The 72089-nt window shown below is 37.5% G+C and overlaps 3 protein-coding genes across 3 annotated transcripts; 2 read left to right on the plus strand and 1 right to left on the minus strand.

The window, feature by feature from the left end:
- The first annotated feature begins 3165 nt into the window (after positions 1 to 3165).
- Spink9 (serine peptidase inhibitor, Kazal type 9) lies at positions 3166 to 6394 on the plus strand. The gene is made up of 4 exons (XM_003749196.3): positions 3166 to 3226; positions 4790 to 4815; positions 5980 to 6107; positions 6346 to 6394. Exons 1-4 carry the CDS (start codon positions 3166 to 3168, stop codon positions 6392 to 6394), a joined length of 264 nt encoding a protein of 87 aa, XP_003749244.2.
- Positions 6395 to 24836: 18442 nt separating this feature from the next.
- Marcol (MARCO like) lies at positions 24837 to 31294 on the plus strand. The gene is made up of 4 exons (XM_039097395.1): positions 24837 to 24885; positions 27424 to 28121; positions 29926 to 30045; positions 31286 to 31294. Exons 1-4 carry the CDS (start codon positions 24837 to 24839, stop codon positions 31292 to 31294), a joined length of 876 nt encoding a protein of 291 aa, XP_038953323.1.
- Positions 31295 to 64394: 33100 nt separating this feature from the next.
- Positions 64395 to 67767, minus strand: RGD1559536 (similar to vitellogenin-like 1 precursor). Its single transcript, NM_001195484.1, has 5 exons — positions 67704 to 67767; positions 67186 to 67268; positions 66289 to 66326; positions 65278 to 65390; positions 64395 to 64449 (listed from the first exon to the last, which is right to left on the minus strand). Exons 2-5 carry the CDS (start codon positions 67244 to 67246, stop codon positions 64404 to 64406), a joined length of 258 nt encoding a protein of 85 aa, NP_001182413.1. The 5' UTR covers positions 67247 to 67268; positions 67704 to 67767; the 3' UTR covers positions 64395 to 64403.
- Between the last annotated feature and the right edge of the window lie 4322 nt (positions 67768 to 72089).

A 72089-nucleotide genomic window follows, 5' to 3' on the forward strand; every position in this document is an offset into this window, starting at 1 on the left:
TTACACTATCAAACCAGAAAGAATCATTTTATATAAAAGGTAAAAGCTTTTTGAAAGCAATAATGGTGGTTTATAAAAATAAGACTGGAATATTGAAGATACTGATGGTAGTAAATATTCATAAACTAGAGAAAATATGTCTTTCATAACATAATCTAATGTGAACCAATTTACTTCCTGTAGAGTTTGAGGTAACAGCATCAGGAAAGAGCCCCTATTTTCTGTGAGGGGGAATAAGGCATCTGTAATCTACATTGTGGAGTATAGGGCTCAGGAGGTCTTCAGAGAAGCACTCTCCTTCTTCAGTTAATGTTGGTCACTATTTTATATTAAGAAACTCTAGTAGTAAGGCTGGTTTGTTGGATTAGCTGGTAAATACACTTTCCATCCAAACCTGATGACTGGAGTTTTATCACCAGAGTCTACATAAAGCTAAAGGGAAAGAATTGAGTCCTCAACACTATTTCCTGACTTCTACATGCACATGCACACCCACACCATCACACACCTGATGATAATGAAAATAATAATATCATCTAGCCTAGAACTTAAGACCCATCCTCTCTATGATGCCACAACACTGGCTTTACATCAAAGATTACCTTGTATGCATCTAAGAAAGTTTTAAAGAAAATAAAAACTACTTTCAAGTAACTTGTTTGAAGAAGTGAAAGTTCTTTATACAAAGGCAAAAATATCAAATTTCCATCAAAATAAAATTTAATCTTTGTTTTACAAGAAAAAGGAAAAATTACTATCTTATTTGAACACTATTACTTAGTATAAAAGTAGCGTAAGAGGCTCATACTGTGTAATATATAAACAAAATTATTAGGTCAATATCCTATATACTTGAGAAGGTGTAAGAAGAATGAAACCTTAATGGCTTACAAGGAAAATGGATCAAAAATATAAAATATACTTCCAAAGAGAAAAAAACAGATTTAACAGTAAATTTAATGGACTCTGGGGACAAAAAGTAACATGTCTAATAACACCATTTATCTTCAGCTCTCTCTTCACATTTAAATCTAACCCTTAATTACTCTCATTTCTAAGACTGCATCCTCATCTGTGATGGATCTCGGTGGAGAAGCATTTAACCAGGATGTGCTTGTCACTAGGTACAAAGCCTCAGCACCAAAAAAATTATCTATAAGATGACACATTATTTTTTATCATTTTCTCATATTCGTTCCTTTTATCACACTCCTGAATGTGATGGCACATCTATGAGCCTTAAAAACCAATAACTCCCAAGACAAGTTCTTTAAGAAGCTAATCATTACTATCTCTTTCCCAAAACTCATGCATACTATTTAAAACGAATGTCTTCTTTAGTGTCCCCCCATCCATACATTATTTTAATTATTTTGGTTTTTTTTATCACATATGGACTTCTGTTTCTCACTTATAAATTTCCAGAACACAATCTCCTCAAATTCCCAGATTTCAAGTTCAAATGTTTGAGAAAAACTGTAGGATGTAAGTTCTATAGATATGTCTTTGTGTTATTTAATTTGCAGCATTTAATTATACCTGAAATTATTAGTGCCTCATTACTACTTTGGAAGAATTAAAGTATTGTTTTTTGTTTTCCACTGGCAAGTGATATCTATGTACATGAATATGACAGAAATTATACAGTCATTCAGACGTAAGAAAATGAACAATGTAATTGGCTATATCCTAGCTTATATGACTTTGAACTTGTACATGCTTATGTATATATAAATGTATTTTAGTTATTGGTTAATATATAATGAAAATTTTAATGAAATGTCCATTTTAGACCTTTAGTGTACTTTTGAATATAACAAAAATATTAATCTAATTTAAGATGAGAGCACTGTGATTAGTCAAGGAGTTCTTTCCCATGCAGGCAATGTCTCAACTTATTGTTTTTTTTTCTACTTTTATTTTTGAGATTATGATAGAATTAAGTTATTTCTTCCTTCCCTTCCCTCCCTCAAGGCCCTTCTGTTACCCTAGTTGTTCTCTTTCAAATTCTTGTCCTCTTTTTTTTGTGAATTGTTACTTTATACATATATGGACATTTATGCATAATATTTCTAAATTCAACCTGCTCAACTTGTATCATATTACTTGTGTTTTCAGGGCTGACCAATTTTTATCGCACAAGTTATTGATGTTCTTTCCACTGCGGAAGACTATTTCACCTGCTCTCAGCATTCTTTAGTTGCCTGGAGCTCTTTGTGTGGGACCGGGGCCTCCTCGTGTTTCCCCTACCCACTTTTGAATGTTTATCATTGTTGTCCTTGTGCAACTCAGGAGTTGATGACCATGTTAGTGATACTTCACTATATTGTTTTAAAAAATACAAAAAGCAGAACAAGCTATTCAGGTTTCAAGTCCAGAAATATTTCTTATAGAAAAATAAAAGTAGCGAAGCTAAAATAAACAGTGTGTAGTGTGTTTGAGAAAGAAAAAGGACAACTATGGCTGCCATGTATGTCAAATACCTAAAACTGACAAACTAAACATTCATTTAATTTAAAAAATACTAAATAGCAGCTCTCATGGAGACACTGAGTCAACTCTAGGAACGGAAAGCAAAAGGCTTGTAAATACTATTCACCTCCAACGTCTATCATTTCTGTCCCTGTGACCACTCAGGCCATGCTGCTATTTTATTTAATAAATTCCTTGACCTCAAAATCCCTTACATCAACATCTTCCATTTCCTCATACTTATGGTGCCAAACCCTATTAATATTATACACAAATTATTTAAACTGTATTCAAGGTAACAGTTATTAGCCCTGTGGCCCTACGGCTCTGTTACAGACAAGTCCTAAGTGTCTTGAATTGCCAGGTAAGAATTTGACTGCAATTGCCATTGTCTGGTGCATAGGATAAATTTGGGGTGTGCTATTTATAATACACTTATTATGTCTAAACATCATTCTTTACTATCATTCTTAACTGGAAAGGGCCTGAAATTAGTTCCTTTGGTGTCTAGTGTCTATTCTTTAGAGAAATCAATTACATAATAGGGGTGGAGGTTGGAGCTGAGTGACAAATGTATAGGTACTAGGATTCAGACATATAGATCCACTTATAAATATGGGCTAGAGAACATCATCCTTCGTGTTGAAGACACTTAACATTTCTGTGTTCTCAGACCTCAAGGTTCTCAGCAACATGAAGCCAGCAAGTGCCTTTCTGCTTTTGATCAGCCTGGCCTGTTTGTTCCTCTCTGTAGGTGAGTGAAATACTATGTAGTGGACTTCTAAACCAGGCTGGCTAATGTCAGCAACTGGGTTATGCTGCTGCTTTTTATGACGATGAGAACAATGATGAATGATGCCCCAACCTTTTTTATTTCCTTGGAATTTTAGTATACAAATGAGCTATTTGACTTTGGACTACAGTGCTCTGCTTAAATTCCAATATCACCTTCATGCTATATGGGAGGAGAAGACTGGTTTTAGATTTCATTGGCACCCACTGTCTAATATAGGAATTGTAGGCCACTTGCATTTCTGTCTTTAGGGAAACTTTATTATAGAAATGAGAAAAACCTAAAATGTCTTCTTTAAAAAATTATTACTCAATGGACTTCAACTGTCAGAATTCTTTAGAGATGAACATAAAAATCTGTGTCATTCATTGTAAGCCTCTAGGTAAACAAAGTTAAAAGATAGCTGGGAAAGAGAAAGAGAAAGGGGAAGGGGGAAGGAGAAGACACTGAAGATTTTGGTAGTGTAGGGAAGTAGAAGGAGCCCAGGGCTGGCATTCCAAGGCCTGTCTCCAGTGTTCATTCCTCTGCCTCCACTTGCTCATATTGAACAAGTCACCCCTGTCCTCTGCCTGATATTTGGATTGGAGTCAGTGGTGCACAGGAAACTTGTGCATTGATGCTTCCCTCAACAAAAAGTACTGCCAGAGCTTTAGAGTCTATCAGCTCTAGATTGTATTGTGAACTCTGCCATGTATAGCATATAAGTATTAACACTTAGCCAAACACTTGTCCAGATAATCCGTTTCCTTAGCTCGTTAATTGATTGGTTTTGCTATTATTGTTGTTTGTTTTATTTTTTATTGGGGCTTTTGTTGTTATTTTGGTTTCGGTTTATTGTGTCCTGTTTTTCTTGAGACAAGGTCTAACTACCAGACCTTGCTGACCTGGCCATTGATTGATAGACCATTGTTTCCTATGGCTTTTCAGTGATACACCTGCTTTCATACTGGTGTACTAGAATTACAAGCATGAACAACTTTTTCATCTTTAAAAACAGGGTTGTTATATAAGTTGATGTATATAAGATTTAACACAGCACTTAAATGTATAATTACCACAGTAGAAGAGGGATATGTTTAATGGAAACATGATAAATCACATGGATTTATATTGCAATTATTTAAAATGTCTTCATATTTTTTATATCACTATCCATTCATCAAAAGCTTTTAAGATTTTATATTCCTCTCTAGTAAATATGTACCTGTTCCACAGAGAACAGCTCTAAAATTTACCTTCAAAGGCTTGTTATAAGAGCACATAAAATGGAAAGCATAATTGCATAAAAGTACACAAAGGGCAAATAGAACGAGAGCAATGTTATCCACAAACACAGTGAAAGCAATGTTATCCCAATCATAGCTAATGCCTGCCTCTCAGAGTGGTTAACAAGCTGTGTGTCTCCACTTAGTTCTCCATTCACAAAGCAAAACAGAGGCAGCAGAAGACCATTGTGATTAGCTGCAACTGGAAAGGACTACAATTCTGGCATGTGATTTATCACTATGTATTCTTTCACTGCAGATGCTGTGAGCCAAGGAGGGTTTCAGGTATGTACCTATCATCTTTCTCAAGCCAATTCTGTCCCAGCAAGTCACACCACAGTGGTGCCTCTCCCAACCAAAGCACTGTTGCCCTTCCATAGATGCTTTCTGAGCTCCCATAGAAAATTTTCTGATAAGGTTGTAAAATATAAGACATTTTCCACACAAATAAAATGATTGCTGCAAATGTGTTTTTTTAAACAATAAGAAGAAAATCTTGGATATCACTTCCTACTTTCTTCAGAAAGACAGATGTCACAGTTCCTCAAAATAAGTATATGTCCAGTGCAAACCAATGTAACAGTACAGTGTCATGGGAATGTAGATAAATATCATTTTTTTCAAATTAAGGTAGGTTTTGAGGTAAGGTCTCATTAGCTACTCTGGGAACTCTCTCTGCAGACCAGACTGGCTTCAAAATCATGGCAGTCCACTTGCCTCTAGGTGTGTGCCACTAATTTTGACAGCTTTAGAATATATATATATATATATATATATATATATATATATATATATATATGGAGAGAGAGAGGAGAGAGACAGATGAGAGAGAGACAGAGAGACAGAGACAGAGTGAGAGATATAGTGAAGAGATCATCATAAACAGCATCTACATCAGTCAAACCAGTAGGCAAAGTCCCTGTGGATTCAGTCAAACAAGTAGGCAGAAACCTTGTGGATCTAAGTACTGTGTGCACATGCTTCTGTGGATACTCCTCCCTTGTCCTAGAAGACAGTTATAGCTATTGTGTATACCACCAAGTATTTGACATTTAGAGCTGCCATGTAGCACTAATCCAATAACTACATTGGTAGTTACTGGATGTTTAGCTGAATTGAATGTAAAAGAGTTTAAAGTGTAGAATAGTAAGTGTATCAGTAAAGTGAGCTGTGTCACATTTGCGGTACAGCATTATGCAGCAGAACATGCTGCTATAAGAATGTACTCAGTAGCACAGAAATATAAGCAAAAAAGAAGAACTGTGCAGTGCATGTTCACTTTAATATTGTGCATATGCACAACAGCAATGTACTGCAATTTCAGGGGTTTGTTCTTCTTTTATGCATTTTTTGCATAATTAGGAATGTTCTTGAAGGAACTTTGAAGAACGTGAGGCTATTTTCCATTCCATAGGAAATGAACTAAAAAATACTTTATTCAATTTACAGGCATTTTGCAACAACTATGAGAAGACACTGGCCACAGATGGAAAATCATGCCCAAAGATCCACAAGCCAGTGTGCGGCACTGATGGGAAAACTTACCAAAACCGCTGTGAATTCTGCCAAACAGCCATGTAAGCAAATGGACGCTGCTTACAGCATGGTGTTCCTGGTTGGGTCCTATGGAGTAGGCATCCATGAATAGTTTATTAATAGTCTACTAGCCTAGTAAAGTCAATTTATATAAAGTTAAGTAATATTACTATCACCCAATCTGAAACCTAGAAAACCAATCTATGCCTACTTGACTTAGTCTAGAATGAATCCATTTCTACTACATTTCATGCTTTAACACCTTCTCTTTTCTTTCAGGGAAAGAAGTGTTGGAAAGCTTGGTTTCAAACATGAAGGAAAATGCTGATTCCTCAAACATCACAATACTGGGTGCACCTTTGCTTTGCTTTTTACACGAGGACATGTATTTCCTATTACCAAGTTTCCATAGCAATGTGCTTCCCACCAATCATTATGCATAAAGCAAGATATCAATAAAGCTATATCAGCAACACCAGTGCTTTGTTTCATACAATGAAAGCAAATCTAATTGATTGACTTAGGCAAACTGTTACACTCTTCAATATGAAAGGAGAAATTTGAAAACCAAGCAGACTACTAGCACACTTGCCAGACCCAGACCTGCCCAAGCAGTGCTAAATTCTTCAGTGTCTGTGCAGAGGGTCTGAAAGAAGTTAAGTAGGACGCCATGAAGTAAATATATGTACCTGACACAATAGGTGGGAAGAGTGGTTTTTCATAAGGGGAATGTTGAATTGTAAGTTTCTACTCAAGTATTGAGGTCAGAAATCAATAAAAAGATGGAAAAAATACTCTGCACTTCCTAGTATTCTGAAACAATTGAATTCACCATATTACTTATTTCTAGCTTTATCAGTGTGACACCATGTAACACATGCCACCCAAAGGTGACTTTTGCAGTGATATTGATGACTACAGACTCATAGTTGAGAAAGAGGGACATGGAAAGCTTCTGTGACAACCCCTACCCCCAACACACAGCCCCTCAAAAAATAACACCCTACACAAAAAGCCACTGAGGAGAAAGCTTTAAAGTTGTGATAAGGATGCTGAAATGTAGCTCTCCACAACTTTTGGAGAGCTTTCTTTTCCCCCTTAATTAATTAATTTATTTATTCACTTTATATCCCAATTGGAGCCTCCCCACTTCCTTCTTTCCTCTAAGCCCTACCCTCACATCTGCCTCTCCCTCTTCCTTCTCTTTCTCCTCTGAGAAGAGAAGTCACCCCATGAGTACCAACCAGCCTCAGTACATGAAGCCTAAATAGGACTAGGCACATCCCCCTCCTCTGAGTACAGGCAAGGCAGCCCAGCAAGGGGAAAGGAATCTAAAATGAGATGACAGAGTCAGAGTCAGCCTGAACTCCATTTGTTAGGAGACCCTCATGGAGACCAAAGTACACATCTACTACTATGTGTACAGGGCCTAAGTCCAGCTCCTATAAGCTCTTTGTTTGGTGGTTCAGTCTCTCTGATCCCCCACAGGTTCAAGTTAGTTGACTCTGTAGATCTTTTTGTGGTGTCCTTGTCCCCTCCAACTCTTTTAACCCTTCCTCCCACTTTTCCACAAGATTCTCAGAGCTCTACCTAATGTTTGGCTGTGGGTCTCTGAATCTGTTTTCATCAGATTCTGGATGAAGCCTCTCCGGAGACAATTTTGCTGGCCTCCTGTCTGGTAGCATAGCAGTGTGTTATTAATACTATCAGGAATTAGCTCTCTCCATGGGATTGATCTCAAATTGGGCCAATCATTGGTTGGACGCCCCCTCGATCTCTGCTCCTGTTATGCCCAGTTCGAGGGAACCTCAGGAAGCTGTCAGGAATTGTGAGTCCGAAGCAAGAACAAAGACAGTCTTTATTATATGAGTCTGACCCAGATCACAAGCCTTTCCTGCTCCACGGGTTAGGAATGCGATGCTCGCGTCCAGGTGCTTGAGATATGCATAAACCGGCATTCTCATGCTTGGGCATTACATGACTGGGGAAAGGATAAAGGAGTGCCATTCTTCAAACCTGATCAGACAGCAAGGGTAGAACTGCGCAACTGGAAAGGGATCTTCCTGACTCAAGTAGTAACTCATTGCATTATCAGAAGCTAGTGTGGTTTACAAACTGGTCACAACTGTCTGAGAATACTTAATTGCCTCTTTTCCATAGTCCAAGAGTGGACTTTTTATCACTTCAAGGATATTGGTTCCTGCTTTCCTTCAAGTGCACAAGCCGTCTACAAGGGACAAATGCTGGTTGGTTTTTTGTTTGTTTGTTTTATTTTGAAAGGGTAGAATAGGCTGCCTTTCCTCTGTTCCCAAGGCCAGCATCTGCATGTGGGTGGGAGGTGGGGGCTGGGGCTGGGGATGCTGTCACAAAAGAGGGATTGCAATATTCAGGAGCCAGGCTGGGCTCCCTTTTGTCTGCCCTCTCCAAAGGCCAGAAGCAGCTATGCTAGGGAAAGGGCAGAGAGGGGGGTTTGATGGGAGTGGGAGGAATAACTCCTCTGTCTCAGCTTGATTCTTTATCCATTCTTAAGTTAAGGGACATCTAGGTTGTTTCCAGTTTCTGGCTATTACGAATAAAGCTGGGATGAACATTATCAAGCAAGTGTCCTTGTGTTATATTGGGGCATTCTTTGGGTATATGCACAGGATTGCTATAGCTTGGTCTTGAGGTACACATATTCCCAATTTTCTGAGAAATCATCAAATTGATTTCCAAAGCAATTGTACCAGTTTATACTCCCATTAAGAGTGCAGGAGTGTTCCTCTCGCTCCATACTTGCAGGCATGTACTGTCCCCAGAGCTTTTGACCCTGGTTATTGTGATGGGCTTTAGATGGAATCTTGGAGTTGCATTGATTTGCATTTCCCTAATGACTAAGGATGTTGAACATTTTTAAGTGCTTCTCAGATATTCAAGATTCCTCTGTTGTGAATTCTCTGTTTAGCTTTGTACCTCATTTTTAATTGAGTTGTTTGGTTTGCTGGACTCTAACTTTTTGTGTTCTTTATATATTTTGGATATTATCTCTTTGCAGGATTTAAAGTTAGTGAAGATCTTTTCCTATAGTGTAGGCTGCTGGTTTGTCCTCTCAATAGTGCATTTTGCCTTATAGAAGCTTTTTAGTTTGATGAGGTCCCATTTATCGATTGCTAATCTTGTGCCTGAGCACAAACGTGCTGAGTTAAGAATGAAAAAAAGGGTTTGAATAGAAAAAGAGAAATACTTAAAGGTCTGAAATCGAGTAAGTGTATTAATAATATGCAAACTTAGATTACTTCACTGTTATACATCTAAACACACTGATTTTGAAGGAAAATTTTTTACCACACAGCAAACAAGTCAGAAGTGATTCAAAGGTGTTTCTTTAGTCAACATACTAATATACACACATGCATGCACACACATACATCTACACATATGCATTTTTCTTACATTCAGTTAGATATTTAAGATGTGTGAAAGTCTGGATTTCTAGAAACTGTAGCTATGAGAAAATCTATTTACATAATGTTTTATATTCTTTTTATGAATTGCTCCTTTATTTATTTTTATTTAAGGAACATGATTAGAGGAGAATCAGATATGTTACAGCAAACATGGAGGTGAACAAAAACTCTTCTTATATAGACAGAAAGCCAAATAAAAGCTGATATGTTGATGGAGTCAAGAGTTGAGGGATTCAGGAAAAAAAATCAGAGGAGCTAAGACAAGGAAAGTATGGGTTCCCAGTATTGAAATTTCCCAGTAAGGCTGGTCACAGCATATATGTCCAAGAAAGCTATATACAGTCCATGGTCATTCGGTAGACAATTCCTGAACAGAGACTGCTCAACCAGGAACATATATGTTCACAAGAGCATCATTCTTGCTTGTATCTCCCTGCAAGCAACTGCCAGGGACAGCCATGTGCCAATCTAGTATGAGGATTTAGCTTCCCCCCAGGAAGCTTTCTGCATAAAGTCTTTACAATTACCTAGGTTAGAGTCGGCAAGATGGCATGGGATCCTTATCTGAAATTGGACTCATAAATTTTGTTAAGAGTAGCTTTGTTTCTTAAATATCTTATGACACTCTTTGATATTAATTCAATGACAGCTGGAATCTTTATTTCACTGTCTTCTATCTTTTTGAGACTTGACTTATTATCTATATTTTGATTTACAATAAATGTTAATTGAAAGCATATGTATGAACATACATTCATATTGAATACAATTAACCCTCCAAGTCTCTGGGAGTTAGTCCTTTTCTTTTTTTTTTTTTTTTTTATTAACTTGAGTATTTCTTATATACATTTCAAGTGTTATTCCCTTTCCCGGTTTCCGGACAAACATCACCCTCCCCCCTCCCCTTCCTTATGGGTGTTCCCCTCCCAAACCTCCCCCCATTGCCAACCTCCTCCCATAGTCTAGTTCACTGGGGGTTCAGTCTTAGCAGGACCCAGGGCTTCCCCTTCCACTGGTGCACTTACTAGGATATTCATTGCTACCTATGGGGTCAGAGTCCAGGGTCAGTCCATGTATAGTCTTTAGATAGTGGCTTAGTCCCTGGAAGCTCTGGTTGCTTGACATGGTTGTACTTTTGGGGTCTCGAGCACCTTCAAGCTCTTCCAGTTCTTTCTCTGATTCCTTCAACGGGGGAACCTATTCTCAGTTGAGTGGTTTGCTGCTGGCATTCGCCTCTGTATTTGCTGTATTCTGGCTGTGTCTCTCAGGAGCGATCTACATCCGGCTCCTGTCGGTCTGCACTTCTTTGCTTCATCCATCTTGTCTAATTGGGTGGCTGTATATGTATGGGCCACATGTGGGGCAGGCTCTGAATGGGTGTTCCTTCAGTCTCTGTTTTAATCTTTGCCTCTCCCTTCCCTGCCAAGGGTATTCTTTTTCCTCATTTAAAGAAGGAGTGAAGCATTCACATTTTGATCATCCGTCTTGAGTTTCCTTTGTTCTAGGGATCTAGGGTAATTCAAGCATTTGGGCTAATAGCCACTTATCAATGAGTGCATACCATGTATGTCTTTCTGTGATTGGCTTAGCTCACTCAGGATGATATTTTCCAGTTCCAACCATTTGCCTACGAATTTCATAAACTCGTTGTTTTTGATAGCTGAGTAATATTCCATTGTGTAGATGTACCATATTTTCTGTATCCATTCCTCTGTTGAAGGGCATCTGGGTTCTTTCCAGTTTCTGGCTATTATAAATAAGGCTGCGATGAACATAGTGGAGCACGTGTCTCTTTTATATGTTGAGGAATCTTTTGGGTATATGCCCAAGAGAGGTATGGCTGGATCCTCAGGCAGTTCAATGTCCAATTTTCTGAGGAACCTCCACACTGATTTCCAGAATGGTTTTACCAGTCTGCAATCCCACCAACAATGGAGGAGTGTTCCTCTTTCTCCACATCCTCGCCAGCATCTGCTGTCACCTGAGTTTTTGATCTTAGCCATTCTCACTGGTGTGAGGTGAAATCTCAGGGTTGTTTTGATTTGCATTTCCCTTATGACTAAAGATGTTGAACATTTCATTAGGTGTTTCTCAGCCATTCGGCATTCCTCAGCTGTGAATTCTTTGTTTAGCTCTGAACCCCATTTTTTAATAGGGTTATTTGTTTCCCTGCGGTCTAACTTCTTGAGTTCTTTGTATATTTTGGATATAAGGCCTCTATCTGTTGTAGGCTTGGTAAAGATCTTTTCCCAATCTGTTGGTTGCCGTTTTGTCCTAACCACAGTGTCCTTTGCCTTACAGAAGCTTTGCAGTTTTATGAGATCCCATTTGTCGATTCTTGATCTTAGAGCATAAGCCATTGGTGTTTTGTTCAGGAAATTTTTTCCAGTGCCCATGTGTTCCAGATGCTTCCCTAGTTTTTCTTCTATTAGTTTGAGTGTGTCTGGTTTGATGTGGAGGTCCTTGATCCACTTGGACTTAAGCTTTGTACAGGGTGATAAGGATGGATCGATCTGCATTCTTCTACATGTTGCCCTCCAGTTGAACCAGCACCATTTGCTGAAAATGCTATCTTTTTCCCATTGGATGGTTTTGGCTCCTTTGTCAAAAATCAAGTGACCATAGGTGTGTGGGTTCATTTCTGAGTCTTCAATTCTATTCCATTGGTCTATCTGTCTGTCTCTGTACCAATACCATGCAGTTTTTATCACTATTGCTCTGTAATACTGCTTGAGTTCAGGGATAGTGATTCCCCTGAAGTCCTTTTATTGTTGAGGATAGCTTTAGCTGATGAATTTGCAAATTGTTCTGTCTAACTCTTTGAAGAATTGGATTGGTATTTTGATGGGGATTGCATTGAATCTGTAGATTGCTTTTGGTAAAATGGCCATTTTTACTATATTAATCCTGCCAATCCATGAGCATGGGAGATCTTTCCATCTTCTGAGGTCTTCTTCAATTTCTTTCCTCAGTGTCTTGAAGTTCTTATTGTAGAGATCTTTTACTTGCTTGGTTAAAGTCACACCGAGGTACTTTATATTATTTGGGTCTATTATGAAGGGTGTCGTTTCCCTAATTTCTTTCTCGGCTTGTTTCTCTTCTGTATAGAGGAAGGCAACTGATTTATTTGAGTTAATTTTATACCAAGCCACTTTGCTGAAGTTGTTTATCAGCTTTAGTAGTTCTCTGGTGGAACTTTTGGGATCACTTAAATATACTATCATGTCGTCTGCAAATAGTGATATTTTGACCTCTTCTTTTCCGATCTGTATCCCTTTGATCTCCTTTTGTTGTCTGATTGCTCTGGCTAGAACTTCAAGAACTATATTGAATAAGTAGGGAGAAAGTGGGCAGCCTTGTCTAGTCCCTGATTTTAGTGGGATTGCTTCAAGTTTCTCTCCATTTAGTTTAATGTTAGCAACTGGTTTGCTGTATATGGCTTTTACTATGTTTAGGTATGGGCCTTGAATTCCTATTCTTTCCAGGACTTTTATCAAGAAGGGGTGTAGAATTTTGTCAAATGCTTTCTCAGCATCTAATGAAATGATCATGTGGTTCTGTTCTTTCAGTTTGTTTATATGATGGATCACGTTGATGGTTTTCCGTATATTAAACCATCCCTGCATGCCTGGGATGAAGCCTACTTGATCATGGTGGATGATTGTTTTGATGTGCTCTTGAATTCGGTTTGCCAGAATTTTATTGAGTATTTTTGCGTCGATATTCATAAGGGAAATTGGTCTGAAGTTCTCTTTCTTTGTTGGGTCTTTGTGTGGTTTAGGTATAAGAGTAATTGTGGCTTCATAGAAGGAATTCGGTAGGGCTCCATCTGTTTCAATTTTGTGGAATAGTTTGGATAATATTGGTATGAGGTCTTCTATGAAGGTTTGATAGAATTCTGCACTAAACCCGTCTGGACCTGGGCTCTTTTTGGTTGGGAGACCTTTAATGACTGCTTCTATTTCCTTAGGAGTTATGGGGTTGTTTAACTGGTTTATCTGTTCCTGATTTAACTTCGATACCTGGTATCTGTCTAGGAAATTGTCCATTTCCTGAAGATTTTCAAGTTTTGTTGAATATAGGTTTTTATAATAAGATCTGATGATTTTTTGAATTTCCTCTGAATCTGTAGTTATGTCTCCCTTTTCATTTCTTATTTTGTTAATTTGGACGCACTCTCTGTGTCCTCTTGTTAGTCTGGCTAAGGGTTTATCTATCTTGTTGATTTTCTCAAAGAACCAACTTTTGGTTCTGTTGATTCTTTCTATGGTCCTTTTTGTTTCTACTTGGTTGATTTCAGCTCTGTGTTTGATTATTTCCTGCCTTCTACTCCTCCTGGGTGTATTTGCTTCTTTTTGTTCTAGAGCTTTTAGGTGTGCTGTCAAGCTGCTGACATATGCTCTTTCCTGTTTCTTTCTGCAGGCACTCAGCGCTATGAGTTTTCCTCTTAGCACAGCTTTCATTGTGTCCCATAAGTTTGGGTATGTTGTACCTTCATTTTCATTAAATTCTAAAAAGTTTTTAATTTCTTTCTTTATTTCTTCCTTGACCAGGTTATCATTGAGTAGAGCATTGTTCAATTTCCACGTATATGTGGGCATTCTTCCCTTATTGTTATTGAAGACCAGTTTTAGGCCGTGGTGGTCCGATAGCACGCATGGGATTATTTCTATCTTTCTGTACCTGTTGAGGCCCGTTTTTTGACCAATTATATGGTCAATTTTGGAGAAAGTACCATGAGGAGCTGAGAAGAAGGTATATCCTTTTGCTTTAGGATAGAATGTTCTATAAATATCCGTTAAGTCCATTTGGCTCATGACTTCTCTTAGTCTGTCTACATCTCTGTTTAATTTCTGTTTCCATGATCTGTCCATTGATGAGAGTGGGGTGTTGAAATCTCCCACTATTATTGTGTGAGGTGCAATGTGTGTTTTGAGCTTTAGTAAGGTTTCTTTTACATATGTAGGTGCCCTTGGATTTGGGGCATAGATATTTAGGATTGAGAGTTCATCTTGATGGATTTTTCCTTTGATGAATATGAAGTGTCCTTCCTTATCTTTTTTGATGACTTTTAGTTGAAAATTGATTTTATTTGATATTAAAATGGCTACTCCAGCTTGCTTCTTCTGACCATTTGCTTGGAAAATTGTTTTCCAGCCTTTCACTCTGAGGTAATGTCTGTCTTTGTCTCTGAGGTGTGTTTCCTGTAGGCAGCAGAATGCAGGGTCCTTGTTGCGTATCCAGTTTGTTAATCTAGGTCTTTTTATTGGGGAGTTGAGGCCATTGATATTGAGAGATATTAAGGAATAGTGATTATTGCTTCCCGTTATATTCATATTTGGAAGTGAGGTTATGTTTGTGTGCTTTCATTCTCTTTGTTTTGTTGCCAAGATGATTAGTTTCTTGCTTCTTCTAGGGTATAGCTTGCCTCCTTATGTTGGGCTTTACCCTTTATTATCCTTTGTAGTGCTGGACTTGTAGAAAGATATTGTGTAAATTTGGTTTTGTCATGGAATATCTTGGTTTCTCCATCTATGTTAATTGAGAGTTTTGCAGGATACAGTAACCTGGGCTGGCATTTGTGTTCTCTTAGGGTTTGTATGACATCTGTCCAGGATCTTCTGGCCTTCATAGTTTCTGGCGAGAAGTCTGGTGTGATTCTGATAGGTCTGCCTTTATATGTTACTTGACCTTTTTCCCTTACTGCTTTTAATATTCTTTCTTTATTTTGTGCGTTTGGTGTTTTGACAATTATGTGACGGGAGGTGTTTCTTTTCTGGTCCAATCTATTTGGAGTTCTGTAGGCTTCTTGTATGCCTATGGGTATCTCTTTTTTTAGGTTAGGGAAGTTTTCTTCTATGATTTTGTTGAAGATATTTACTGGTCCTTTGAGCTGGGAGTCTTCACTCTCTTCTATACCTATTATCCTTAGGTTTGATCTTCTCATTGAGTCCTGAATTTCCTGTATGTTTTGGACCAGTAGCTTTTTCCGCTTTACATTATCTTTGACAGTTGAGTCAATGATTTCTATGGAATCTTCTGCTCCTGAGATTCTCTCTTCCATCTCTTGTATTCTGTTGGTGAAGCTTGTATCTACAGCTCCTTGTCTTTTTTTTTGATATTCTATGACCAGGGTTGTTTCCATGTGTTCTTTCTTGATTGCTTCTATTTCCATTTTTAAGTCCTTCGACTGTTTGATTGTGTTTTCCTGGAATTCTCTCAGGGATTTTTGCGATTCCTCTCTGTAGGCTTCTACTTGTTCTCTAAAGGAGTTCTTTATGTCTTTCTTGAAGTCCTCCAGCATCATGATCAAATATGATTTTGAAACTAGGTCTTGCTTTTCTGGTGTGTTTGGATATTCCGTGTTTGCTTTGGTGGGAGAATTAGGCTCTGATGATGCCATGTAGTCTTGGTTTCTGTTGCTTGGGTTCCTGAGCTTGCCTCTCGCCATCAGATTATCTCTAGTGTTACTTTGTTCTGCTATTTCTGACAGTGGCTAGACTGTCCTATAAGCCTGTGTGTCAGGAGTGCTGTAGACCTGTTTTCCTGTTTTCTTTCAGCCAGTTATGGGGACAGAGTGTTCTGCTTTCGGGCGTGTAGTTTTTCCTCTCTACAGGTCTTCAGCTGTTCCTGTGGGCCTGTGTCTTGAGTTCACCAGGCAGGTTTCTTGCAGGGGAAAAGTTGGTCCTACCTGTGGTTCCAAGGCTCAAGTTTCCTCGTGGGGTACTGCCTAAGTCCTCTCCGCTGTGGCAGCAACCGGGAAAATCTGCGCCGCTCCTTCCGGGAGCCTCCGTGCACCAGGGTTCCAGATGACGTTTCGTGTTTTCCTCTGGCGCCTGGATGTGCACAGAGTGCAGTCTCTTCTGGTTTCCCAGGCGTGTCTGCCTCTCTGAAGGTTCAGCTCTCCCTCCCACGGGATTTGGGTGCAGAGAACTGTTTATCCGGTCTGTTTCCTTCAGGTTCCGGCAGTGTCTCAGGCGCAGGGGTCCTGCCGCTCCCGGGCCCTCCCCTACGGGAACCCAGAGGCCTTATACAGTTGCCTCTTGGGCCAGGGATGTGGGCAGGGGTGGGCAGTGTTGGTGGTCTCCTCCGCTCTGCAGCCTCAGGAGTGCCCACCTGATCAGGCGGTGAGGTCTCTCTCCCACGGGGTTTGGGAGCAGAGAGCTGCTGTGGGCCGGGATCCGCTGGTGTGGGACTTCCGGTAAACACAGGAAGTGCCCGGTCTTAGAGGAATTTTGCCTCTGTGTGTCCTGAGTTCACCAGGCAGGTTTCTTGCAGGGGAAAAGTTGGTCCTACCTGCAGTTCCAAGGCTCAAGTTTGCTCGTGGGGTACTGCCCAAGTCCTCCCCGCTGTGGCAGCAACCGGGAAGATCTATGCCGCTCTCTCCAGGAGCCTCCGTGCACCAGGGTTCCAGATGGCGTTTGGTGTTTTCCTCTGGCGTCTGGATGTGCACAGAGTGCAGTCTCTTCTGGTTTCCCAGGCGTGTCCGCCTCTCTGAAGGTTCAGCTCTCCCTCCCACGGGATTTGGGTACAGAGAACTCAGTCCTTTTCTTCATTATTATTCCCCCCGCCCTCACAGTTCCACGTCCCATACCTCCTCCTTGCCCGTGTCTCCACAAAGATGTCCCCACTCTACCAGACCTCTAAACTTCCTACAGACTCCAGTCTCTTGAGGGTTAGATGCATCTTCTCTGACTGAGTCTGGGAGTCCTCTGCTATTAATGTGTTGGGGGCCTCATCTCTGCTGGTGTATGCTGCCTGGTTAGTGATCGAGTGTCTGAGATATCTCGAAGGTCCACGTTAATTGAGAAAACCAGCAGGTCTTCCTACAGGGTTTTCCTCCTCCTCAGCTTCATCCACCTTTTCCCTAATTCAACGAGAAGGATCAACAGCTTCTGTTCATTGGTTGGGTGCACATATCTGCACCTGACTTTTTCAGCTGATTGTTGGGTCTTTTGGAGAGCAGTCATGACAGGTCTCTTTTTGTGAACGCTCTATAACCTCTGTAATGGTGTCAGGTCTTGAGGCCTCCCCTTGAGGTGTATCCAACTTTGGGCTTGTTGCTGGACTTTCTTAATATCCAGCAACTCACTGACTTTAATCCTTTTCTCTAGACTGCTTACCAAAGCTACCAGATCACGCTTATTCTTGCTTATTCCTGAATGCAGACCATAAATTTGTATTCCTTTTTTTTATTTTTGAATGTCTCCTTTAATTACTTTGGTTTTAGAAATTTACAATCTAAAGGATAAGATCACTATATCAGTGCATAACACGTATGTATGAGTACATATTCTCAGAGTCAGTATTTGCCACTGTATCACTTGCACTAAGGGGTAATATTCTGTTCTAAAACCAGAACAGCATCCTGGTACAACATACCACAGAACATAGATTTAAATACAGTACATTAAATCATTGATTTCCACATTCTCTCCTTTCAAATATTATCTTGGCTTACCTTTTAATAGAGAGCTTTAAAATCCTATTTTCTCCTTTTTGCTTTGTTCATTATTTTACTTCCTCTCTCTTTCCATTTCATCCTGCTTATCTTCTCTTAATGAGAAAATTGACTAGTCATCATTATTAATATGTATGAATATATCGAAATAGTTAAAAAATATAGTATGCATATGGACCAAATTAATGTAGCTAATATTAACTGGTTGTTATTTTATGTTTCTAATGCTTTTATTATATTTTTCTTTTTTCTTGAGAATTTTAAACATGTAAACAATGAAATATTATCCTTTCCACCCCATTGCTTCCTCCAGCATCCCCTCTTCCCACATCTCTCTACAATATGTTCCCTTCCCAACTTCATGCCTTTATTTTCTTTTCAGTTTCTTTCCCATAACCTACAAAATCTGATTAGTGCTGCCAATATAGACATAAGTCTTAAGCCATCCACTGCATCATGGGATACCTACTAATAGGGGCATCATCCAACAGAATGATTCTCCCTGCTCTTGTTAACAGGTACCAATAGCTTCTCTTTAAAGGATGTTTCCAGGACAGAAACTCTTACAACTATGCTGGAATTTCCTCTACTTTGATTTTGTGTATGTAGCCTCTCACTGTGGGTTAATAAAGGTGAGAACCATGTTATGTCCAGAACACAGCACTTCACAACACTCTTCCCAATACTATAGTTCTTACTTTTTCCTTGGGGTAACTTGAGTGTAAAATATTCCCCCATAGTCTTGGATCTTTAAGCACTTATTCCATGGTCAAATTCAAGGTAATGTTGAAAGTATGTCGTTAGAGGCAGGTTTTGAGATTCTAAACACAGTACAATATCCAATTCTCTGTGTCATTCTCTGCCCCAATCTCTCTTCTGTTTTATGCTTGTGGTTCAAGACATGGGCTCTTATTGAGCCACTCTGGCCACCATGTCTGCTGTTTGCTGACATGTTTCTCTTTGATCATAGACTCCAACTCTCTAGAACCATAAAACAAAATATACTCTGTCTTCTGCAAGTTATCTTGGTTGTAGTGTTTTCTCACAGTGACAGAAAAGTAACTAATTTGACTTTCTTCTTGTAACATTCCCTCAGTCTTCTCAGAGGCAATAATAAAAATATACCAGTTAGGTGTATGGACTCAGTTTCTTATTCTCTCAGAAGTTTGAAGGATTATGTACCTCTGTGTTGATTACTGTCCACTACAAAAATAAAAACTAAAACTTCTCTGATCAAGCTTGAGAGCAGTACAAATCTATGGGCACCAATATAAATATAAGTATTTAAAAAGTAATTTCTCAACATGATCACTAAACATAACAGTAGCAGACTTTACCTGGAAGCCTATGACATCCCCAGCCTTAATTTGACCCAGTTTACAGTACCACCCATACAATTCCCTTCATTCTGTTCTCCTAGATAAAAACACAAAACAAGATATTTGACCTAGTATCCTCATAAGAGATGGTGGGGGAAGAATTCAGCATTTGTCTTCCTAGGCCTGAGTTACATCAATTTTTTAACTTCCATCATTTACATCCAAATTTTATTATTTCACTTTTTTATACCTAAGTAATATTTCAATGAGTATATGCACAACATTTTTCTTATGTATTCACTTATAGACTTTGGTGTAGGTTACTGCATTTTCTAGTTATTATAAACATAGGGGTAATGATCATAGAATATGACTCTGCAAATATGTCTGAAGTAGAATATAAAATCTTTTGGGTTATACTCAGAACTGGTATAGTTTGGTATCAGTTGCTCTAGTCTATTTATTCAGAATACATATAGCAGGTAACTATTAAATATTATAACCCCACTGTGGCAAAGAATATTTTTAAAACATTCTTTGATAGCATCAGTGCATGGGTAGCAGTACTCAAATTAAAAACTTTAATTAAAACAAAAAACACAAAAGGCACCTTTGATTCACTGAATGCTTGTATGTGCCAGATGTTATTTTAATAATTTTAGAGATCTTAACTCTTAAGTTCTCACTACTGCAAATAAGTACATAAAATAAATAAATAAACAAAGAAGTCAATTAAAAAGAAATGTGTTTGTGCTTGTTTGTTTGTTTGTTTGTTTGTCTATTCTGACTCACATAGTTTTAGAGTCCTCAACTCCTGATCAACTGCCTTTAGATCTGGGTCTATGGAGAAAGGGTGTGTCAAAGTATCTGAGGAGAGAAGAGAAAGCCAATTTACCTGGTGGCCAAGGAAAAAAAATTCCTCAATGTCCTAAGACTAACTCAGTCCTTCTGGTTCGATCTGTTAAAGGTTCCACCCAAATGATGCCACTATGTGGAGACTGAACAGTTATAAGATGGGCTTCTCAGAAGCTTGCAGATGCAAATTATAGCATCTTTAAAGTGGATCTTCAAACAACTATATATGAGCGCCAAAAATCCTAGCCTATCAAGATTTCCTTTATTTGGGAGGTAGAGGCAGCCATATCTCTGAATTCAAGGACAGCCAGGTCTACAAAGCAAGGTCCAGGACATTCAGCGTTATATAAAGAAATCCTGTCTCAAACAACAGCAACAAGAACAAAATATTTCCTGTGTTTTATTCTCCAAGACTTTTATAGTTTTACATTTATGTTTAAATCTGGCATTCTCTTTGAGTTCTGTGAAAACTTTTGGCTGTTTTAATTGTTTTTCATATAGGCATTCTGCTGTTTCAACACCTTTTTCTAAATGACTGTCTTTGGGGCATTGCATTGTCATTACTTTGTCCAAGATCAATTGGCCACATGGCTTTGAGTTCACTTAGAGGTTCTATATTCTATTTCATAGCAGCTTCCTTTATCTATTCCCTGTCAGCATCACACTATCTTAAATACGTAACTAAGGTTAGAGTAAATCTTTAATTTAGGTTATGTCAGTCTTTTGTCTTTTTTATTTTTTTTGCCATAGATATTTTGAAAATATGATGGGATCTATGAACTTGAGTTTTGAAATAATATTTCATGTTGTATGCATGTAACAATAATAATTAAGAGATAGTGAATTTTGGAGTTGGACATAGGAGTAATTGGATAGGGATCTGATGGATAGAGTGAGAGAGATCTAGTGTTTATGTATGAAGTTCTCCAAAAACATTAAATAAAAGTCACCCCTGTAAATAGTGGTTGTACTGCTATCATGTGATCTTGGTTCAGGGTAGACAGTCAGTCAATGACACACGAAGCTTAGTGACTTACAACAATCACTCATTTATTTCCTCACATTTCTGTTGTTTTTGAATGCATGACTCAGTGGAAATGGCTGTTTCTCTCCATATGCTATTGTCATAACAAGGTGTTCAACCTGGTTTCAGGATGGTTTCAGTTATATGACTGCTATTTTAGCTTATAGTTGACCGTATTTCATTTCATCTAATACTTCCTGAGCTCAAAATGCTTAGAACCCAACCTATCATTCCTCTCTTCCCATTGCCTCCTATAACAAGGAAAGTATCAACATCTTAAATTAAAGGAAGGTAGAAGTGGACTTGTATTCTGTAGACGAATAGAGACATGTAATGACTTGTTGATGTTGATCTTTGTCATGCTATTCTAAAACAATGTTCTTTCTTCAAAACATAAATCTGAGTACATATTATATGGACTGTGAATGGAATCAAATCTTAAGTAGAAAGTTATAAAAAATACCTAATGACTATGATTTAATTTCTCATAAATATAAAGATGAAAATAAAGTTAAAATCAGTGATTTTCTTAAATGGGCAGTAAATGGAGGTTAACTAAGGGCATAGAAAGAAACTCAAGATCATTCTGTATCCCTAGAATTTGCATACATGTACACCAAAAGGTCTCTACATCATAGCAGTCTTGGGAATAAGTCAATAAATAAATGTCTATTATAACCAGCTTACTTCAGGACTGCTTAATTATACTCCAATTGTATTTTATTGGTATCTACTCATTTCATGTGGGTTCACCTAAAATGACGTCAGCAGTATCATGTGTCTACATTCCTCCAATACTGATGTTAACAGAGTAACAATGGCTAACATTAGGGTAGCATGGGTGTGTGCCAAATAAATGTGTAACCCTAATTAATAATGATGAAATTTAGTGCAACTGAATTTTCATTTGCATTGAAACATCGTGTGTTGACTGGAGAAATGGATGCCTACAGCAGAGAAGCTACCAAAGCAAGATCTTTATCATCCCTTTTAAAGCTCATCATACTGAAACTGACACCTTTTGTGAAATGGGGAATTGTGTAAATTTATTAAGCAATGAATTACATAAGGAATGACGAAGGTCCTTAAGTTACAGAGGGATTATTTAGTGGATGCCTTTTAGCTTTTCTGGATATTATAAAGTAGTTGATGAGGCTGGTTAATTAACTGACAATCCTTTCTCTGACATCTTGGGCAACAGGATACTAAATTTACCAGGAATTGTGTCTCTTATAAAATATGAATTACACTTCAAAGACAAAACTAAATGATCTATGTATGGCTGGACTCAGTTAAATATACAGTGTCTGTGTCAGAATAATCTAAGGAATGTAATGGAGTACTTTTGTTTTTCTTTTTCTGTGTTCAAACTCTAGAACTATTCTCACTGTCACAAGGACTAAGCTGGAGATGCGCTTTTTTTTTATACAGATGTGAGTAAAAATTTAAAAGAAAAATAAAATTATTAGATAGTTCATAACTTCTCCATTTTTGGGTGTGTGGCAAATGGCTTGATAGTAAATCAAGTAATCTGGATATGGACAGCCCACAGCAGAAACCCTGGTCAGTAAATCACAGAAACCATATTTTGTCTTTTCCCTGTGAGTACTTTTGAAACAGCCAGGCAAATAGTATGAGTAGCAGAGATTCAGCAACAGCAGACATTGTTCCCTCTGGCTCCAGCTTTGCCCCATTTCATCCACAGAGCAGGCTTGTGCACACATGCAGGTGTGTTCCAAGTGTGGCTACAATATTAAATTAATATTAAAATATTAACTTAATCCATGCAAATAACATTCGAAATGATTATTGATAGCAAAGAGTTGTGTTTACTATTCACCTACAAAATTATTATTGGGAGCAAGGAATTGTATTTTCTATCCCCCTACCTCCATAATAAATCTACTTTAATCCTAAATTGAGCTCATTTTATAGATGGAGAAATAAAGATAAATTTAGGACAGAATAATAAATTTTAAGAGGTAGTTCCTTTTCTAACCACAGCTAAGTATCTAGAGAAGTACAATCATGGCTTTAGAAATAAGGGGGAGAGAAAAGGAGACAGAATAAATAAAAATTCAGATAATATGGTATAGCTGAAAAAGAGGAAAGAACCAGTTTAGTCTTGTCTCCTTTGCTGTGGTTATTCTCACTCAAGTGTAATGGCTATGAAAGGAATAGTATTTGTGCACCTTTTCACTTGAAGATATGTAATACACATTTTCCTCAATGTGTTCATGTAGTGATCATTTTCTGATCCTTCGAATCTTAATTCGAAGTGTGGAGAAGTGTAAAAATGATAGAGATTCTAATAGTGAACTAATTCTCATATTAAAAGTAAAACAAATGTTTGTTATCTAAAACATTGAAGGAAACGCATCACAAAGCCCCATGTCATGAAATGGAGCATAGCTACCCCAAGAACAAGAGTCCCAACGCAGGCAGCAACACCTGCAAATGAGGTGGTGTTGAAGAAAACACTGAAACCTCCAAAGGGAATCTCAGGTGATTTTTAACTATTATTGGAGTGTCTGACTTACAGGTATTGGATACTGCTTAAAGATGCTTTTTTTCCCATTGTATATTTTTGGTTTTTTTTTTCAAAGATTAAGCTCCATAAGTATGTGGGCTTATTTCTGGGTCTTCAATTCTATTCCGTTGATTTACCTGTCTGTCTCTGTATCAATACAATGCAGTTTTTAATCACCATTGCTCTGTAGCATAGTTTGAAGTCAGGGATGGTGATGCCCCAGAAGTTCATTTATTGTTAAGAAATGTTTTCACTATCCTAGGAGGTCTTTTTGGTTTTCCATATGAAATTGAGAATTTTCCTTTCCACGTCTGAGACGAATTGTGTTGAAATTTTGATGGGGATTATTTACTATGTTAATTCTACCAATCCATGAAATGGGAGATCTCTCCGTTTTCTGGAGTCTTCTTCAATTTTTTTCTTGAGAGACCTGAAGTTCTTGTCATATAGATTTTTCACTTGTTTGGTTAGAATTACCCCACGATACAAGGTAATTTTCACATGAGCTTCTGTCTTCTGTTATAACTTGAGAAGAAAAAGCCAGAATGTAATGTTATTCTTCCAACATGAGCACTATTGTCCCTTGCTAGCTCATAAAAACACATTACATGTCATCATTCTCCACTAAATGCATTCCTAACTTGCTAATGACCAACATTTGATGCATTTTTCTTGTTTTTAATATATAATTTGAGGTAAGTTATAGGTATATAATTCCATTGAGGGAAATGCCTTGAAAGTCTCTGTCATGGGCATATAAACCTGTAGAGTGAATAGCAACACCAGCTGACAATAAGCCACCCCCTAACAACAAAGAAATGAACAGTGAATTAATCCTTTCCTCACGTATGTCTCACCATTTTCATCCTGGGAGAAGACAATCTGATGGACGCATATTAAATTTTGGATTTTTACAGGAGTTGGCCTGTGAACCTCAAATTCAAGAAACACCTTCATTTGTGAAAGTTTACTATGTAATTTTTCAAGATGGTAACAGTGTTTAGCAATAAGGGTGGGGAGATTTTCAAATATATAACATGGCAGTGATGAGCATAATTTATTTAGAAAAGAATTACAGAAGTGTGACACTCTAGCTACCCAACAGCTAAGTGTGAATCTACTGGCTCCGTAGATTATGGGGGGTTTAATGTTCCTTCCCTTCATGTTCCTGACTGTGTTCTCAGGTAAGGAAGCTGCAACTGACATCTTTCTTTCTCATTCTCTAAGGACAGAATTCAAATATATAATTGATGAAGAGATGCTGTTTTAGAATGAAACAAGGATATGTAAAGGTAATTTCAGACATATGCAAATCTAGATGCATAAAATGTTCACTGGATATGAGAAGAATGGAAGACTTGTGGTTGGAGGAAGCAAGAATAAGCAATTGAGAAAGGCTTAGAATACAAAGATATTATCAATCTAAAAATATTATAAGAGCACATAAGTGTTTATGTTCATGTCCTATAAAAGAACGGTGGTATGCTATGATCAAATGTTGTATGGTCAAATTTTAAAAATGTACTTTTGAGTCTTTTTTATTATAAATAAAATAGAAATAACTATACTTAAGTAAAAACTTAAGAAATTATATGGATGGCTACATCAGCTACCATTATTTGATCTCTTTGTAGGTAACTGATACTAATGAATTTTGCATTCTATATTTATAGTTGTTTTAAAAGATAATAATTCTAGCACAGACATATGAATTTCTCAAAACAATGAGAAATTCTTATTATCCTAATATATATTTTAATATATCTCAATACATATATTAAGATAATGTAATAAATTTTAAAGAACTGTGTTGAGTAATAGTTTTCATGCTTTACATGTATGTGCCTCTGAATTCAACCCCCAGAACTGGGAAATGATATAAGTTGCCTGAAAATTACAAAATTTGGATGACCTTTCTTAGATCTAGTATAAAAGAATAACAAAAATGCCTAGAACTTAATGCTTGCTGTACCCACAGCAAAAGAAATAGAGGTTGTCTTTATACTGCAGAGCTGTTTTATCTTACTTAAGACAAAAATAATCACATGCAGCCCATTCAAAACACGGGTCTTTTGATAGTACTGAAATTGATTGGGGCAGTAGTTATATGGTGGTGCTGTTGGGGAATATATAAACTGAGTTTAAAAATCAGAATAGAAGTGAGAGACAGAGTGAAAGGAGAAACAAGAAGAACATGTATGCTTTCGGGGATAGGACAGTTAAAAATCCATCCCTGAACCCCTACTTAGGATGGATGCTCCTGCCATGAACTTGGAGTGTCTTTCTAGGTGACAGAATGTACTAAGTATACTGATGACAGAAGCAAGTGTGTGTCAAAACCATAGGTAGCATTATATGAACTTGGGAAGTAGCAAAGAGATAGGTGAGAAGATAAAGAAGCAAAACACGTATCGGGGTTTGTAAATTGAGAAAGAAATGTCAAACCAAACGAAGAGCAAAGCAGATGAGAATTACTTTCTAAATATTTTACTTAAATTTGTTGTCCTAACATAATACGATGCCTATTTTATTTTCAGTGTTTTTCCTCCTGAACCACTCTACTGCTCAGTTGAAATATATATGCCACTATGCCCAGAGTGATTTGATATGTTAATTACCACATTTACCACCAAAAGCCCACATCTGGCTTTTAGCCTATAGATTTAATTTCACATGCAACTGTTAAAATACAAAGTTTTATGTCCTCTTAGCCAGTAAAAACAAAAGGATATGAAGGTGGTAATGGAGTAGGAAAAAGGAATGGGGACTTAATATGATCAGGACATGTATGAAATTTTCTAAGATTTAATTTAAAATTATAAATATAATACCTTAGAGTAAACCTAACAAAGGGAATAAAGGACCTCTCTAATAAACATTTAAGATACTGAACAAATATAGAGGGTTCTAGGAGCTAGTAATAGCATCCATGTTCATAAATAATTAATGACAGAATTGTTATAAAAATGGCTATATTGTCCAAGTTAATTCAATGCAATTCACATTAATATTACAAGGGCATCCTTGACACAAAAAGAATACAAATACTGAAATGTATATGGAAAATTTATGTCCCAAATAGCCAAAACATTAATGGGGGAAAAAAGCATGATTGGAGGAATCAAAATTATTGGTCTAAAACTGCATAAGAGAGCCACTATATGAAAAAAAAATAAAACATGGTACTACTGGAACATATATGAATTAAATAAAATTTTAAATAGAGGATACATACCAAGAAATATGTGTAGCACATATCACTTTCTACAATTTTACCAAAACATATAACCTTCAGCATCTTTAATATTAGGAGTTCTGCTTAGAAGCAAATGATGCTTCCTCTGCAGGCTTGGAGAGACTTCATGCTTAGAGCATTAATATCCTTGAGATGGTATAACAAAAGCTTAAAGGGGGCACAGACTAGAGACTGATTTCTCCAAAAACAAGGGAAAATAAGGAGAGAAAAATACTATTGCAAAGAATTCATGGTTTACAAATGAGAAAGTTTGCTTGATGCTATACTTTTTGGAAATTAAAAACCATTAAAGCAAACAGAAGAAACAAAATATTCAACATGAGAGAAAAGATGGAAAAATTTGACTTTGGAGTTGATTTAAAATTAAGAAGTTGTATGATAAAAACTCACTGCTGTGGCAAATGATTTGTTTTGAATTATTAAAATAATTCTACTTATTTTTCTTTTTCTTATTGTATCATCTCAGTGGCTTCTGCTCAGATCGCAAAACCAAGTATTTTTAAGCTAGAAGAGAATCAAAAGCCTGCACTTACTGTAGAGACAAAAAATGAAGCTAATCCTGGGGGAAAGAAGGAATCTAACAAACAGGGAGGTAGTATCACACAAAGAAAACCAGGGATGTTAATTCTGCAAAGACAACCAGGATATTCCAACCAGGCAGGAAAACCAGTGAACAGTCATCAGCAAGGAAAGCCAGAAGTTTTGAGCCAGCCTGGGATGCCCAGTGCTTTGATTTTGCAAGGGAAGCTAGGGGAATCTAATCAAAAAGGGACTCCAAATGTTTCTAGCAAGCAAGAAGAATCAGAATTGTCTAGTCGACAAGGAAAGCCCAGGTCTCCTAGTCAAAAAGGGAAGCCATCACTGCCTAAAGACAAGCCAGAGTCTGTTAGCCAAAAGGGGAAACCAACATCATTTAGCAATAAAGGCAAGCCTGGGTCTTCTGACCAAGGGAATTTAGAATCCTCTAACCAACAAGGGAAACCAGAACCCTCTAGCCAACAAGGGAAACCAGGATCCTCTAACCGACAAGGAAAACCAGGATCCTCCAGTCAACAAGGAAAGCCAGAACATTCTAGCCAACAAAGGAAACCAAGGTCTTTGTATAATCAAGAAGAAGGAAACGATGTAGATAACCTTTCAAAGGACAATGCAATGGGGATACAGGTCAGTATCGATGTCTGTTTTATTCTTTGCACTTATTTACCTTAGTTTTTCTGTTTTCCAAGCCTGGTGATACTGGATACAATAAACTCATGAAACTTTGCAATGCCATTTACTAAAGAAAAATGAAATCCGTGTTAATTTCACATTTTTGATCGCTGAGGGAATTCCTCCATTAAACCATTTCTCTCATCTCTTTCCATCATTTTCCATTAAAACCCTTGTGCCTGAACTGAATTAACTCAGAATCTCATCAACTAAGTCTGATCCTTTCAGGACTAACTTTCACACCCAGTTCAGTTCCAACTGAAACCTGTGAAATAATGAATATGATAATTCCAAATGTAATTCTGATCAAAATTATTTAGTGGTTATAGTCAGTTAGAAGATGCAACTCAAACTCCTGAATATGAATTTCAGGACTTTGCAGGGTTAGGCTCTTGTTTCTCGTCCAATGTCATTTCAAATTGGACATGTTCACATGCCATCCAAACCACATACAGTCCTTTGAGGAGCTCGCTGATATTTTCCTGATCATCATTTCCTACATAATACAAGTTATGTTGTTTCTTTAAACTAATTGTTTATAGTTTCAACTCATCACCAATATGAAAACAACCAATGCCATTTCTTTTTAACCTATACTTTTATAATCTAGGGTAAGTGAGACAATAATTGGCTCTCCTGAATGGGTAAGTGAAGGGAAAGCACAACATAATTGATGCTTGAGAGCCATCTTTGCACAAATATGAGCATCCAAGTGCACAGCTTGTTTCCTGCATCCTCTTCTGGATCCTGCTATGATTTTCCCTCTTTTGCTTTCTCTCTCCAGTGATTTCCTGGTTTCATCTATCAATGATTCAGAATTTTTACTTACCATGACTGCTATTTTTTTACTTACACTTTAGTTTACCAGAATATGGCTTTTATCTCATTTTAAAGATAACTTTTTTGATTAAAAATAACTTATCTTCACCTTCCATTCAGAGGAATTTGTTCTTATTATGGCTTGGTCTATATAAAGTAGTATTCTTCCAGAAAGATGTCTGTCATCTACCTTAATACCATCAGCAGGTCTCTGAAGTCTTCAGGATAGCACACAACTTTGACAATTTTATATTGATTCTAAAAATGAGAAAATAATTATGCCTATTTTATAGGCTAAATATGAGTTAATCACAATCATAAGAAGGCTATAAATTTTAGACAAAAAATATCTCACCATTTTAGCTAATGTCTGTTTTCATGGGCTAGTCAAACCTTTATATTATCAGACCTCTGATATTTAGAAATTTATACACAAAAATATCTCTAACTATTATGTCAACAAATTAGTCACAAACATATTTCTTCATCATCTTTATTTGATTGGCACAAGAAAAAAATCAATAAACTCTATGTCTTTGTTAGTGTGGCTTCTCTCAGATGTGTTTCCTTTTAAGAGTTCAGATTTGTCTCCAAAGAATTTAATTGCAAGTTATGTGTTACAAAGTTTATAATAAATAACCATATATTTAGGTCACTGATTTGATATTTGATGCATTTATGTCTAAGGACTGAATCTGAAAGTACTATGCTTCCGTGCCTAAAGTTATAAACTAGGGCAAAGCATATTGCTCTTTCAATACACTCGCATAGCCCTATAGATCCTTAGGTTTATTGTATTGTATATATTAAGGGAATAATATTATTGATATATGATAATGCTTCTCAATACTAAAAGAGCAATTAACATTTTCCTTTGTGATGTTTAAATCAAATTAATCACTCCATTCTTACCCATGATGATCTCCCTTGTCTTTTGCAGGCTAAAAGCATGATCAGCAAAAGCCTAACTGGAAATAAAAGGTATGACTCCATTTACAAACCAGTTGGTGGTTCTGATGGAAACCATGTGGAAACTCCTGTGTATTTAATGAAGCAAAAGGTAAGAATCTTTTGTTTTCTTTCTCAGTCTTAGAAAAGAAGATAATATTTTCTATGTATACATAGTCTTCTCTAAGTAAAGTCCTGGCTATTGTTTGTCTATTTAACTATTTAAAAGATACCTGATGTTTTTGAAAAACTTATATGTATGAGTGTGGGTTTCTAAGGAGGCCAGAAGAGGTTGTCAGATCCCATAGGGCTGGAGCCAACAAGTGCTTGTGAGCTACACAATGTTGGTCCTGGGAACCAAATTCTGGTCCTTTAGAAGAGCAGCAAACTCTCTTAACCACTTGGGCACATCTTTAGCCCCAAGACATGTAATAGTTGAATTGAATATTTAAGTATTGGGGAATGGTGTTTGTTAATCTAATAATAATAAACACTTCAAGTTACAGATTTACCAAATATTTCTTAATATCTACTGTTTAATAAACAGTGATTTAATATTTGGAAGTAAAACAATTAATAAACACTTTAAAATTCCTGCAAATAAAACCTATCAAAGAACAAACACTAGGAAATCCCTGACTTAGTTACTATTCCTTAAAAAATAAGATTCTAATCACAATGATAGTAATGTTAAATTTGAGTGAGTCATATAAACCATCTATAAAATGTTGTATGCCACTTGCAAGGATTAAAGTGATTAATGCTTAGAAATTACTACATGTGAGACAGGCAGGTTATTCATCACATAAAGGTGCTTGCCTCCAAGACTGAGAGTCCCATCTCTGGGACCCACATAGTAAAAGAAGAGAAGCTATTCCTGCAAGTGTATCTACTCTGACCTTTGTATATGTGTGATGGTACACATCTGCACCACTACCACTCACTGTACACATATATAGAATAAAAATAAATAGGATTCAATCAAAATGTTTAAAATGTAGCAAAAGAGTTATAAAGTAACTTTTCAGAATTCTTGAATAATCAGCAAATAATACTTCTGTTTCCAAGAGTTGTAGACTTTAGTAGTTACTTAACTGTCAACATTGAACTCCTTGTAGGCATTTGTAAGTACAGAAGGTCTTAGACACCAATTCTCTTAAATGATTGATAAAGACACCAGGTACAGAGAGGAGCAGAAGCAAAGTGCCTAGATCCTCATAGCAGTGAATGAGGGCCACAGAACCCAGCAGCTAAGCCTGCTTTTTCTGAATCATTTCCTGAGTGATCAAATAATCACATTTCTCTTTGTGCTGGTGCCAGAGTGACTTGATTTCTCTTGTTTTTATTTTCAGGATGAGTAAAGGGAGGCTGACTCTCAACCAGAAGGGAAAATGTTAGATATTCATGTGAACCAAAAAAATCTGTAACCTCAAACTCTACCTGCAATTCTGATTTCTCAATGGCTTTACTGGAAAGTTGAAGTGTGAAGAAAGCATGTGCTCCATGGACAAAGGAGTCTACATTATTTTTGAACTTGTTCCATTCTCTTCAAATAAAATTGGTTCAAGAATACTTTCTGGTGTCTTAATTTTTTTGTGTATATACTTTCCCAAACACTATTAGTGTCTTTGATCCCTCCCCTTCCCAAAATTCCAAACATTGTGGATCTGTGTTGCAGTAATCCCTCCAACCCAAATATGCCTGTGCAAAGAAAACACAACTAGATTACTATGAGTACAAGCTCGCACCTAGATTGGGCAGATCTACCACTACACTATCCTATTCCCCAGCTCTGAAATCCTTCATAACTTGAGGTCTTTCCATGCCCTGTCTTCAGCTTCCTCTTCCTCCTTCCCCTCTGACCCCTTCTCCCTCCTCCTCCCCTCCAACTTCCCTTCCCCTACCCAAATCAAGGACTCTTGCCTTTATTTTACAAATTAAATGGGAGAAAGTTCCTATAAGCTCACTTACCTAAGTCCTTAGTAAATGACCAGGCAGCAGGGCAGCAGAATTAGCATCAAAATACAGATAATTCCAGGGCAAACCACAACAGATCTGAGTCTTTCTTTCAATAGCTAAGCCAATATGCAAGAATTTCAAGATTACATGCAAAATATGAAGATTTTTTTTTAATTTTAGAGTTAAAGAAGCTTCAGTGAAACTACACTCCAGGAATTTTATATGAATTAATTAATGAATTTTATAAGAGAATATGATGAGCAAGTGTATGTTAATAAACTGAGTGACATAAGTGAAGAAGACAAGGTCATACATGCGAGGCATTGAATAGGAAAGAATATGAACAAACCTGATATATATATATATATATTATACAGATAGATATAGATATAGATATTGAACACTAATCAAAAACTTATAAGTCATATAGTTCCCCTAAGGAATTACTCCAAGCATTTAAAAGAAAATTAATATAATCCTTCTTGAATCCATCCAAAGACTATTAACAGGGAAACACTTGATAATTCCCTCCATGAAGCCAATATTATCCTGATGAAATGATAGTAAAAGACCCTCTATGAACAGCACAGATCAACATCCTTCCTAAGTATTTACTCATATAATTCTTAGTGATATGCTAGGAACACATATTCACCAGGATAGTGAGAGAATTAGAGGCTGTTAAGGTGACTCAAAAATTAAAGATGATGCCATCAAGCTTGAAAACCCACCTTTGATCTTCAGGAACCGTAGACTGAATGGTGAAATCTAACTCTGCAAGTTTTTCTCTGATCCCCATACATGAACTGTAATATACACGCACACAAATAAACACAGAAATAAACAAGAAAATGTAGCTTAAAATATAAAATTTAGGCACCATTACCAAGTAGAGTGTTTTGTAATACAAGAATTGCACAACATAAAAATCAATGTGATATACTTAAGAAAAAGAAAATTATGTATGACATTAAAATTATTTCACATACTGAAATCACTCAAAATGTGAGATTAAATGATTTCCCCATTATAATATCAAAAAACAACAGCTAACTTAATCTTACTAAAAGTAAAAACCTTTCTTATCCTCTCTCATCAGAAATACCTGCTTTTTACAAGTTTTATTGGACATAGTACCAGAAGTTTCAGATTGATTACTTAGGTAAGTTAAGAAATGGATGAAGGCATCCAAATTGCACAAAGGAATAAAATTAGCTCATGTTCACGAATGATACAATAATATATGAAGAGAATCCTAAGAAATCCTATACAAACACACAAGCACGTACACTACAACAAATTACTATACTTTGCAAAGCTTCAGGGTACAAATTCAACACAGAAAATTTGCTTATATTATTATAAACCATAAACAATCTAAAAATAAAATTAAGAAAACAATTGCTGGCCAGGTACAGTGGTATATGAAGAATGCAATCAAATTGAAATGTTTATCATAAACATTATAACACTGTAGCAACACTCCCTTCCAAGCAGGTAATTACAAGAGCACTAACATGATATACCTGCTATTACGTCCACAATAGCATTTCAGCTTTGGGAAGGAGTACAACGCAATCAAATTAAATGTACCAATGTAAGTAGGAATCCCACTTCTGAGACCAGCTTTCTCTGAAGGCAATATCGTCACTGCAGCCACCTTCTCACTACTGATACATCCATATAATATATTTTCACATCTCTTTATCCTGATGCTCTGACTTCTGTTTAATATGCTCTTCTTATACCTTATATTTACCATTTGCCTTAAAATATTTAACACACTCTGCCTTTTAATTGGGATTATTTGGATAATGTATGTTGAATGTGATTCACATGGACATATTTAGTACTGCTATTGGCACAGCCATATCTAATGGGAATAGCAAAAGTAATAAAGCCAGCACAGGTGATAGACAAAGGTCCAGCCATATGATAAAATCACCCTTGTGCTGCCCTTCATTTTGGTCTTGATCTCTACCTGTTGTATGCTTTTGAGGTTTGTAATATTTGTACAACTTGGGGAGATTAGGTTGATGGGAAATTTCTGTTTTGTAACAAGTGTGGGGTTTTTTGGATTTTTTATTTACATTTCTAATGTTATTCTTTTTCCCAGTTTCCCATCCATAAACCCCCTATCCCATCCCCTATCCACCTGCTTCCATGAGGGTGTTCCCTAACCCAACCACCCACCCCTTCCTGACTCCCCACTATGACATTCTCCTACACTGGGGGGTCCAGTATCAGCAAGACCAAGGGCTTCTCCTCCAATTGGTGCCCAAGAAAGCCATCCTCTACTACATATACAGCTGAAGCCATGGGTAATTCCATGTGTACTATTTGGATGGTGGTTTAGTCCCTGGGAGCTCTAGTTGGTTGGGATTGTTGTTCTTATGGGGTTGCAAGCCCCTTCAGCTCCTTCAATCCTTTCTCTAACTCCTCTTCCATTGGGGACCCCATTCTCAGTTCAATGGTTGACTGCGAGCATTCACCTCTGTATTTGTCATGCTTTGGCAGAGCCTCTTAGGAGACAGCTATATCAGGTTCCTGTCAGCATGGACTTCTTGGCATCAGCAATATTGCCCAGGTAGGGCAGGCTCTGAATGGCTATTCCTTCAGTCTCTGCATCAAACTTTGTCTCCATATTTCTTCCTATGAATATTTTTGTTCCCCCTTTTAAGAAGGACTGAAGCATCTGCACTTTGGTTGTCCTTGAGCTTCATGTGGTCTGTGGATTGTATCTTGGATAATCCAAGCTTTTGGGCTAGCATCCACTTATCAGTGAGTGCATACCATGTGTCTGTTTGTGATTGGGTTACCTCACTCAGGATATTTTCTAGGTCCATCCATTTGCCTATGAATTTCATGAAGTCATTGTTTTAATAGTTGAGTAGTACTCCATTGTGTAGATGTACCACATTTTCTATATCCATTCCTCTGTTGAGGGATATCTGGGTTCTTTTCAGCTTCTGGCTATTCTAAGTAAGGCTGCTATGAATATAATGGAGCATGTGTCTTTGTTATTTGTTGGAGCCCAGGAGTGGTATAGCTGGGTCCTCAGGTAGTACTATATCCAATTTTCTGAGGAACTTCCAGACTGATTTCCAGAGTGGCTGTACCAACTTGCAACCCCACCAACCATGGAGGAGTGTTCCTCTTTCTCCACATTCTCATCAGCATCTGTTTTTACCTGAGTTTTTTTTTTTTATCTTAGCCGTTCTGACTGGTGTGAGGTAGAATCTCAGGGTTGTTTTGATTTGCATTTCACAGTCAGGGAAATTTCTTATGCATTACTTACAGTTTGCCCCAGGAGTACTGCTTCTAACCTTTCCCCAGGCTTGTCAAGAGCATTCTACCCCTCCTACTTTTAGGGAGATATCTTTTTTTGGCCTGACTTGAAGGTTTTCCTTACACCCTGGAGGTTGTGACTCAAATAAATATGCTGGAGATCTCCTTATGAGGCTCCAGCTCCAAGATTCTCTTCAAACATCTGCCCCTGTACTAACTCAGGAACAAGATAATCAGAACAAAGTAAACGTATAAAAGTAAACAAGATGCAGTGGGCTAGAGAAGTTGGCAGCAGATCAGGTTAAAAGTCCCTTCCTAATATACACTCATGCATTTACATGACATAAAAGATTGGGGGCCTTAAATGGCCTTTTCTTCAGGGACAAGATATAACAACATAGTTAGATGGGCTGGAATTATTTCTGCCCTACACAGGGGCTTTTTCATATACTGATAGACAAAAAATGATATGGATAAATGATAAAAGAATAAAGTTTGAAGATTTCCCCTTGTTAGAAAAGTTAGCTCTTACAGTGTTGCTGCAGGACCAGGGAACAAAGGAATGCCAAGGTTAGACATATAAATAAATTCTACAAAGATATAAACATTGATTTATAACATAAATTGAATAATAACCACAGCAGCTTTGACCTGAAGTTTTTTTTCTTGGGTCTAATTAACACTCTGACCAATGAAAGTTGATAATACATTGCTTGGAACGTGGAAATCTGCCCAGCCCGGCATGGGGATTTTCTTTCTGTCTTGAAACCATAAGAACTGCCAGCTCAAGAGTGGGCAGTCAGGCCTTGGGAAAATATAGTGCTAGATTCTTAAAAATTGTGTTATAGGGTTAATCTAGAGAAAACAATTGTAAAAGGTAATTCTGTTCTGTCAAGGTTTATCAATGATGACTAAATTCATGGCCAAGAGGAAGTTAAAACACACATTCAAAGACAAAAATGATATGATCTATGTTTTGGAACAACATGAATCTATCCTTGCCTACTGAGTTCTGACAAATAGAGAAACACTCTGACCACTAGTCAGTCAGGCTGAAGGATTCCCCCTGACCCTGAGTCTGACTCACCCCTCCCTCTCATACTCCTTATCTCCCCTGCAGAGGTGGCCATTGCTGGGCTGGCCCTCAACATACTATCTTACTTTTTACACTTTTATATTTCTTTTCTTTACTTTCTTAAGTATTTGTTTTAGGCATTGTGTCTTTTCTGTTGGCTAATTAATTATAGCAATCTGTTGTCTTATTTTGGGGGTTGTTTTAGGTTATAAAATATGGGTAGTTGACATACTTCTTTATTTCTCCAAAAGCTCTCTTATCATTAATATTATGAGAAGCTTTAAATATGCTCTGTGTATGCATTTCCAGCTTTTATGCTGTTATTGTCACTAATTTTCCTTCTACACATTTTACAGATACCTTGATGGCTAATGGCTAAAGCTTCAGTCAGTTTGTTTAATTTTAAAGATATTTATAACACAAAATGTGGGCTTTGGTTATGAGTGTCCTGATAAAGCACCATGTGCAAAAGCATCTTGAGAAGAAAAGAATTTATTTGGCCCACATATCCTGAGTATTACGCAGGGAGGAAAAACAAGACAGAATCTCAAACCACACAAAAAAAGTTAATGCAGAGGCCATGATGCTTATGGGCTTACTCCCTGTTGCTTGCCAGTCTCCTTCTTATAAAATCCAGGACCATCAGTCCAGGGATGTGACCACACACAATGGCCTGGGCCCTCCCCCTCAATCAATAATTAAGGAAATACCTAACAGGCTTGCTTGCCTATATCCAGATCTTATGGGGACATTTTCTCATTTAAGGTTCCTTCCTCACAGATGACTATATCTTGTGTCCAGTTGACATAAAGCTAACCAGGACAGTACATTCTAACTAGAAATATAGTTGTGTAAGGGTAATATAATTAAACTTGATTATATGTGTCCATGAAATAATACCAAAATAGAAGTTTCTTTTGTTGTTTGTTTTGTTTGCTTGTTTATTTTTAAGAAAATACTTTAACTATTTTTCTCCCTTCTTTTTCCTACCTCCAAAATCTCCCATATATCACTCTGTCCTTTCTTCAAGTTAATGATCTCCTTTTACATTAATTTTTATTGCATTCCCACACAGAACCTATTCTGTCAATATAATGTTAATTTTATGTAGGGTTAACTTTTTGACACTGAACAACCACTTGATGTGCTCTTCCCTGGAGAGAACCACCTCTCCTGCCTATAATTCTTTGTGTAGGGTTGAGGCCTCTTGGGTTTTCCCTATCTTGTTTGGCATTTTTGTTGGTGTCCTTCTTATTTAGCTTAGACAAGGGTGGTCCTGTGTTTGTGGATATAGCTTCTGTGTAATAGGAGACACAATCTCACAGTAAACTTCCTGAACTTCTGGCTCTTACAACTCTTTCTATCCACTCTTTTGCAATGTTCCACGAGTCTTACGAGTGGGAGTGGTCTATATATACATCTATGTTTACTGTATATAATTTTCTGAAATGTTCTCTGTTAGTTGCTAAAGGAAAGAAAAACCCTTTATGAAAAGCTAAATTTGTCTGTGGGTAAAAGGACAAATATTTGCTGATTATCGTTGAAGATTATTCAGGTTTAACAAATAAATGGTAATAGATTCTCCTCCAATAACCATGATTTCCCAAGCACTGAGTAGTTAGCTCAATTTCCAGTGCTAAGCATGATATCCTTCTCTTTGAGCAGGTCTTAAATCCAATTACTGAGCTAATGGCCACCACCAAGGTATTTGTGCCACTACTGCATCCAGAGAGTCATCATCCCATGCTAGTTGTGGATATGGTTCCTAGGCAACATAATTTGGTACAATTATTCCCTCTTTGAGAAGTTTGCATGACTTCTGGTAGCATGAAAGTTAGAACTGAAGAGTGGGCATTCAGGTCAATTCTAGAAACATAAAGAAAAAGTAAATTAATAGAAAAATTACTTGTAAAATATATGTTGAATTTTTCCATAGTTATTTTTCTAAATAGATCTAGGTATTTGCAATATTATTTTCCATTGTAGAATTGTATTATGCTCAATTCCATTTTGTTCTATTTTTAAAGATGGGAGTCTTACCCAAGGATTTTAGGAAAAATAAAAACCATAGCACCGATACCATAAAGATGAGACTCACAGAAGCATGTTCTTCAAGCACACCTAGCTCTATAAGTAGACACAACATCTCTTGCCAAAAACTGATGTCCAAGACCAGCTTTGACACCACAGGTAAACTGAGGCAGGCAGCAAGGTACAGAATTGGCAATCAGGGTCAGTGCTGAAATAAGTGAACAGGGATCAGCACTAACAAGGTATGATTAGTGAAGTTACTCAGAAGACATTTCTCTAAGGAAACAAAGCTTGATTCATTGGGGCTGGCACTTCCTGGGGCCAGCAAAAAACTCAGAACTCATTTAATATTTTGGGGTCGATGAGAAAGAAAAGAAAAGAGGAAATTCACCCCCCCTCACACACACATACACTGAGTAGGTGAAGCAAAAGACAGACTCCAATAACTTTATACAGACAAACATCCATACAGACAGAAAGACAGGTAGGCAGGCAGACCAACAGACAAACAGAAAATTAGATAAAGAGAAATGTGAAGGCAACAAGCAGAGCCAAACTCTACAACAGCACAAAGTTCTCAGAACAAGTAGTCCTCGGGGTCATACTTGTCTGAGGCAAATCCATTGTGGCTGTGCTAACTGATGGGCTGTGTTCCATGAGTTCTAGAACCATTTGTCATTCTTCCTGGATGGCCCTCAGCAATCTCTCCTGCAGTGCTAAATGATGCGACAACTCAACAATGGATTGTATAAGAAGTATTAGTCCCAGGCAGACTTTGTAGCAACAAAAGAAGAAAATGACCCATGTTTATGCAGAGTTGTGTGGATGTAATTTTTTTTAAAGTAATTTCAGAACTAGTAGGAAAGAGAATGCTGTTTGAGGACTAGAAGAAGGACAGATGATGTTCTTGACAGGGAAAATATTCTGTCAGAGAGGCATCTCCACTGGGTAGAGCATAGCAGAAAAGGTCCTGAGAACTAAATAGTTAGAATTCTAGTTTCTATTAGGTGCAGAGATATCAAGAAATGAATATTATTTCATCATTATCTCAGACTTGATGTCAGATATATATATACATATATATGTATAGATAGATATAGATATAGATACAAATATAATCATAGCTTGTGACATTAGGATTACATGTGATGATCCCAACAATTAATATGCTGTTGCTCCATATTTTATTGTGTCATACCTGTCATTCATGTGAGATCTCCTCTGTAAGTTTCATCTACTATACAAGAAGATATTAGAATAAACCAGAGTTCAGGTCTCTACAGGCATAGTTAATACCATAACACAAGATGTAAATATTTTATAATTTATGTTACAAATAGGTCTATATTAATTTTATTTGTATACATGTTATTTTTAACAATAAAGAACCAAAATGAAAACTAAAAGATTTAAAAAATTATTATCCTAACATCTTCAACCTTTTCAACCACATGAAATAAGTGCTTAAAATAAATTTTAAAAATTATCTTTTGTAGCTAATCCTTATGAGGTTAAACTCTAAACCTCAGTATCTCATCATCTTCCCAAGTACAATTCACATCTCTCTGTAATATTTTCACCATCTAAGTTTGAAAATACATAAGGTAAAAGTATCTACCCTTTCTTTTCTCTCAATGTCTTTACCACCATGGATTTTCCACTATCTTCATTCCTAGAATGTCCTGATAGACAAAGAAGACAGATTGAAGGTTAAAACTCAAGATACCTACCAAGGCATTAAAGAAAACCTACTCTAGGTCCATCTAAGTAGAATCCAAGTCACAACAAGGAAAAGTCAAAAGCTTAAGAAACATGCTGGTGGGAATGTGGTGAAAGGGAAACACTTCCATGTCTGGTGGGATTACAAGCTTGTAAATCACACTCTGGAAATTAATCTGGCAGTTTCTCAGAAAAATGGAGATAGTTCCACCTGAAGACTCAGCTATATCACTCCTGGTCATATACCCAAAAGAAGTTCCAGCATCTCACAAAGACACTTGCTTTCCTGTGTTCATAGTAGGCTTTACTTGTAATAATCAGAAATTGGAGGCAACCCAGATGTCTTATTCAGTTTTCCTATTCCTGCACAAACATCATGAACAAGAAGCAAGTTGGGGAGGAAAGGGTTTATTCAGCTTACACTTCCATATTACTGTTCATCACTAGAACTCAAGCAGGTCAGGGAGGAGGAGCTAATGCAGAGGCCATGGAGGAATGTTTCCTTACTGTCTTGCTTCTCCTGACTTGCTCAGCTTGCTCTTTTATAGAACCCAGGGTTATGGGCTGGGTCCTCTGCCCATGATCACTAGTTGAAAAAATGCCTTACAACTGGGTCTCATGGAGGCATCTCATCAACTAAGGCTTCTTTCTCTGTGATAACTCCAGCTTATGTCAAGTTGACACACAAAACCATCCAGTATACCAGACATCCCTCAAATGAAGAATGGATACAGAAAATGTGGTTCATTTACACAATTGAATATTACTCAGCTATTAAAAACAAGAACATCCTGAAGTTTGCAGGCAAGCAGATGGAACTAAAAAATATCCTGAGTGAGGTAACCCAGAACCAAAAGGACCTGCATAGTATGCATTCGTTTATAAGTGGATACTAGCTAAAAAGTACAGGATACTCACACTACATTCCACAGACCCAAACTAACTAACAAGGAGAGCCAAAGGGAGGATGCTAGAATCTCATTCTGAAAGGGAAATAAAATAGCCATCAGAGGTGGATGGAGTGAGGGAACTGGGTGAGAGAGGAGATGAAGAGGGAAATGAGGGGAAATGTAGCAACAACCAAGGAGAAGGCCAGGAGAGTGAAGGGAAACGGTGGGGCGTGGCATCTCTAGGGCATATCAAAGACTTGGGATGGTAGAGGCTCCAAAGAATCTATGAGAGTGACTCTAGCTCAGACTCCTAGCAGTGTAAGAGATGGAGCCTGAAGTGGCTACCCTCAGTAGCCAGGTAGGACTCCCAGTGGATAAATAAGGAGACCAAACTACCCACAAAACCTTAGATTCTTTTTTTTTTCTGCCTACACGATATACAGGGAAAAGACGGAGCAGATGAGGAAATGGCCAACCAATGACTAGCCCAACTTGAGATCCATCTCACAGACCAGAACCAATCCTTCACACTATTAATGATACTTGTTATGCTTGCAGTAGGAGCCTAACATAACTGTCCTTTAAGAGGCTCCACCCAGCAGCAGACTAAAGTAGACGCACAAAGCCACAGCCAAACATTAGACGGAGCTTGGGGAGTCTTGTGGAAGAGTTGGAGGAAGGATTGAAGAACCCAGAGAAGATAGGGACTCCATGAGCAGACCAACAGAATCAACTAAGCTTGGACCCTTGGGAGCTCCCAGAGACTGAATCATCAATCAAAAAGCATAAATCGATGGACATAGCCCCCCCCCACATTTATAGCAGATGTGCAACTTAGTCTTCATGTGGGTCCCCGAACAACTGGAGTGGGTACTGTCCCTAAAGCTGCTGCCTATCTCTGGATCCCATTGTACTAACTGGGCTGCCTTGTTTGGATTCAGTGAGAGAAGCTGTGCCTAGTCCTGTGTGGCTTGAGGTTCCAGGGTGAATTAGTAGCCAGGTGGGGCCTCCTCTTCTCTGAGAAGGGGGGATAAGGTAGGAGTGAACTGCGAGGATTGGGGAGGGGTGCTGAGATCAGAATGTAAAGTGAATAAATAAGTAAAGTAATGGAAGAAAAAAATAAAAAAGTAAAAGTCAATAAGTGCAATACTTGTGCATATTTGATGATCAGAAGTTTGGGGTAAACTCATGTCTAGATTGTGATATAGAATAAGCCTATGCTATGCAACATCTGTGTACATAAAGGGTAAGAGCTCATTGACAGATTTATGTGAATGGGTAAAACTGAAAAATGCTCTCCACTAAAGTATCTATGATTGAATCTAGGTATGGTTTATTTCTAATTATTCTATATATTCAGAGAATAAAATGTGATATATATTCTTGCCCATTTCTCCACTAAAGCAAAGGTGTTTGGGTCAAAGTTCTGAACTATATGTTAGACAGCCTCTCTACTCTTTAATCTGATAAAATAGGTTTTCTGATTAATAATTTTACTGTGTTTGCTTATTTTGGTTTTCCTGTTTCTCATTAAAAATGTTTTTAATTATGCCTAACTCACACTTTTGCTAAAAATGTAAAAACACCAAACAGAAATGATCTGCATTTGAAAGAATTTACAAAGAGTTTCTATTTCTTCCTAAAAAGAAAGAAAATAAAAGCAAATAAATAAGCAAAAAGGCCTTTTAAGAAGATAAAGACCTGTTCTCTTTGTAGCATCTCTCAGAAGAGAATAGAATACAAGAGGAGGCAAGAAGCAATGCTTCAATATGGCAAGATCTTGTGGTTCACTGGGTGTCATGACTGGTCTTAACTTGAGATGGAAGTTTAGGAGAATGTAGCCTCAGTCTGTTCCTACAGAATTTGTTCACACGATACCTTGATCAACTACAGTTTTCCTGAAAGTGCAAGGAATTTGTTAGCATTGGTAATCTTTTAAAAGCTTTGCACAAGAGCTGATTCTCTTCATGGTAAACTAATCATTTAAGTATTCAAGAAGTACCTTCAGTGCCATGTGGGGATCTCAAAGTAACTGGGAAGTGGAATCCACAAAACACATAACATTTTTGCATTTTGATTTTTATTTATCAAATTGTTGTTAACATAGGAGATTATGTGTATTTTGAAAATAAAACATTCCTTAAAAATGAGTCGACCCAAAAATAATTATTTTTGTGAATTTAGAAATAAATCATGTCTCATATGGGCTTTGTTTTTACATCTTCTGGTATAAAAAAATGATGAAAAACTCTTGTATTACTTTGACAAAACAAAGAGAACAAAAGAATTTATTGCATATCATTACATTAGAAACCAACCAGGGTTGCTTATAGTGAGAGCTTTATGTGATGGACTAAGCATGGTAGGATGCATTTCCTAAGGAGCAAGATCTGTCTCAGTCCCATACTTTGTAGCTTTCTCTTCTTTTCTGTAGACTTATGACCATGCTAGCTCAATGTGCTTCTGTAAAAACAGGCATGACCTGCTGACGGTGTGTAAAACCAGAACCAGACTTCTCCATCCTCAAATGAGCTGACATTGCATACCCACCATATGGAGAATAGCTTTGACTCATTCTACTGACTTGATCCAGATTTATATATGTATCACTAATGGCACCAATTTTCATCTGGGACCTGTATGTTCAGTCAAGTCTTCATGAGATATACTGCAGAGGTTGACTAACCATCTAGCAAGGTTCTGTATATTTTCTAGCACCCAGCTCCCTAGAAAGGTGTCCCCTTTGACACTCTAGCTGTGGAATGAGAGACTGAAGGTCTGATATGACTTTTTGGCTCTGTAATTTGTCTCCACTATGAGGAAGCTTCTGCTGAATGTAATTCCCTTGGCTTCTTCCTCTTGTATCATTTGTTCTTCCTTTCTTCATGTTTGTATTCAAGTTATATTTTTGGATCATCTCCATGAGAAGAGAAAACTGCTTTATTATGTTGTTAAATTTGAACTGGAATGGTTAGTAGTTTCTTTCTTTCTTCCTCTCTCTCTTTCTTTCTTTCTTTCTTTCTTTCTCCCTTTCTTCCTTTCTTCCTTTCTTCCTTTTGTTTTCAGTTTTTCAGTTTGGGCATTTCATGATCTAACAAATGCATGGATGTTAAGCTTAAGGTAAAAGAATGAAGATATATTCCTGTTTTATACTGATTCATTCTATCATTATGCAATTATGTTTCACAAAAAAACTGTAGTCATAATAGAACAAAATTGTAGAAAATTTTAAATGATCCATGCAGATAGAAATAACAAAATATAACCTGGGTGCTTGTGGCACACACCTTTAATTCCAGCACCCAGGAGCCAGAGGCAGGTGTATCTCTGAGTTCAACATCAGCCTGGTCTACAGAGTGAGTTTCAGGATAGCCAAGGCTACAGCAGAGAAGCCTTGTCAAAAAAAAAAAAAAGAAAGAAACATAAAACAAAACACCACCAACACCACCCAAAACAACTGTATGTTGTGTTGTGTGTTTCTAATGAAGACATAAATGTAAATCTATATATTTATAATGAAAATACTATCTTGTTGAAATTGAAATAAAGGACAAAATTGTGTTGTAGTAAAGTAATCAGAGACTATTGTTTTATGGGGATATTTAATTTCAGTATGGTTTTATCATCAGCAAGAATAATTCTAAAGACATCACAGCATAAAACATTTTTAAAAAATTAATTCATAAAAGTAGCCACATATCACAAGTTCAATTTATATGCTTTCACTTTCATGTCTCCTATCCTAGTCTGAGCAACCATCATTTTATACCAGACAGGTGTAAAATTTCCTTGTATAAGAATTTGGTTTTAGATGCTTTTAATGGTTCTCAAAAGTTGTATTGAATCCATGCAAAAGCATTAGCCTTTTTTCTTAAAGACTAACATTCTAATCTTTTCAGCCTAGGAGACTATTCCCAGCCTCTACCATCCTCACCTAGATTTTTTTTTAACCCTTTGTGCTTCAGGCTCAAAGACATTTCTATTTCATCACAATTCATGCCACTATTACAATGTTACATATAGTTCATTTACTCCTCATTTTCTGAATACCTCATCACATATCGTATATTTCTTCAAACACCTTGAGCTAAGGCAAACTAGTATTCTCCATACTCCTTCATGCCTAACACTATATTGATAGAAAAGTTAACATTTACAATCGTGCACTCTAATATCATCACAAATGAAAATGGTAAGGGGTTTTGTTTGGTTTGTTTTAAATCAACATATCTTGTATTACTTCTTTTTTTTTTGTTTCTCTCATATGCAGAGTCTAGATTTTGTATTATTTTATTTATTTACATACCAATGCTTCTCCCTCCTTGCAGAATTCTTCCCCCTATCCTTCCTTCACCTCTGAGAGGTTAGCCCTCCCCTGAGTATCCCCTGACCCTGAGGCATCAAGTCTCTATAGGATTAGGCCATCATCTTCCAGTGAGGCCAGACAAGGCAGCCCTCTGCTACATATATGCCTGGGGTCTCAGGTCAGTCACTGTATTCTTTTTGGTTAGTGGCTCAGACTCTGGGAGTTTGCAGGGGTCCAAGTTAGTTGACACTATTGGTCGAACTATGGGGTTGCCATCGCCTTCGGTTTCTTCAATCCTTCCCCTAACTCCTGCATAGAAATCTCTGATCTCCATGGCTGCATCTGTCGCAGTCAGTCGCTTAGTAGAGCTTCTCAGAGGACAGCCATACTAGGCTCCTGTCTACAAGCAAAACATAGCATCATTAATAGTGTCAGAGATTGGTACTCGCCCACAGAATGGATACCAAGTTGGGTCTGTCACTGGTGAGTCATGCATTTATGTTATTCCTTTTGATACTATAAAATAAACTATGAAGTGTAAAAGTTTTGGTGATCGAAAGGAAAGCTCACTTTACATTTTCCTGCATAGTGAAATGTGGAGCCTGAATCTGCTATCAGAACATAGGGGGAAACTATTAACAATAATGAATATTGGGCTTTTAAAATTAAAATGCGGTATTTAATTTTGGCCATAACTTTCTATAATTCTAGAATACATAAACATACTGAATAAAGCAGGAATAAAAAAATAAAATGTAATTGGATGTAAAATATCCAATAAATAAATGTACATTCTTAAGAAAAAAGAATACATAAACATACAAAGAGAAATAATTAAAATTTAATATACAAACATTTGTTTATGCCTACTATATATCTGACTAATGTCATAAACTCTAAGACAGTAATTAGTATAATTCTAGGATAACTCGGTCAAAAGAGGTCATTGCCTTACTTTGTAGATGAGGAAGCTGAAGATGAAAGAGAGCAGTTACTAAGCATGAAGGTCCTCAGCATTAGAGCAGGACCTCAAGTAAATTCTTTACATCTAACCAAAGTTACTGATTTTAAAAGGTATACATATTTATTCCATAAAATGTTTTATGTTTAAAAGAAACCCTCATCCTCAGGACCCTCTGTCATTTCCTAGTGGATTTCTGACATGGCCCATTATTGCAGTTACTGAATGAGCAAAGGTTTTCCTTGGACAAAGAGATAAAACTTACCTGAGAAAGTGTTAAGCAACAACATGATTAGTAAGTTAAATTTGATCACTAGAAAGGGAGCCATTGGTCTGATATCAACTTGCAATGAGATTACAAGATAATAAATCGTTTCAGATATCAATTATTTAAGCAAATCTTAAAGTTAGTTTTTGAGGATATTTTGTTTCTATACAAATAGTAGTTCAATCACCAACAGCAAAAGAAAATAAATCAATAATATATTTAAATTCTTATTCCAATGAGTTTAGATTATTTGTGTCAAGTATTCTTTTTATTTCCTTAGTGCATAGAGATTAAAGTTGTTATTTAACTTTTACTATTGTAAATAACATAGTTTGATCTTCAAATGTTAAATATACATTGCACTATGAAAAAAAATTTCACTTGTGTTATGTTTTGAACTTATTACTTTTTAAAGTTCTGGATTTCTGCATTTGTACTTGTGGTGGTTTAAATGAGAATGTACACTGTTTGAATTATTAGTGACTAGGGCAAGGATCTCTTTGAAAGAATTAGGAGGTGTGGGCTTGTTAGAGGAAGTGAGCTTTGAGTTTTCAAAAGCCCACAACATGCTTAGTCTCTCTCTCTCTCTCTCTCTCTCTCTCTCTCTCTCTCTCTCTCTCTCTCTCTCTCTCTCTCTCTCTCTCTGCCTATCCATGTAAGCTTTCAGACCTGCCTGCCTACCACTATGCTTCCTGCCTTGAAGATAATTGACTAATCCTCTAAAACCACAAGCAACCATCAATTAAATGTTTTCTTTGTAATAGTTGCCTTGGTTATGGTGTCTATTCACAGCAATAGAGCAGTAACTAAGACAATATCCAAAAGCATATCAGTGTAAAATTAGTGTGATTCCAACTGGTTACATATCAGGTTAATATTAAAATCATAGCAAGCATTGAAAAAGCACTCCTTCCAACAGTCTATGAAGTTTTAGGTATAATCACTGTCATTTCTTATAAAGTATTCAAAGAAATTTACTGATGAAAATTTCTGATGATGCTGATACTGTTCCAGGAAGTTCATAACTTGACATTCAATTTCTGATATGTATAGAACAGATTAGGTTGTTTGTTTCTTATGGATGATAATTAGTTTCTCATAATGTTCAAGGAATTTGTGCATTTTTTTAAAAATTATCAAATCTGTTAATAGGAATGGTCTAATATTATAGTCACACTATCAGTAGACTATAGAATGATATTATCACTAAGCCTTGATTTTCCTCATTAGTGTCATACCTTATTTTCTTCTGATACCTGCCTAATAGTTTTACTAAATATATTTTTTCAAAGAGCCATCTTTTAATTGCTTCTGTTCTTTTCTGGGCTTTGCTTGTTTTTTTTCTAGTTCTTTCATTTTTGTCTCTGATCTCTTTTTATCTGTTTTACTTTCCAATGCTTTTATATATTCTGCTCACTTTAGGTGTATTTTCTTGTAAAGCTTGAGTAGAACTCTTGAAGAAATAATACTTTTTTTACATATTATAGCAGTCATGTGGCACACTGTTCCATGTTGTCTAATTTTCACTCAAAACAACAATCTGTAGCTTACTTTAAATTTTTTCTTTGACTCGTGTTTTACTAAACAGTGTCTTGTGCAGTTTCTTAGCTGTTAGGAATTTAATTTGTAATATAATACCATTGAAACCAAATAATATAGCTATATAATTCAAATCATTTACATTATTTAAATTGTTTTGTGACCTGAAATGTGGTTCGTGTTGGTCTTTTTTGTAGTGATTCCTCAAAATTTATTAAAATGGTGCACTGAAATAAAAGCAATCCCTTGAAACATGAAGTAGGATGCATTGGCTTGCTGTCTTATCACTTACAACAAATGCACCCTTAGTCATTTGTGTTGATAAAAGATTTTTGAATGGAGTAACTGTAATCTGAGACTATAACCATTTATGAGCATGAAAGGAAAGATTAAAAATGGATATATTCCTGGTTATTTGCCCACAAATCTTTCACATTGATTTGAAAGCCTATAGTGTAGATTCTATGACATCTGCGCATGCAGCACATCATAGGCTTTCCTACTGTGAAAATCAACCAATAATCTCATCAAGATTTCTTTCTCTCTTCAGGACTATAGAAACTCAAACTGGAGTACCCATTCTAATACTCATGTCAGAATTTCAGATGAGTTCGAGTTGGCTTCAAACCATCACTTTCCAATGTGGCATCTTACCAACTGAGCAAAATACATAGAGTAAACAAAGTAGAAAATCCATGGTCATCTATAAAATGGAGAAAACTTTAAGAAAAATACAATGCTCTGAGTGGATACTAATTATTGAACATTTTGATGGATGTTTTTAAATGGTGTGAAAAAGTGTAGAAAGTCCCTGAGAAAGCTCAGTAAGGTCATTTACCCCATAAATACTATTACCAAAACTGTTCCATTCATCAAAATGTTCACTGCCTAAAATGTCAATTTGATCTCACATTATTCCTGAGCTCTCCCCTCCATATATTTTTCTTTATAATCATGTTATTTCTTGCTAAAGGCAGAGATCCTTTTCGGTCGACATTTATGTCCCTCTAAGGCTACACTATTGTATTTGAGCACTTCCTTTTGTGAACTTACAAGGTTTCCCTCACCAAATCCTTTTTATTATTATTTTGAAAGGTAACATGAACCCTGTTTGTCTCCATTTAAGGATCAGGCCTGATTTCTAAAAAGACCATAAGGCACCAACTTCAGGAATAGACCATAAGTCCCAGAAACTAAGTCATAAGGCACCAGTTCTAGAAACAAACCATAAAATCCAGAACAATATCATAAAACCCCCTTCCAAAGAAAAGTCTGGGGGTAACAACAAAAATGGGGAATATCTCAGAGTGGGCTATCTGTGCAGGGCAGCCCTATTTGATTACATGGTTGAATGTTCATGATATAGGAATGCAGACCACAGACCACCTGTGACCCCCATTAGCACTCATCAATGAAATTTTAGATTACCTAATCATTCTAGAAAGTTCCCATGGTTACCTTTAAGAATGTCTGACTGCATTTCTCTGGGGTAGCCATTTCAAAGTATAGCTAACCCCTGCATGCTGGTTGTTTCTACAGAATCAGAGCTCTTTATTTTTGCATATTATCTAAGTCTTGGGTGCCTCTTCAAAGATTTTTCAGACCCTTACAAATTCTTACTCAAACTGTGATATAACCAACTTTTAAAGGACTCTTATCAATTGATAGATAATGATTGTAGGCGCTGCAGTAGAGACAGAATCTCACCAAGATGTTAAGTCTTCATTTCCAAAGGAATAGAGGGCTTCAGACGTTTTTGGGAAAGACTAATAACAACCTAGCTCACTCCAGTTACTTTATTCAAACATTAGAAAAGGTTAAATGGGGCTGGGAAAGTTTCCAACTACCAAAGTTATCTTGCCCTTCTTGATCAGGAGAACAGACAACCCATACAAATCACAGTCCCACTTAACCATGGATAGCCATAGTCAAAAGTAAGAACTCCAGGTTTGCCTGTTGTGTCTTAGGACCAAGGTTGGTGTTGCTGCAAGCTCTCATGTAGCACCAAGTACAGACTTTCCAGAGAGACTTTTCTTCAACTTTCAAACACTCTCAAAACAAATTTTCAGCCTCTACAGATTGACACAAACAGAGCAACAACTTTGCTAAAACATTTTACTCAAAGTCAGACACAAAGGTTTTACTGCACCTTTCACTTAATACCAGACATAAAGGATTGACTATACACATCACTACACTCGTATCTTTTGATTGAAGAAAAGTATTATAAACTAAGATCCAGTGGTGACATATGTTTGTTGCCAGGTGTCATTTACAGTGTCTTTTGGATGACAGAGCAAAGAAATCTATATGTATTAATGCTGCTGTTTCCATGGACAGTAAAGCATTATCTGCATCGCCTTTCTCAAAGTTTATGACTAGCAAAAGAACTGTTTCAACCACCTAGAGTCCTGATAAAGAAGGACTCTTTGTTTTTGCCTGCCCTGATCCACTTATGTAACAAGAAAAATACAAGAACAGAGTTGTTTAGATATGTGAAAGAAGCAATAGGACCCATATGCAGGTCCCTTTCCCATATTGTCTATAAACCTTGAGGACTCTATCTACTTTGAGGATTTCAGTACCTTCATCAGAAAAAAAGATAATTGCCATTTCTAGAACAAGTACTGCATTTCATGAATAACCAACTAACTAGATTTCAATAAGACATTTTCAGAGGAAGTAATGAAAATAGAGATTAACTGGTGTGGAGAAGAATATCTTTGCTGTTCTCTTTCTCCAGTCATGGAGATCAACCAAAGGATTTTTTTCTTAAAATCATATGTGGGCTTGATTTGCATAACACTGATGGGTGAAGCTAGAGAGATACAGGTGTTCCTTTTGAAGGCCTTAAAATCACTCAAGCAAAAGCATCAGATAATTTTGAAAGACCTTTCTTCTGAAAGGGTTTGGAGAATATTTGTTCTCATAAATGCAGTACTATGAAGATAAAAAAAAAATACCATAGGTTCATGATGGATTGTAAAATAGAGAGAACTTTTAAAACAGTGGCCTAGAAAGGAGAACAAAAGTACAGAAAATAGTTGGGGGGGCACTGTCATTAGCTATGAGCCTCATGTCAGTCAATTTTCAGGATTTCAGTGTACTAGAGGCATCATAGGCTTAACCGGAATCGTTTGACTTTATATCTCATCATTTTTATCATATAAGTATATGTTTATATGAAGCTATAAAATAGCTGTTCTGTTTGTAAGGCATCTCTTTGTAAGGACAGCATCTCTTACAAATACTATGCACAGAAAATGTGAAGTACAACCACCTATGTTGACTCCTGTTTCCGTTCATCAATCACACGGAATATAATTAATTTTTTTATATTTTGCTAATGTTTATGCTTTTTGCTTTGTCTTGGAAACTAGCACATATAAAGTTACTCTGAAGACATTATCTGTAAGAGTAGACAATTTCACAGTACATAGTGTTTACTGTGTTCCATACATACACACATATGAATGATAAAGGCAATTTTACTCCTGCAAAGAATGGTGCTTAGTAGTTCAAAAGCAGGAAAGTAAGCCCACCCAGTTGAAAAGTCCTTTGTCTTTTATCTATAACTCTGGGGAAAACTGTTGGTTTCACTGGATGAGGTTCAACCTTTTGATCTATACCTTGTCAGAGGAAGGCAAAGCCTTGAAAGTAAATGTTTGGTGTCTGAAAAGTGGGGCAGCTTGCCATGTATGCCCATCAGGATTCATGGAGAAGGAAAGAATGACAGATTGATAGGTGAACCAGATGCATGCCTACAAGATTCATTGGATAAATTTGAATGATTGGTTATCCAAATTGCAGAGATGCAGACATTCTACCTGTGGACGTTAATGCAGCACAATAGGAGCACAAGATGGGTTTTTCAAAGATCTTCTCTTAGACGAGGTTGCAGAACACTTGTGCTCATAAACAGAGAAGCATGAAGGCAACAAAAATTCCATAGACTTATGATAGATCGTAAAATAACAAGCAATGTAAGGAAACTTTCCAAACAACTACCTAGAAAAAAGAAAGAAATTTAAAGCAAGCAAGAGTTCAGGGAACTACCATCAGGTGTGGACCCAGTATGAAAATGTACTTTTCTAAACCAGGAAATCATAGGAGGCACAAACTCCAATACCAGGAAAGGACAGATGTCAAAGGAGACAGACAAGTTTAAGAGAATGCTGCCCCTGGCAAGCACCCAGGCACATGCTGGGACACACAGGCAACACATAGCCACATAAGTACACACAGAACACAATACAAGCCATCTAAATCTAATTACCAGGCCTGCAGACAGGCACACTACAGCAGGCTAATAAATACAAAATGTCAAAGGCCTCTCTGACTTCAAAGCTGTATTTATACAAAATTCACACAAGAGTTCCATTTGGACAGGAGTTGTTTTATGACACATTGTATTGCTTTTTACTTGGGGGTTCCCTGGATATCTGATGTTAGCCAACTTGTGTTGTGGTAATTATTAAAAAATGGTAACTTTTATCCTGTGCTAGTGCCTGCAATGTAAGGCTACATGGCATCTGTGGGGTATTTTTATCTCAGCGGCAGCCAGCTCTAGGGCACCACACCACCCTACCTCTAGCTATCCTCTAGCCCTGGTGGTTTCTCTGCCCCCATTGCTAGCTGCCCTCTCCCAGCTGTCTCCCTGCCAGTCAGGAACTCTCTGGTTCTAGCAATCCGGTAAAATCGTGCATTAGATGTCCCAACAGTGGCTAGTATCCCACGGCTCTGTGAATGGCTCTAGTCCCAGCAGAGGCTAACTTCCCTCAGCTCTCTGCTGCTGCTCTGTTCACTTTCCTAAATTAAATTCTCAATCCACAATACATCCACACAATAAACTCACAACCAATTGGAGAAGATATAAACTGCCCACCTGGATAAGATAAATTGACCAATAGAAATCCATCCCTTAGGAAATATTCATAACACCTATGGCCATGTAAGGCCACATAGATTTGGGTCATCCTTCTCTGCCTCCATCTTGGTTCTCCTTTTTCTCTTTTTTTCTCTCTCTCCCCTTACCAAAACTCTGTGCTTACCCCACTTTCTCACTCAATTACAGGCCTCAGCTTAACTTGTGCCAGCCCTCACCTATATATAGAAATCAATCTACAAACTTGTGCTTACTCAGAGTCCCCTAATACCTAGTGTTAGCCATATTGTCTCATGCAGCATATTTATGTCAACATGATATACTATAGAAATCGGTCCACTAAAACAATAACTCAACAGGAATGACAGTTTTCATATTTTGGCATTTCACTATCACGTGGGTATAATGTTAAGTGCAGTTATGCTGTTCTCAGGACTGTGAGAAGTGTCCCTTTCTAGACAAAATTGAGTAGAATTAGCCCTTTTGACTCCCAAGTCCTTTCATGGCTCACTAATGGTGCTATAGTAATTAATTATGTATGTGTCATGTTTTGCTGATGGTTGTGTTTACTTATTGTCCTAGGAAATAGTCAATTTTAGAGGTGTTACTCACTAAATTAGTGTGATTAGTTTTAACTAGAATATAGGTGATCACACATAGTGGTTGATTTAGAAAATACATCTTAGCATCTGTTGTGGCAGGTTACTGAGAGGGAGAATTATACTTTTTATTGGAACTGAATAAGTGCATAAAGTTTTCCTTATAATAAATCATTTTGGGGGCATTGGAGGAGCAGGTCCCCAGCAGCAGACACTTCCCGGACATGAAGTGACCGATCAACAGCTCTCTGTACCCAAATCCCGTGGGAGGGAGAATTAAAACTTCAGAGGGGCAGACATGCCTGGGAGGCCAGATGTGGCTACACTCTACCCACATTTCTGACTCCAGAGGAAAACACCTAACGACATCTGGGACCGCAGTGCACGGGGTCTCCTGGAAAAGGCCCTCCTGGTTGCCGCCCTCACAGAGAACTCGAAATCAGCCCCCCACGAGCAACTTGAGCCATGGGACCACAGGTAAGACCAACTTTTCTGCTGCAAGCGACCTGCCTGGTGGACTCAGGACACAGTCTCACAGGAAAAGCTGAAGACCAGTAGGCAGGAAAGACTACACGCCCAAAAGCAGAACACTCTGTACCCACAACTGACTGAAAGAAAACAGGAAAACTGGTCTGCAGCACTCCTGACACACAGGCCTATAGGATGGTTTAGCCAGGGTCAGAAATAGCCCACAGACAACCTGATAGCAAGAGGCAAGCACAGAAACCCAAGCAACAGAAACCAAGACTATATGGCATCATCGGAGCCCAATTCTCCCACTAAAGCAAACACTGAATATTCAAACACACCAGAAAGGCAAGATCTAGATGTAAAATCATATTTGATCATAATGCTGGAGGACTTCAAGAAAGACATGAACAACTCCCTTAGAGAAACGGAGGAAAACATAAATAAACAAGTAGAAGTCTATAGAGAAGAAACACAAAAATCCCTGAAAGAATTACAGGAAAACACAAGCAAACAGGTGAAGGAATTAAAAATGGAAATAGAAGCAATAAAGAAAGCACTAAGGGAAACAGCCCTGGATATAGAAAAACAAAGGAAGAGACAAGGAGCCACAGATAAAAGCATCACCAACAGAATATAAGAGATAGAAGAGAGAATCTCAGGAGCAGAAGATTCCATAAAAATCATCGACACAACTGTCAAAGATAATGTAAAACAGAAAAGGGTACTAGTCCAAAACATACAGAAAATCCAGGACTCAATGAGAAGATCAAACCTAAGGATAAAAGGTATAGAAGAGAGTAAAGACTCCCATCTCAAAGGACCAGTAAATATCTTCAACAAAATCATAGAAGAAAACTTCCCTAACCTAAAAAAAGAGATGCCCATGAACATACAAGAAGCCTACAGAACTCCAAAGAGATTGGACCAGAAAAGAAAATCCTCCCGTCACATAATAGAAAACACCAAATACACAAAATAAAGAAAGAATATTAAAAGCAGTAAGGGAAAAATGTCAAGTAACATATAAAGGCAGACCTAGCAGATTCACACCAGACTTCTCACCAGAGACTATGAAAGCCAGAAGATCCTGGACAGATGTCATACAGGCCCTAAGAGAACACAACTGCCAGCCCAGGTTACTGTATCCTGCAAGACTCTCAAAATATAGATGGAGAAACCAAGATATTCCATGACAAAACCAAATTTACAGAATATCTTTCTACAAATCCAGGCCTAAAAAGGACAATAAATGGTAAAGCCCAACATAAGGAGGCAAGCTACATCCTAGAAAAAGCAAGAAACTAATTGTCTTGGCAACAAAACAAGAAGAAGAAAGCACACAAACATAATCTCACATCCAAATACAAACATAACAGGAAGCAACAAACACTATTCATTAATATCTCTCAACATCAATGGTCTCAACTCCCCAATAACAAGACATAGATTAACAAACTGGATATGCAATGAGGACACTGCATTCTGCTGCCTACAGGAAACACACCTCAGAGACAAAGACAAACACTACCTCAGAGTGAAAGGCTAGAAAACAACTTTCCAAGCAAATGGTCTAAAGAAGCAAGCTGGAGTAGTCATTCTAATATCGAATAAAATCGATTTTCAACTAAAAGTCATCAAAAAAGATAAGGAAGGACACTTCATATTCATTAAAGGAAAAATCCATCAAGATGAACTCTCAATCTTAAATATCTATGCTCCAAATACAAGGGCACCTACATATATAAAAGAAACCTTACTAAAGCTGAAAGCACACACTGAACCTCACACAATAATAGTAGGAGATTTCAACTATTGATCAACTCTCATCAATGGACAGATCATGGAAACAGAAATTCAACAGAGACATAGACAGACTAAGAGAAGTCATGAACCAAATGGAATTAACAGATATTTATAGAATATTCTATCCAAAAACAAAAGTTATACCTTCTTCTCACCACCTCATGGTACTTTCTCCAAAACTGACCATACAGTAGGTCATAAAACAGGCCTCAACAGATACAGAAAGATAGAAATAATCCCATGCGTCCTATCAGACCACCACGGGCTAAAGCTTCCCAATAAGGGAAGAATGCCCACATATACATGGAAGTTGAACAATGCTCTACTCAATGATAACCTGGTCAAGGAAGTAATAAAGATAGAAATTAAAGGCTTCTTAGAATTTAGTGAAAATGAAGGTACAACATACGCAAACTTAAGGGACGCAATGAAAGCTGTGCTAAGAGCAAAACTCATAGCTCTGAGTGCCTGCAGAAAGAAACAGGAAAGAGCATATGACAGCAGCTTGACAGCACACCTAAAAGCTCTAGAACAAAAAGAAGCAAATACACCCAGGAGGAGTAGAAGGCAGGAAATAATCAAACTCAGAGCTGAAATCAAACAAATAGAAACAAAAAGGACCATAGAAAGAATCAACAGAACCAAAAGTTGGTTCTTTGAGAAAATCAACAAGATAGATAAACCCTTAGCCAGACTGTTGAGAGGACACAGAAAATGTGTACAAATTAACAATATCAGAAATGAAAAGGGAGACATAACTACAGAAGCAGAGGAATTCAGAAAATCATCAGATCCTACTACAAAAGACTATATTCAACAAAACTTGAAAATCTGCAGGAAATGGACAATTTCCTAGACAGAAAGCAGGTACCGAAGTTAAATCAGGAACAGATAAACCATTTAAACAACTCCATAACTCCTAACGAAATAGAAACAGTCATTAAAGGTCTCCCAATCAAAAAGAGCCCAGGTCCAGACGGGTTTAGTGCAGAATTCTGTCAGATCTTCATAGAAGACCTCATACCAACACTATCCAAACTATTCCACAAAATTGAAACAGAGGGAGCACTAACAAATTTCTTCTATGAAGCCACAATTACTCTTATACCTAAGCCACACAAACACCAAAAATGAAAGAGAACTTCAGACCAATTACCCATATGAATATTGACCCAAAAATACTCAATCAAATTCTGACAAACCGAATTCAAGAGCACATCAAAACAATCATCCAACATGATCAAGTAGGCTTCATCCCATGCATGCAGGGATCATTTAATATATGGAAAACCATCAACGTTATCCATTATATAAACAGAGAGAACAAAACCACCTGATCATTTCATTAGATGCTGAGAAAGTATTTGACAAAATTCAACACCCTTTCATGATAAAAGTCCTGGAAACATCAGGACTTCAAGGCCCATACCTAAACATAGTAAAAGCCAGATACAGCAAACCAGTTGCTAACATTCAACTAAATGGAGAGAAACTTGAAGCAATCCCACTAAAATCAGGGACTAGACAAGGCTGCCCACTGTCTCCCTACTTATTCAGTATAGTTCTTGAAGTTCTAGCCAGAGCAATCAGACAACAAAAGGAGGTCAAGGGGATACAGATTGGAAAAGAAGAAGTCAAAATATCACTATTTGCAGATGATATGATAATATATTTAAGTGATCCCAAAAGTTCCACGAGAGAACCACTAAACCTGATAAAAAATTTCAGCAAAGTGTCTGGGTATAAAATTAAACTCAAATAAATCAGTAGCCTTCCTCTACACAAAAGAGAAACAAGCGAGAAAGAAATTCGGGAAACGACACCCTTCATAATAGTCCCAAATAATATAAAATACCTCGGTGTGACCTTAACCATGCAAATAAAAGATCTGTATTATAAGAACTTCAAGCCTCTGAACAAATAAATTGAAGAAGACCTCAGAAGATGGAAAGATCTCCCATGCTCATGGATTGGCAGTATAAAAATGGCCATTTTACCAAAAGCAATCTACAGATTCAATGCAATCCCCAACAAAATACCAATCCAATTCTTCAGAGAGTTAGAACAATTTGCAAATTCATCTGGAATAACAAAAAACCCAGAATAGATAAAACTATCCTCAACAATAAAGGGACTTCTGTGGGAATCACTATTCCTGAACTCAAGCAGTATTACAAAGCAATAGTGATAAAAACTGCATTGTACTGGTACAGAGACAGACAGATAGACCAGTGGAATAGGATTGAAGACCCAGAAATGAACCCACATACCTATGGTCACTTGATTTTTGACAAAGGAGCCAAAACAATCCAATGGAAACAAAGATAGCATTTTCAGCAAATGGTGCTGGTTCAACTGGAGGTCAGCATGTAGGAGAATGCAGATCGATCCATGCTTATCACCCTGTGCAAAGCTTAAGTCCAAGTGGGTCTAGGACCTCCACATCAAACAAGATACACTGAAACTAATAGAAGAAAAAGAGGAGAAGCATCTCGAAAACATGGGCACTGGAGAAAATTTCCTGAACAAAACACCAATGGCTTATGCTCTAAGATCAAGAATCGACATATGGGATCTCATAAAACTGCAAAGCTTCTGTAAGGAAAAGGACACTGTTGTTAGGACAAAACGACAACCAAAAAATTGGGAAAAGATCTTTACCAGTCCTACAACAGAAAGAGGGCTTATATCCAAAATATACAAAGAACTCAAGAAGTTAGACCGCAGGGAGACAAATAACCCTATTAAAAATGGGGTTCAGAGGGTTTGGGGATTGAGGTCAGTGGTAGAGCACTTGCCTAGCAAGCGCAAGGCCCTGAGTTCAGTCCGCAGCTCCGAAAAAAAGAAAAAAGAGAAAAAAAAAAGAAAAAAAATGTGGTTCAGAGCTAAACAAAGAATTCACAGCTGAGGAATGCCGAATGGCTGAGAAACACCTAAAGAAATGTTCAACATCTTTAGTCATAAGGGAAATGCAAATCAAAACAACCCTGAGATTTCAGCTCACACCAGTGAGAATGGCTAAGATCAAAAACTCAGGTGACAGAAAATGCTAGCGAGGATGTGGAGAAAGAGGAACACTCCTCCATTGTTGGTGGTATTGCAGACTGGTACAACCATTCTGGAAATCAGTCTGGAGGTTGCTCAGAAAGTTGGACATTGAACTGCCTGAGGATCCAGCTATACCTCTCTTGGGCATATACCCAAAAGATGCCCCAACATATAAAAAAGACACGTGCTCCACTATGTTCGTAGCAGCCTTATTTATAATAGCCAGAAGCTGGAAAGAACCCAGATGCCCTTCAACAGAGGAATGGATACAGATAATGTGGTATATCTACACAATGAAATATTACTCAGCTATCAAAAACAATGACTTTATGAAATTCGTAGGCAAATGGTTGGAACTGGAAAATATCATCCTGAGTGAGGTAACCCAATCACAGAAAAACACACATGGTATGCACTCATTGATAAGTGGCTATTAGCCCAAATGCTTGAATTTCCCTAGATGCCTAGAACACATTAAACTCAAGACAGATGATCAAAATGTGAATGCTTCACTCCTTCTTTAAAGGGGGAACAAGAATACCCTTGGCATGGAATAGAGAGGCAAAAATTAAAACAGAGACTGAAGGAACACCCATTCAGAGCCTGCCCCACATGTGGCCCATACATATACAGCCACCCAATTAGACAAGATGGATGAAGCAAAGAAGTGCAGACCGACAGGAGCTGGATGTAGATCTCTCCTGAGAGACACAGCCAGAATACAGCAAATACAGAGGCAAATGCCAGCAGCAAACCACTGATCTGAGGACAGGACCCCAGTTGAAGGAACCAGAGAAAGAACTGGAAGAGCTTGAAGGGGCTTGAGGCCCCATATGAACAACAATGCCAAGCAACCAGAGCTTCCAGGGACTAAGCCACTACCTAAAGTCTATACATGGACTGATCCTGGACTCTGACCTCATAGGTAGCATTGAATATCCTAGTAAGATCACCAGTGGAAGGGGAAGCCCTGGGTCCTGCTAAGACTGAACCTCCAGTGAACGTGATTGTTGGGGGGAGGGCAGCAATGGGGGGAGGGTGGGGAGGGGAACACCCATAAAGAAGTGGAGGGGGAAGGGTTAGGGGGATGTTGGCCCGTAAACCAGGAAAGGGAATAACACTCGAAATGTAAATAAGAAATACTCAACTTAATAAAAAAAAAAAAGAAAACCTGGTTGGCATTTCTGACATACCCTATATTCTTACCTAACCCACCTTATCCCTAGTAATTTACAAAGAAGAAATAAAAACAGACCAATGTAAACATTTGGTAATATTTACAGTAGCATCAATAATAATAGTTAAAAGCCAAAAACAGTTCCCACGTCCATCAAAGGATGGATACATTATAAAATTTTAATTATCAATAGGAGAAGATATTATGCATTACTTTGAAATACTCATTCACAATGTGACTGAATCACAAAGAGTAATCCCGAGTGAAGAAAGTAGATATAAAAGACATTCTGCCTAACTCTCTTTATATGAAACATCAAAAAGGGCAACTAAGTGGAGAAAGGACATAGAGCTTACAGCTAGAGCTGGAAAGGAGTGACCACAAACAAATGTAAGAGATGGATCTATCTCCCTGGCAAGGAGAAATGAAGCACATTTTGTGAGTGGACAGGAGGCAGGTGGAACAGAAAACAGAGGAGTCAAGTTGTGATGGGGGGGGGTGGTCAGAGAAAGAGAGAGAGGGGACAGAACAGGGATAGACAATTGAAATTGGTGGGCATTTAGGGGGAAATATGGAAGTCTAACTAGGACTCCTAATAATGGAGGACATGGAGCCTGAACCACCCATCCTCTGCAACCATACCAGGTTCCCATTGGTGGGACTGGGACACCAACCAAGCCATAAAATCTATGACCCACAACCTGCCCTGCCTGCAAAATACACTGGGGCAATGGTGGCTCAGAGCTTGTAGGAATGACCAACCAAAGACTGGTGTAACCTAAGGCCCATACCAAGAAAGGGATCCCATTCCTGACACTGTGTAGATGGCAAGGTTCCAGAAGCTGAATGTCCCAGAGACCTAGGATAGAACCAAGTAGGCTGGCCAAAAGAAAAAAAAAAAGTCAATGAAATGATTCGGTCTTTTTTTCTTCATCTTTATTAATATTTCAACTGTTACTACCTTTCCCAGTTTCCAGGTCAATATCCCCCTAACCCCTCCCCCTCCCCTTCTATATGGGTGTTCTCCTCCCCATTATCCCCCCACTACCGCCGTCCCCCCACCTATAGTCTTAGATTGGCGCCTACCCCAATCATCATCAGGGAGGCTCCATCAGCAGCTGATGGGAGTAGATACAGAGACCCATAACCAAACATTATGTGAAGCTTTGGGAACTCAGCAGAAATTAGAGAGGAAAGATTGTAGAAATCATAGGGTCAAGGACACCATAAGAATGGGGCCCACAGAATCCACTAAGCAGGGCTCATTAGAGGCTCAAAGAGACTGAAGCTGCAATCATGGGTCTGCAGGTATCTGCACCAGGCCCTCTGTATCTGTGATTCTTTAGCTTGGGGTTTTTGTTGGACAATGGGAGTGAAAGGTATCACTCTTTTGCCTGAACGTGGGACCTTTTTCCTCCTACTGGGTTGCCTCATCCAAACTTGATATGAGGGTATGTCTAGTCTTATTGTATCTTGTTATGCTGAGTTTGGTTGATATCCCTGAGAGACCTGCTATTTTCTGAAGGGAAAAAGAGGAGCAGTAGATCTGGCGGAGAAGAAGGGCTGTGAGGAGAGGGTAAGGGCTACAGTTGGGATGAATGTATGATATATAAAATAAAAATTTTAAAAGGGACATGCTTGAATGATGCAAATGGCCTACAAACAGTTGTGCTAACAACTATACTATATACTTATGTTTATTTACTAAGAGCAAATCATTGAATCATATCTTTTAACCAATTCTATAGTATGTAAATATTACAAAGACATTTGCAGTTTTTTAAATGAAATAGCATTCTTTAGAAAATTATTTTATTTATTTACATCAAACACTGCCCCCTCGAGGTGACCTCCTTCTCTTCTGACAGGGTTAGGCCTCCCTGGCTATCCTCCTACCCTGGTGCATCAAGTCTGTTAGGAATATCTTCTCTTACTCAGGCCAGTCAAGGAAGCCCTGTTAGGGAATGGATACCACAGTCAGGCTACAGCTTTAGGGATAGCCTCTGCTCCAGTTGTTGGGAGCCCACATAGAAACTGATCTGCACATCTGCAACATATGTTCTGGGAGCCTTGTTCAAGCCCATGTGTATACTTTGGTTGGTGGTTCAGTCTCTGAGAACTCCCAGAGATCCTGGCTAGTTCACTCTTTTGTTTCTCCTATGGGGTTCCCATACCATCTAGGGTCCTCAATCCTTCCTCCAACTCTTCCATAAGAATCCCAAACTTATGTCCAATGTTTGGCTGTGCGTATCTGTTTCTGTTTCAGTCAGCTGCTGTGTTGAGCCCCTCATAGGATAGTTATGCTAGACTCCTGTCTACGAGCATAACAGAGTATCATTAATAATATCAGGAATGAGTGTTAGACTGCAGGAAGAGATTCAAGTTGGGCAGGTTATTGGTTGGCCAACCTCTTGGTCTCTGCTCCATCTTTGTCCTGCATTTCTTTTAGATAGTGGAAAGTTCTGTGGTGGTTAATGTGTTATCCCTCCACTGGTGGTCCTGCCTGACTGGCTCCAAGAGGTGTCCTCTTCAGGTTCCATGTCCCCATTGTTATCCATCTTGGCTAAGATCACTCACATTGACTCCAGGGAGTCTCCACTATCTCAACTCTCTGGAGCTTCCTAAAGATTCCCCCTCAACCCTTGCACCCATGGCAACTGCAGACTTCCATTCATTCTCCTGGCACCCTGGATCTCTCTCCTGTCTCTCTGCACACTTGATCCCCCCTTTCCATTTCTTTTCTCCATTCTCCCACCCACTTTTCTCCCTCCTGCTCCAATCACTATTTTGTTCTCCCTCCTAGGAGATTCAAGCATCCTCACTTGGGCCTTGCTTCCTATTTAACTTCATTGGTATTTTGTGCTTTATTGCTAATATCACTTTAGTAGAGCATGCTATACTGCTCTTGTACATATACCCAAAAGATGCTTCACCGTTCACAAAGACACATGCTCCACTATGTTCATAGCAGCTTTATTCATAATAGCCAGAAACTGGAAACAACCTAGATGTCCCTCAACTGAAGAATGAATACAGAAAATGTGGTTCACTTATACTATGGAATTGTATATTCAGCTACTAAAAGCAAGGACATCATGAACTTTGTAGGCAAATGCATGAAACTAGAAAATGTCATCCAGGTGACCCCAGACCCAAAAGGACATAAAATTCTTTATTAAAATTGTGTTTTCCTTGGTATGTGGTAGATGCTTATAGGCAGGATTTTAAATGTTTTATTTATTCCTTATGATTCACTTTCATGATATCTAAACTATAGTTTAATTTCTTAAAAAAAAACGTAGACTCTCAGTTAAAGCTTACTGATTTGCATATCCAAATTCCTCCTTGCCAGAGACTTTTCTAGGCTGAATCTCTAAGTTCAGGAGAAAGGGGCCCTTCCTCCCGTGGAGCACCAAGCTTGGTTGTGCTACATTAAAACATGGGCTCATCCTCTTTGTGTAATCTCTATAAAGAGCAAACCAAATTTGACTTTTCTACTTCTGTATCTGCCATCTGTCCTCAGCAAAGGCCAATAGTCCCTATTTATTGAACAATACATAAAACATGGTGTAAGAAAGGAGTGGGGACTCTTGCCTTTCATTTTTGTTTACTTGAGTTTTTGACTTTGCCTTTTTTCAGTGCCTACTGTATTGAATAAACAAACACTCACAAGGCCTTTTAATTTCATTGGAAGCAATTTTCTGGATATTCTGCCTCTTCTTGGTGATCTCAGCTGAGGAAAACATGAGTTGATTTATTTCAATCTCTATTACTAGTATTAGCACTCTTTCTGGGTCTGGGACATGGAAGGGTCCCAAGTTGGAGAGATGAAATAGGGCTTAAGATTAAATTGTCTCAATGAATATGGTTAACTTGGTTGCAAAGTCAAGCCAAAAATGTTCTTAAATGAATTTTTGTATTTAGGTGTGTGTACACGCGAGTGCGTGCGCACACACACAATGCTCACATGCACATATCTGTACAAGTATACACAGAGACCAGAAAATGATATGGGATTCCCCTGGTGCTGGAGCTCATAAACCACCTGACATGGATTCTGGTAACTAAATTAGCTCTCTCCAAGATCAACAAGCTTCACTAGCTATTTGACCATCTTTCCATTCCCCCAAAAGATTACCTTGATAAGAGTGTAATTTAAGACTTTATTAAAGCAGTGATTGCTTTAAGTTGTCAATTTAATGAATGTAAATTTAGTGCTGGATTTTAAGGTGCCATTAAGTAATTAATCATAGAAATTAAAACCTAGAAATTCCAGGGTCTTAGAAGTGAAAAGAGCAGCAACAGTCCATTCTTTTATTGTGTTTACAGAGGTTCACTCAATCTTCTTGGGTTATGAAGATCTGATGATAAAATCTCCAATTCACTGTAGACTTTGGTGCAAAACCATGATTGTGGTAAGGCAGACAGAAATATGTAGCTCCATCCAAATCTTAGCATCTGCCATAATGTGACATAGTAAATGAACCACCGCTTTCTCTGTAGAGAAAAAATTACAGAACATAAAAACAATTTAAAGAGTTTATTGGAAAAATACATCAAACTCTTTGGCAAGTATTTTCACTGGGGAAAGTCTGAATTGAGGACATTAATTTTTTCTTCTGCACCTGCACCTACACCTTCACCTGAACCTGCACCTACACTTGTACCTGCACCTGGGCACCTGCACCTGGGCACCTGCACCTGCACCTGCACCTGCACACTTCCAGCTGAGGCTGTAGAAACCCATTCTATTGCCTTGGCTTTGCCTTCCTCAGACTTGAAGATTTTTCCAGATTCCAGGAGAAAATAATCAGGGATTGTTAGTAGGTCTTGAGAAACACAGCTATCCAATCAAGAGTCCTTTGGAGAAGAAAGGATAGGGTATTTAATGGAGGTATCTTAGAACGTCTTGTGTTCTACAATCTTTCATGGAATCCAGAGACAATCCTACCACAGGGCCTCTTTCTAGCATGATAGATTGCAGGCTGTAGCAGAGATTCTACTGAGCATCAAGGCTTTGTGATTATGTCATGTTGTGTACGTCTACAAGTCATAGTTTCTAATAGGTAAAATTAAGGTAGTTGATCTGTATGTTTGTACACATTCAGCACAATTATAGTTTTAGGTTCCAAATGCAAAAGTCACTTTCAGAAATCACAATATTAAAGGGAAGTACACATTTATTTGTTTTTTACATTACATTGATTTGGTAGGGACACCTTTTCTGTCTATTATAAGCATGAATTATCAATAACGCAAATCTAAGATTTTGTTACTAAATCTTCATTACTTAGGAAGAATGTGCATTTAGTATTGTATTCTTACCTATATGCAAGACAGAAAGTGCATTTGTTGAAATAAGTACGGCCATTGGTTGCACAGACTGGAAAATACTCTCTGGTACAAAATCCTTTTGAGTAATACACTATACACTCTACCTGAAAAAATAAACAAAGATAACATAGATGAATGAGACAATGGGTTATTGAATGAAATTTTCTTCATTCTTATTATATACTGCCATACAATGGTTACATATAATCTACAAATAAATGTAAAGTACATAGAACACAATAAACCATGTGAAAACAATTGTCATGTTTTTAGTTTGTATGGTCTCTACTAATAAAAATATCATGCAGCTGGCATAACATGATCTTAAAAAGCAGCTAGGTCACATTATAACATCATTGAACTTCCCCACCAGACAACATTCCCTTCATTTCCCCATCACTAATTTGAAATTTTTATTTATTTTTCTAAAATTCTTCTTTAATCATTCAGCAATTCAATGTACATATTCATTGTGTGTGCATGGCAATATATCTCATTTATGTGCATGTTCATAAGCACACTTTCAACTTTAGATGCTTTTGTAATTTACACAAAACCAGTGATACCATATATGTTATACACATGTGGCTCACTTTTTACATATCTTTGTAACATGTATATTTTGCAGATATATACATATATTGATATTTAGAGGAACAATTCATTTGTTTTCACATTCATGTAGTGTCTACTGTGTGAGTATATGAAAGCCATCATTTTTAATGGTAAATTAACCATTGAGTTGTCCCTACTGGGCAGTACATATATTGAATTACACATCTGATTGCCAATGGCTGGAATTTGGAAGTAAAATATTGTCATCTTCTATCAATAAAAAGCTGTCCTGTATTTAGGATTGATGTTTTGGACTTGTTGCAATAAAATATACTATTTATAACATTTGAGGAGTTTGGTTTTTGGTAAAGTTTACATTAAATTGCTCATTTTATAAAAAAGAAAACTTTACTTTTTCAATTTCCGTATAAAATAATAGTAACTTACTGGACGCCTGAACATTATTGCTCTTAGAAAGTGACTTTCTGAAAACAAAGCAAAGATTAACAGATAAAATATATAAAAACAATTTTTACCACATTGTTTTGGTGAGAAGTACCTACATCTAAATGTAGCAGCTATTGATGTAAAATACCTGCTTCTGTAAGTAATAAATGATAATTGTGTGGCAGTAGTAAAGAAATGAAATAAAAATACATACAAATCTAGACAATTCTAATTTCCAAAACTACATAACTCTGTAAAAATAGTATAATATATTACTCTCCTATAAGTATTATCATACTGCATTTGTTAATAGATCTTGGATATATTAACTTTATATAAAAATTTTAACTCTGGCCTCAGAGTTCAAAATATCTTTCGTGTATTCACTTAAGTTGGAAAAACTCATCAGCTACAATTTCAAGGTTCCAGGTAATGTTTCATAAAGGCCTCATTTTGAAATGCACAACGAATCTTGAACATGAAGGAAGATAAATTATTTCTTAAAGTAGCCCTTGACTTACAGGGCATGTTTAAAGACATTATTTCTTCCTCAGCTTTGCACTAACAAGAATAGAATTTAATTAGCAATCTAGAGTTAGAGATGAGCAAAGACTGAAAGTCTACACAACCCATTCTAATTCACCGCTCTCTTTAAATTTCTCCAATGTGTACTAGTTAGAAAAAGCAAAAAGGGAGAAATAAACTTATTACTCAGTTGCTCAAAAAAAGCAAAAGTCAAAATAATTCACTGTTGAAATTTTTTAAAGGCATTTGTAACATTTAAGGATCACAGTCCCAATAGGACAAACTCATTCACTCGTTTTTGATTTTCCAGACCTTTTTCCTCCCTGAATATTGTAGAATATGTTATCATTTGGAATAAAAAAGTATACTCACCAGAATAATGAATAAATAATAAGGTAAAGTATATAACTTGAACTCTTGAGAAGATGAACATTTTATGAAAGATAAAACAGCACCTGGGACAGCAAATAGAAACAGCCAGGGCTCAGTCAGACAGTCTTTTGATTCTGAGAAACATTTCTATTCACCCAGGATCCTACATATGGTTCAATAAGGTCATAAAATGTAATCACAGGAGACTACCCAGAGATAGATAGATAGATAGATAGACAGACAGACAGACAGACAGACAGATGTAACAAATAAATAAAATTGGAAAATACTAGCAAAGAGAAAATGTTGATGTGTGGGAAACAAAAAGAGAGTGTGAGGAAGGGACAGATGGAGGAGAGAGAGAGAGAGAGAGAGAGAGAGAGAGACAGAGAGAGAGAGACAGAGAGACAGAGGGAGAGAGAGAGAGAGAGCACTGTTATTATTTTAAGAAGGATCCTCTTATCCTGGAGAAGTCCTCACACAAGCATACCTCCTCACTGGGTGCTCTCTTGACCTACCTCACACAAAGAGATAGTTGGTTTAAGGACAGCAGTTCAGAGACTGTGGCTACTTGGTTCACTTTTCTTTCCTCAACCACAGCCTTCCAGCTAAGTCTCCAATTTATCTGTTAGTGATGAGCTATGTAGGCTAAAAATATTACACAAGGAAGATAAGACAGGATGGCATCATGAGTTCTTTCCAAAGGTTGTAAATTGGTCATGAAGGAAGTGAAGCCTACCAAATACTTCTTGGTAGATTGTTTCTTGGCAGGTGTACTTCTTGGTAGATTGTTTCTTGGCAGGTGACATGGGGACATTTTGGTCTCATGAACTTGTAAGTACTAGAGGAATGAAAGTCCTCATTTCTTGTAACAAAGGGAAGATATATAAAAAGTTCTCCACATGAACGACTTGTAAGAGGACAAGAGAACCAATGAGAAAAAATGAGTTTGACAATGATGTTTGGAAATGGGCATAGGTTATTAGAATTTTAAAATGAATATATGCAAGAATCATGGAAAATTTCTAACAATGGTAAAGATGTTGTTCTGCTGTTAAGTGAATTGATAGTTAAGAGCAAAGGTCTGAATGTTGCATGGACAAAAGCTCCAAGGTGACTCATCAATAGCCTGATTTATGGAAGCTCTGGCAAAAGAGAATTCAAAGGTGCAGAGCTGAAGTGGAAAGTTGCCCCTTTAAGGATTATCAATTATTTCTCTCCAATTTTTCTGCTTTTATAGACGGTAGGGATGGATTCTCACTGGGCCTCTCCTACTGCTGTGCTTTGGGTCAATTTCTTTCTTTTTTCTTTAGGATATCAGAACATATGTCAAAATAATAAACATTTACCAATAGTCTATATTTCACTAAATCTAGAACATTAAAATGTATTCATTGCTTTAAACGAATATAAAAGTATAAGACATTTTTAAATGGAAAGTAAAATTTTAACACAACATATTCTGGTTATGATTTTTGCTCTTCTGAGACCCTCCCCAACTTCTCCACCTACTTGAGTCCACATCCTCTCTCTCTCTCTCTCTCTCTCTCTCTCTCTCTCTCTCTCTCTCTCTCTCTCTCTCTCTCTCATTAAATCATTAAATTACAAACAGGCATCTAAAATGTTAATAAAATAAAATCAGAAAAAAAAACAAACCAACCAGTATAAGACAAAAGCAAAGAAAAGAAACAGAAGAAGAGACAAAGAAAAACCTCAAGAAACATACATAGACACAGATACACACAGAGAGAAATCTCATGCAAAAATGCAAAACCAGAAACCATATATATATGGTTAAAAAGCAAAAAAACAACAACAACAACAACAACAAAAACAATAACAACAAAATCCCAAAGTCCTGACAAAGCATTTTGAAACAATCCTGATTTTTGAAGAAGGTATATTTAAAATATAGAAGGTGGGCATGTGTCCATAATCTATTTCATGTGTGTTTGGTGATGACGTATGGAAAATTACTGAGTGTTATAAGTTGATATGTTGCTGAAACGGTTGTTTCTAGAAAATTTCTGGTGGAATTCTAGGGATTTCTTACATATAATATTACATTATCTGCAAGCATGGATAACTTGACTTCTGTTATACTGACTACAATCCAGGACAGGACCCACACTGAAGAAGTTGATCCAACTCAGTTTATGAGTTAAGGAAGGAAAGAAGGACAGAAGGAAGGAAGGAAGGAAGGAAGGAAGGAAGGAAGGAAGGAAGGAAGGAAGGGAGGAAAGAAGGGAGGGAGGGAGGGAGGAAGGAAGGGAGGGAGGAAGGAAGGAAGGACAGAAGGTAGGAAAGAAGGAAGGACAGAAGGTAGGAAAGAAGGAAGGACAGAAGGAAGGAAGGAAAGAAGGAAGAAAGGAAAGAAGGAAGGAAGGAAGGAAAGAAGGAAGGAAGGATGAACAGAAGGACAGGAGCATAACAAAAACTGAGTAGATAGAGACGTAGGGGAGTCTGGGAAAAGTAGTGGTGAAATATATTCTCAAAACATTGCATGAAATTCGTAAAAAATTAAAAACATTTTACATTTTAAAAAGAATATCTCATCACTCCTGCAGCTGCTTTTTTCAGTGTCCAAATTAACTTGCTTAAATTAAGGAGCCAGTCAGAGTTCTCTTCTGCCCTGAGAGCTATGAACTTCCTCTATCATCCAATTAGACATCCTGCTGCAAGAGCTACCAAAGCAATCAGTGCATAGCTGTCGACTGTAGGCAGCTCCTAGCAGAAAATCTTTAATAACTGTTCCATAAGGAATTTTATAGCGGGACTTCCTAGAGACTTCATCCAGGACAGCATCAACACCCCAAAGGCGAAAGACAACACTGCCTGAGCTAAGCACAAACTCTAAACTGTGGTTTGGGCACCACACAAACCCATTCTTGACAACCCTGTGGGAATGTAGAAATTGCATCAGGAGAGTTTCTTTGGCTGTCCACAGCTTACAGAGCAGAGTCAAGAAAACTCTATATACAGGAGAAGCTGGGCATCTTTAAGAGAAAAATAGGGCTAGTAAAACAGAGTAGGATCAAGGAGACTAAGCAATAGACCAAGAGACAAAATAACATTCAAATGATCACATTTTCTTATACTTACACTTCTCTTTATTCACTGCAGATATTAGTTACCTGGAAGTGATTTCATTATGTTACACCTTAACCCTGCTCTTTTCCTCATGAAAACAGGTATATATTGTCTATATACTGCAGGAAGTCAATGTAGCAGATCAAGACTGCCCCCTATTGCTCATACCTTAACTATTTTGCTCTTGCTTCTTTTTCCCTGCTGTTTTCCTTTCTGTCTTTTTCTATATCAACTCTTCTTACTGTTAACACCTCGCAAAGACCAGAGGCTAACCTTGCTTATAATATCTGGGAATCTTTACCTTCTCTTTTAAGTTTACCACTAACCAAACTCCCACAAATTCCATCCCTCATTTTTCCTTTCCTCAGTAATTCTCACATCTCTACTTCCCACCCAGCAACTAGTAGTAATTAATAGTCTCAATGAGATTGCTCCTTTTCTTTTTCTGCCCACTCATGCACCCAATAACTAATTGTGTACAATACTATCAGGGTCCTCTTACTTACTCCCTAAGCTTGTTGTTCCAGAAAGTGTTCATGGACCCCAAAAGACCACCAAGGAGCCATTTCCAATGTAATTATATTAGGATCTCTTTATTGTAATTTTGGGCTTGGACTCTCCTCCAACCCATCTTAGACAAAGGAAAATGGGAAGTGGAGCAGTCTTGAACCATCAGCAGGACAAGGTTTTATAGGAAACAGGAGCAAGTAAAGGAGTATCCAGCCTGGCAAACCTCTAATAGAATAACTATTGTAAGCTGACAGCTGGGTGTTCTGGAGCAAGACTGTGAAAAACCACAAAGTGCATCTGAAACCATCAGACTAATCTTTGATTAACTGTTGCTAGGAGGTAGCTAGGAAAAAATTCTGGGTTATGGCCAAGGACAAGTCATGGGGTCCTTCCTGGAACTTGGGTGCAGCTTGGGTTCAGCTACAGGTGAAGTTTTCAGGCTTTTTTCTTTTAGGATGGAGGCTGGTCCCAAGATAGGGTAGGTTTGGCCTCTCAAGCTAATAAGTACTTAACAAGTTTATAGTTTATAGCCATGTGTTATTCAGTTATTAGAGTGGGTTGACTGCTGAATAGGGGCTATTGCAACAAACATTAGTCAGTCACAAGGTCACAAGAATAGACTGGACTTAGAGACTGGAGCCTTGCATACCAGTTTAAAAGATGAAAGCATGACCACAAATGTACTACAGTCTAGTCTTTCTCCTGAACACTGCAAACACGCTGCTGCAGAGAAGAGAAGAGAAGAGAAGAGGATAGAAGAGGAGAGGAGAGGAGAGGAGACAGAGAGAGAGAGAGAGAGAGAGAGAGAGAGAGAGAGAGAGAGAGAGAGAGAGAGAGAATGAATCAGAACTTAAAAAACAAGAAAAGCAACAGAAATTTAATCAACAATTGAAACCCTGATGGACATATCCCAATGCAGTAACACAATACAATGGAAAAAACAAGGTTGTTTTCCTCTCAAAATTGCAGATACCATAGCAAGACCTCTAGAGGAAATGCCTTACATGAAATTCGTGGTGCAAAATTCAAAAGGTTTATGATTTGGTAAAATGACTGACTCAAAGCAGGTGCAACCTTTTTCTAAGAGAACACAGTTTAATGAAATGGGGGTGTTAATATGTGACCTAAAAATAGAATTCAATATAACTTTTCTCAGAAAGTTCTCACAGAACTTTCTCCAAAATTGACCATATACTTAGTCACAGAGCAAGCCTCAACAGATACAAGAAATTTGAAATAAGGCCATGCACCCTAAAATACAATCACGAATTAAGGCTAGATTTCAATAACAGAAACAACAGAAA

The sequence above is a fragment of the Rattus norvegicus genome, chromosome 18 (genome assembly GCF_036323735.1).
Source record: "Rattus norvegicus strain BN/NHsdMcwi chromosome 18, GRCr8, whole genome shotgun sequence".
NCBI lineage: Eukaryota > Metazoa > Chordata > Mammalia > Rodentia > Muridae > Rattus > Rattus norvegicus.

What these genes read in the sequence shown, in the direction of transcription:
- Spink9 (XM_003749196.3), top strand. Translation starts at nt 3,166, where the DNA reads ATGAAGCCAGCAAGTGCCTTTCTGCTTTTGATCAGCCTGGCCTGTTTG. An exon ending in TGAGCCAAGGAGGGTTTCAG is followed by an intron (nt 4,816 to 5,979) that starts GTATGTACCTAT and finishes TTCAATTTACAG; the next exon opens with GCATTTTGCAACAACTATGA. An exon ending in GAATTCTGCCAAACAGCCAT is followed by an intron (nt 6,108 to 6,345) that starts GTAAGCAAATGG and finishes CTTTTCTTTCAG; the next exon opens with GGAAAGAAGTGTTGGAAAGC.
- Marcol (XM_039097395.1), top strand. Translation starts at nt 24,837, where the DNA reads ATGGGGGGTTTAATGTTCCTTCCCTTCATGTTCCTGACTGTGTTCTCA. An exon ending in GTTCCTGACTGTGTTCTCAG is followed by an intron (nt 24,886 to 27,423) that starts GTAAGGAAGCTG and finishes GTATCATCTCAG; the next exon opens with TGGCTTCTGCTCAGATCGCA. An exon ending in ACAATGCAATGGGGATACAG is followed by an intron (nt 28,122 to 29,925) that starts GTCAGTATCGAT and finishes TGTCTTTTGCAG; the next exon opens with GCTAAAAGCATGATCAGCAA.
- RGD1559536 (NM_001195484.1), bottom strand. Translation starts at nt 67,246, where the DNA reads ATGTTCATCTTCTCAAGAGTTCAAGTTATATACTTTACCTTATTATTT. An exon ending in CAATAATGTTCAGGCGTCCA is followed by an intron (nt 65,391 to 66,288) that starts GTAAGTTACTAT and finishes TTATTTTTTCAG; the next exon opens with GTAGAGTGTATAGTGTATTA. An exon ending in ACTTTCTGTCTTGCATATAG is followed by an intron (nt 64,450 to 65,277) that starts GTAAGAATACAA and finishes TTTTCTCTACAG; the next exon opens with AGAAAGCGGTGGTTCATTTA.